Source organism: Sorex araneus, chromosome 5 (genome assembly GCF_027595985.1).
Source record: "Sorex araneus isolate mSorAra2 chromosome 5, mSorAra2.pri, whole genome shotgun sequence".
Classification (NCBI taxonomy): Eukaryota; Metazoa; Chordata; class Mammalia; order Eulipotyphla; family Soricidae; genus Sorex; species Sorex araneus.
In genome coordinates, this window is record NC_073306.1 from 46,887,246 (window position 1) to 46,941,532 (window position 54,287).

The 54,287-nt window shown below is 46.9% G+C and overlaps 1 protein-coding gene across 1 annotated transcript; it reads right to left on the reverse strand.

The window, feature by feature from the left end:
• Positions 1-7,659: 7,659 nt before the first annotated feature.
• MED18 (mediator complex subunit 18) lies at positions 7,660-14,374 on the reverse strand. The gene is made up of 3 exons (XM_004603512.2): positions 14,237-14,374; positions 12,019-12,156; positions 7,660-8,558 (listed from the first exon to the last, which is right to left on the reverse strand). Exons 2-3 carry the CDS (start codon positions 12,089-12,091, stop codon positions 8,005-8,007), a joined length of 627 nt encoding a protein of 208 aa, XP_004603569.1. The 5' UTR covers positions 12,092-12,156; positions 14,237-14,374; the 3' UTR covers positions 7,660-8,004.
• Positions 14,375-54,287: the final 39,913 nt, after the last annotated feature.

Sequence of the window (54,287 nt, forward strand, 5' to 3'; positions counted from 1 at the left end):
GCCTGCTCTAATGAATCTTACATGATTCATGTAAGAAATAAAAAATTTCAGAGAAGAAATAAAAAATCTAAAGTCAAATAATACTAGATGCTCTGAGAGATGGAACTGATGTAATTCCTGAGTGCATGAGCCAGGAGTATACCCCTGTGCATCGCCCAGTATGACACAAAAAGAAAAAAAAATCCTATCTTTCAAAACTTAGTAGAAAAAAAAGAGAGAAAGAAAGAAAGAAGAAAGAAAGAAAGAAAGAAAGAAAGAAAGAAAGAAAGAAAGAAAGAAAGAAAGAAGAAAGAAAGAAAGAAAGAAAGAAAGAAAGAAAGAAAGAAAGAAAGAAAGAAAGAAAGGAAGAAAGAAAGGAAGGAAGGAAGGAAGGAAGGAAGGAAGGAAGGAAGGAAGGAAGGAAGGAAGAAAGGAGAAAGAAAGAAAAGAAAGAAAAGAAAGAAAGAAAGAAAGAAAGAAAAAGAAAGAAAGAAAGAAAGAAAGAAAGAAAGAAAGAAAGAAAGAAAGAAAGAAAGAAAGAAAGAAAGAAAGAAAGAAAGAGAGGAAGAGAGAGAAAGAGAGAAAGAGAGAAAGAAAGGGGGTAGGAGGGGCTGGAGCTATAGCACAGCGGGTAGGGCGTTTGCCTTACATTCGGCCGACCAGGGTTCAAATCCCAGCATCCCATATGGTCCCCTGAGCACCGCCAGTAGTAATTCCTGAGTGAAGAGCCAGGAGTAACCCCTGTGCATCGCTGGGTGTGACCCAAAAAGCAAAAAAAAAAAAGGGGGGCTGGAGTGATAGTATGGTAGATAGGGCATTTGCCATGCATGTGGTAGACCTGGGTTCAACCGCTGGCATCCCATGTGGTCCCCCAAGCACTGAGTCAGGAGTGATTCCTGAGCACAGAGCCAGTAGTAACCCTTAAGCATCATCAGGTGTGTCTCCCAAACAAACAACAACAACAACCGTAAAACCCCTAAAGGTCTCTAATCCCTAAGTGTGTTCCAGAGGGGAACTGAGTAGGGATACTGACCTACTGGTAGAACTGGCTCTGCCAACTGTAATGAAAACAGAATTGCTGGCAGTGAAACAAAGGAAAGAAGCAGTGGGATAAAAGGGACTGCTGAGATTTAAATAAACACACAAGAACTTAATATGTGATAGAAGTGACATGACAAAACCCCACAACGGTTGTTTTCAAATAGTGATAGAAAAACTAATTCACCATGTGAAAGGGAGAAAAAAAAAAGTTTCACTTGAAACTTGACTGAAGGATTGACAGTTTGAGGTGGACACCAGAGGGATTAAGGACTTAAATGTGGGCTAGAGTGATGGCTCAGGGGCTGGGTGCAAGCTGTGCCAGGGGAACACCCAATTTGGGTTTATCACCACATGTTTGTCCAAGCACCATCAGGAGCAACCCTGAACCTTGGGTAGCCCAGGCACCACTGAATGTAGTCCCCAGACCACCAACAGTAAAAAGATAGATAAATCAAAATAAGAATGAAATAAAGACATCAATGTACACATTAGAAGGTATCAGAATATATATAGCACCGCCCGCTGTGCTATCACTCCAGTCCAGCTAATATATTAGGGCTTCTGCCTTGCATGTGGACAACCCGGGTTTGGTTCCCAGCATCCCATATGGTCACCCGAGTACCACCAGCAGGAGTGATTCTAAGTGCAGAGCCAGGAGAAAGCCCTGAGCATAGCTGGGTGTGACCCAAAAAGAAAAAAAAATGGAACAGGCAAAGGATAAAGGATATTAATAGATATTAGAAGGTCTTTGTAATGTTTAAAACAAAAGATTACTATCTAGAATATACGAAGAATTTCCTACAAAGGAATAAAATAGGAAATCATACAGAAAAATTAAAATGATACTAATATCTTAGCTTCATATATTAAGAAGTCTATACAATTTCATATACAAAAAGCATGCAAAGATGGTTCAAATATTGTTATAATGAGAGTAATGCAAATCAATACCACCAAGAGTTGCCTTTGTTTATTTATTTATTTATTTATTTATTTATTTATCTATTTCGTGAGGGGGGGTTCACACATAGCAATGCTCCAGGGTTATTCCTAGTTCTACATTCAGGAATCACTTCTGGTAGTGCTTGGGGGACCTCTGGGCTGTCAAAGAGGGAACCTGGGTCTGCAGCATGCAAGGCATGTGCCCTATCTGCTATACTATCTCTCCAGAAGAGCTGCCGTTTCCAAAACAATTTTACTTTAGGCACCATGGTTTACAATATGGATACTGCCATAATATATGCATAAAACAGTCCCTTGCCACATCTTCTACCAGAGTCAGCTCCCCTTCTCTGCCCCAGTTTCTCCCCAAACTCTGTCCTATTCACCCCCAACCTCCTACAGTGATCTGCTTCCTACCAAAGACCAGTTCTCAGTTTCTGTTGCCTTGGAGAATTTGCTGTTTTCTTGCTTTGTTTCTTTATACCCCGTTTCTGAGCGAGATCATTCACTATCTGTCCCTCTCCTTTTGACTAACTTGACTCAGCATGATACTCTCCAGAATTACCTAGTGGCAAATTGCATGATTTCATCTTTTTTTAAAATAGTATTCCATTGTGTATATGCACTATTTTACTCATCACACTTGCAAAAAAAAAAATGAGAGGGGAAACATCAGAGATTAGTGAGGATATGGATATGAATTCTTGTGCCCTGGTGACAGGAATGTAAGCGGGTCATTCTGAAAAGCAATCTGGCAATATTTGACAAAACTGACCGTGCCTGTCCATAGGAGGCTCAAAGGACTGCCTCAATCTACAGAATTGCTTAATGCAGCATTTTTTAGGGTAATAGAAAGTTGAAGGCAATTTAGGTCCTTATCAAGAGACCTCATGAGTGAAATCTGGAAGCTGCAGAGTGTTATTGTTCTGAAGCTGGGTTGCTGGAGTTGAAATTCAGGCTCTACCACTTCCTTGTTCTGACTTTGTTCTTCTTGTTTTGCTTTGGGGGGGGGGTCACACCAGGCAGCTCTGAGATCCTAGCTCAGCCCTCAGGGGTCACTCCCCACACAGAGGACACTGTGGTGCTGGGGCCCACCAGGGTCCCCCACATGTGGAGCATGCACATTAGCCCTGTGACCTATCTTCCTGTCCCAGGTTCAACTTGGTATAATTCATTTGGGGGTGTGGGGCTTCCAAACAGGAAACCCAGAGGCCACTCCGGGCAATTCTCAAGTCAATTGTGCTTGGGAGCCTTCAGGGCTGCCCCTGAAGACTCAGAGGATCATGGGGTACCAGAGACAGACTAGGCTCACCTCATTCGAGGCACACTTTAACCCCTGTGATTAATATCTCACAGGCCCACTAATTTCTGACTTTGAACAATGGAAGTAGAAAATTTGAGTCTCCGGCTCACTCTCACCTGTAAAATGGGAATAGGGCTGAGGAGATGGCTGGAGGGCGAGAGCACAGGCTTGGCTTGTGCTTCGGTTTCCTGGATCACAGTCCAGTGAGCATCGCCAGGAGTGGCTCCTGAGCACAAAAGGCATGGCCTCCCCCAAGAAAAACTGAAAACAATAAGGCTGGAGTAATAGTACAGTATGTCAGATGCTTTCATTGCGTGAAGCCAACTCAGGTTCTATCCCTGGCACCCCATTTGGTCCCCGGAGCCCTGCCAGGAGCGATTGTGAGCTCAGAGCCAGGAGTAAGCCCTGAGCACCACTGGGGGGGGTGGCCCAAACAGATAGCAAAAGAAACAAAAGAATCAAATGTTAAATGGGAGAATTAATAAATTAATATTAAATCCTCACTGTCACTGTCATCCCGTTGCTCATCAATTTGTTTGAGCGGACACCAGTAACATCTCTCATTGAGAGACTTATTGTTACTGTTTTTGGCATATCCAATATGCACGGGTAGCTTGCCAGGCTCTGCCGCACGGGCTTAATACTCTCAGTAGCTTGCCGGGCTCTCCGAGAGGGCCAGAGGAATCGAACTCAGATCGGCCACGTGAAAGGTGAATGCCCAACCGCTGTGCTTTCGCTCCAGCCCATTAAATCCTCAGATTAATGAAAAAAAAAAGAGAGAGAGAGAGAGAGAGAGAGAGATTAGGAAGACAGTTCAAAGGACTGGAGCACAGGTTCGATCCTCAGTGCCACCTGATCCTCTGAGCACTGCTAGGAATATCCCCTGAGCCGCAAGCTGGGAGTGCCTCACCACAGTGCCTCTGGGAGTGACACAAAAACAAAACCGAAAGGTGAACGATCAATGGAAAATGGGAATTCATGCTCCAGGGACAGAGGGCAGGAGAGCATGCCTTACAGACTGAAGTCCCAGGGTCAGTTCTTGGCACCACATGCATGGTCCTCTGAGCACTGCCAGGAAGTGAATCCTAAGGACGGAACTGGGAATAGCCCCCAGGCACTGCCTGACAGGCCCCCTCAAAGGTCACTCACATAACAAAGTCTGATAAAATATAGAAAATTGGAACTCATTGACACATATTTTTATTTTATCTTCAGGTTTTGGTCTTGGGGGTGATAACTAGGGATGTTTAAGGGGATACTCCTGGCTCGGTGCTCGAGTTATATCCCTTACCCCTGAAACGTAGTTCATTTTGGGGGATGGAGTACACCCAGTGACGTTCAGGGATTTCTCTTGCCTCCATAATCAGGAATTGCTCCTGGCAGGATTTGGCACACCATATGGGACGCCGGGTATCAAACTTGGGTCAGCCGCAGGCAAGGCAAATGCCCTACCCTCTGTGCTATCGCTAGGCCCCTCAGGAGTAACTTCTGACAGTGCTCAGGGGACCATATGGGAAGTGTCCGAGGCAAGTGCCTTATCTACTGTACTCTCTCTCTGGCTCCTGAAAAAGCACATCACTTTTTGAGTTTGTTTTTGTTTTTTTTGGGGGGACATACGCAGTGGTGCTCAGTGATCAAACCCAGGTTGGCCATGTGCAAGGCAAGTCCCCTACCCACTGTACTACTTCCCCAGCCTCAAGAAAACACGTTTTGCACGTGTGAAGTCCTTGATTTAATCCCTGGCACTGCAAAAAACAAAAAACTAGTCACTATTAGTCATCTAATGGGAAAAACAAGTCTTTGTCTTCACACCCTGTTCTGGCAGAGGTGTTAGGAACCTCATTCACAGCTGGCAGGAGTGAAACTGGCATGTTCCTGGAAGGCATTTGGCAATGTGTGCAGAAGCCTTAAAATAGCTCTTATTGTGACTCAGACATTCCCAAATGACCCTTAAGAGGCCAGAGATAGTTCAGGGATAAAGGCATATGTGGCTGATGCTGGTTACCTCCGGCATAACATGGTCTGCCCAGTGCCATTGGGGACAATCCTGGAGGACCCCCCTACAAAAAAAAAAAAAAAAAAAAACACTACCGGGTACAGCTCTGGAGGAACCTGAGCACCACAGGGATGGACAGGGCAATCCTTGGCACCACAGGGCCCAAACAGCACCATATTCTTGGGCCCCACCCATTGGACCACTGGACTGGTTCCCAGAGAATTGCTGAAAGGTAACCCCAGAACTCCTGAGCACTGTGTGGAAGGCTACACCCCCCACCCCCATCACATCAATGAGTTGTGGATAGTTCAACGGGCTGAGTGCCTGCTTTGCCTGAGGGAGCCAAGGTTTGACCCCTGGTACCATCTGGTTCCCCAGGCACAGCTGAGAGTGATTCCTAAGCACAGAGCCTGGATCACCCCCCAAGCACCTCCAAGTGTCAGCCAACAAATTAAAAATAAACAATTATCACTAATGTCAACAAAATTAGAAGCACTAGTGTTACAGGGTTATTTTAAAATATTGGAATTAAACTAAAAACCCAAATATAGGAAAATCAGATAATAAATACAGGAAAATCTTTTGTTGGGGGGGATATTTTGGGCCACATCCAGTAGTGCTCCTGCTGTGCTCAGGGATCACTCCTAGTGGTGCTCAGGGGACCATACGCAGCGCTAGGGATTGAACGTACAAGTGCCTTACCCACAGTACTATATTATAGAATACAATAACTATAATTGTCAATATTTAAGTATTAGCCCTGATTTCTCTGAACATCAGTTTCCTTATTTATAAAATGAGTATTGTGAGGATGAAATACCCCTAAGGCACTTAGGATGGCACAGATACATGAGAATTCAATAAATAAGTGTTTGTTTTGCTTTGTACTAGACACTGTCCTGGAAAGATGTAAACAGAGGCTGGAAAAAAATGGTTCAGCACATAGGGTGCTTGCCTGCCACAGGACCAACCCAGCTTCAATCCCTGGCACCCCACAGGGTTTCCCGAGCACTACTAGGAGTGATCTCTGAGTGGAGTCAGGAGTTAAGCTCAGAGCACCATTGGGTGTGGCCAAAAAGAAATAAAATGTTAATAAGACAGAAAAAAGTTACAATCAGTACATACAGAACTTGTTTTGTTTTTGGGGCCAGGGCTTACTCCTGGTTCTGTGCTCAGGGAGCACTCCTGGTGGTGCTCAGGGGAACACGAGGTGCTGGGGATTGAACCCAGGTTGACTGCACACACGCAAGGAAAGTGTCATACCCACTCTGCACTACTGCCCCGACCTCCTGTACAGAGTATTTTTATAAAACTCATGTACACAAATTTACAGACTAGAAGGATACATATTAAAATAAAAATTTTTCTTTAATGAAATTACAGGATTTTTCCCCCTTTTCTATTTTGGCTTTGGCTACATCCAGTAATGCTCAGGGGACATATGGTGCCCTCGATCAAACCAGGATTTCGCTGCATGCAAGGCAGATAGCTTTCTGCTTTCTACAGGCACTTTTCTCTTTTTTTTAATTGAGATCCTGTGATTTACAATTTTTGTGGGTTTCTTTTTTTTGGGGGGGGTGCGCAACCTGGCAACGCTCAGGGGTTACTCTTGGCTCTGCACTCAGGAATTAGTCCTGCACTGCCTGAGGGACCATGTGGGTTACCAGGGCTTGAAGCCAGGTAAGCTGTGCAAGGGAAAAGCCCTTCCCTCTCTACTACAGCTCTGGTCCCGACTTATAAATGATGGTTTTCTGCATACAAATTCTAATATTACACCCATCACCAGTGCACCCTCTCTACCCAGCAAGGTCCTGCATGCTCCTCCCTTTAACTGCCTCCCCTACAAACTCAGTGTGTGGGTCAGTTCTATTGAGATTGCCTTTGGCCTTGTTCCCTTGCTGTATATCATGTATGTGTGTGTGTGTCTGCATGCTACCAAGCAGATCATTAGATATCATTCCTACAAGCATATTTCTTTTGTATTTTAAAAAAAAATTTAGCAAAGAACTTTTTTTTTGGGGGGGAGCCCCCGAGCAAGGAGATTGCTCCCAGTGCCAGTGGCTTACTGTGCTTAAGTTCACCCGAAGGCCCAAGGCTACATACACTGCAGCTTAGGTGCTATGGCACTGGGGACCAAAAACTACTCGGGCCGAGCTCAGGAACCTCCTGGGCTGTACCCAGTGATGCCTGGGTGGCCATGCAATGCTGACAGAACCAGAGTGGGGTACATGCAAGGCCTGCACCCTAACCCCTGGACTATCCAGTACCCTATGCTACTTTCAAGAAGGGTAAAAATTATTACGTACCAAAAAACTGAAAAAAAAACCTACCACTGTCAGGTGTTTTTACCCAAACTGGCAATGAATCCATTAAAAGTTAGTGTAGTACTAGAGTAAAAAAGAATGACAAACATTTTTTATTATAGCCTTTATTTCCACACGAAACACATTTAGGCTGTATCTTACAAACTTTATTAAAAAAATGGCAAAACAAGATTTTTCTTTTCAAAAATTAACTTACTTCCATTTCCCCTCTTTACAGAGGGATCAGAGAGATTCTGCGTCATCCTGAGTCTGCAATATGGAAAGACCGTCACAAAAGTGAACTTGCCACCCGAGGAAAACAAAGAATCGAGTCTGTGCTCCCCGATCTCCTGGCCGAGGGAAGCGGCCAGAGAGCTGAGATGAGACCATCGTAAGAGAACAGGTCAGATCAGCCGCCCCGGGTGGACAATCCCCTCTCATCACATAAGTCTTTTGGGGTCTATTTTCTCTAGGTGAACCAGCGGCTTCAGCTGTTCAGCAAAATTCCTCATATCATCGGAGACCACGTCCTGCCCCGCTGGAGCCACGACACTGAGTTCCACAAGATAGGACAGGGACAGGGCCTCGGTGCTGTCTGCATTCCCTGGCACCAAGATGCGGAAGATCTTGTACACCATGACCTTCATGATGCCCTTGCGGAACAGGTGCCCCTTGGCAACAAACTCATGGTCCATGCGGAAGCCCATTTCCATCAGGAAGTCAGTGAGGTTCTCAGAAGTGGAAATGTCCACGCAGTTTCGCACCAGGGCGTGGCGGTTCTTGTCCCCCATTTCAGGCTGTCCCAGGTAGCGCAGGTGCCAGGGCGCCCCTGCCCTATCCATAGAGCGCCGGGCCCTTAGGACAAACGGACTGGCCTGCTGGCCCTTCAGGAGGAAGACCATCTCGTGGTCAAGGAAAGTCTCTGGCTCCATGTTGTCGCACAAACCACGGAGGCGGTGGATGAGGCTTTCCAAGCTATGGTCTAGAACACTTCCTGGAGAAGGGAAAAGCAGCCCTGAGTTCCAACTTGTACTTTGGTTCATAGAATTAGCAACAGATTAAAAATAAAAAGTGTGGACTAGAGAGACAGTACAGTGGGGAGGATACTTGCACTGCGCATGGTCTGCCCAGGTTCAATCCCCCACCCCGCACATATGGTCCCCCAAACCGTGCCAGGAGTGATCCCCAAAGGCAGAGCTAAGAGTCAGTACTGGGCACTGCTGGGTATAGACCCCAAACTGAAAACAAAACAAATAAAAATAAATAAGGGCCAGAGAGATAGCTCAGCAGGCTGGAGCACATGTAAAGCCTGCAAGTTTGCTCCCTGCACCACACGTGTCCCAAACTGCTGGGCCAGAAGTCCTGGAGCACTGCCCTGTCTGGCCACCCACTTCCCACCAAAATAAGTGAAAAACAAAAATAATAATGCAATGTCTTATAAAGCAAAGGCTCAATATGTTACTTCCGGAGGGGGGGGTTATACAGCCAAAGTACTGCATAACATTATAAAAGACTAATCCTTCAAGTTTTTGCATTATCTTACTTGGTACAAGAAAAGTCTTTAGGAAGCAAGAGATCATCCTTTGCATGCAAGAGGCCCAAGTTGGATCCCCGAGCCCCAGCATTACGTGGTCTCCCAAGCACTCCTGGGAATGGTCCCCAAAAAGAACTAGGAGTAGCCCCCTAGTACTGCCATGTGTGACCCAAAAAACCAAAACACACCCACCCCCAGAAGATTTTTGGTTTTGTTTTTGGCCAATAACTGGCTGTGCTCAGGGCTTACGCATGGCTCTACCCTCAGGGATCATTCCTGGAGGTGCTGGGAGAACTTGTGGTACCAGAAATCAAATCCTGCATGCAAGAGAAGTGCGCTACCCACTGTACTAATTATCTGGCCTTTGTCTGCTTTTTGTTTTGGGGCCACACCCAGCGATGTTTAGGGGTTACTCCTGTCTCTGCACTCAGGAGTCACCCCTGGCTTGAAGGGCCATATGGGATGCAGGGATTGAACCCAGATTGGCCTCATGTAAGGCAAGTGTCTACCCACTATCTCTCAGGCCCCTGGTTTCGGTTGTTTTAAAATTTGGAGTCCACAACCAGCATTTCTTGGGAGTTTCTCCCAGCTCAGTGCTTGAACTGGGCCCCTCAGCTGCTCTGAAGACCATGTAAGTGCCACAGATTGAATTTCAGACTCCTACTAAAGTATATTTTCACAACTAAAACTTAACCAGTATTGCCTCAATAAAAATTTACTTTAAAAATTTTCTCTGGGGGCCAGAGAAATTTACTTTAAAAAATACATACCATTGGAGTGATAGTACAGCGGGTAGAAATTTGCCTTGCATGACTTGGGTTGAAATCACACACACACACACACACACGCGCGCGTACGCGCGCACAAATGCACACACACAAAGTAAAAAAAGATTTAGAGATGGATGGAGGGCACAGGAGACAGTTCAAGCAGTATAGGAGACACCCAGCACACGAGGCCAGGGTCATCCCTGGCACCATATGCCCTCAGGCATTGCTGAGGGTGACCCTGTTTAAAAAAAAAAAATAGAGATGAAATGGAAGAGAGGTAAAGGTAAAAAAAAAAAGGAGACTAACTTCAATGCAACTGGCAAATAAATGACAGGGGCACTTGGTGAGGTGGGAAAAACTAAATGAAGAACAGCCTGAGGAGGGAAAAATGAATAAACCCAGTTTGTTCATACCAAGTTACTAAATGATCTGAATGGTAGTCTAAACTCCTCCACTACAGATTATGGTTTTGTAAACATTACTTTCTCTGGGTCCTAATTCCTCATCAAAATACACTCATGGTCAAAAAAAGAAATGAAACTTTCAGACGGTCGCGACAAAGCAAGCTCAAAGGGCCAAGCACGTGCTCACGCAGGAGGCCGGAGTTTGATCACTGGCATAGCATAGTACTCTGAGCACTGAGGGAGCAACCCCTGAGAGCAGAGCTAGGATTAGCCACCAAGTAAAGTCAGGTGTGACTCAAAATACAAATGAAAAAGTTTAAGAAGGCAAATTTAATTTTAAATTATAGTCTCCAGCTATAATTTAAAAGTTGATGACCAAAAAGACACACAAAGGAATCTCGGACCCAAGCAACTTGCGGCTGAAATGGCTTGGGACTTTGCAAAAGGCCTTCTCCGCTGGGCTGCTCCAGAGGGGGACAGGTGTGTCCCTCCACCTGCCCTCTAAGAGCTCCAGCGGTCACCATTTTCTAGAAGCCAGCAAGAAGCACCAGGTAAGAGTCTTGGTGACGGTAAATCCCAAGTCTCGAGTGACAGGGAAGGAGTGGGTCCTCCATCTCCCTGCCCCGATGGGACACCGAGAAGCCACCACATCCGCTCACCATCTACTTAAGCTCCCAGATGGCCACGATTCAGAGACACACAAATGAGTCTCGGACCTGAGCAACTTGCAGCAGCGATGTCTTCAGACCCTAATTATTAAAATCTTAGAATACCTAGAGTGCATGGCTGCACGACATTATATTATATCCATAACAAGCAATACAAAACGCACTGTCCAGCAATTTCATTTTGGCAGGTATGAGGGTGGTATGACTGGTCTCGAAATATCGAAGGTAACTAGAGAAAGAATATTCTGTAAATTGTTTGCCACACTGGCAGGGGGAGGTATGGAATGGGGAGGGGGTACTGGGGATTCTGGTGGTGGAAAATGTGCACTGGTAAAGGGATGGGTGTTTTTGTTTTTTGTTTTTTTTGCTTTTGGGGTCACACCCGGCGACGCAGAGGGGCTACTCCTGGCTTTGCATTCAGGAATTACTCCTGACAGTGCTCAGGGGACCATATGGGATGTTGGGAATCGAACCCGGGTCAGCCGCGTGCAAGGCAAACGCCCTACCTGCTGTGCTACTGCTCCAGCCCCAGGGATGGGTGTTTGATGACTGCATGATCAAAGTTGAAACATAAAATTGTTGTTACTGTACCTTATAGTGAATTAATAAAAAATAAATTTAAAAAAATTGATAACCAGAGCCAGGGAGATAGTACAGAAGTTAAGGTGCTTGCTTTGCATGCTGTCAACCCTGGTTTGATCCCTGAGACTCAGGGCACTGCCAGGAGTAGCCCCTGAGCACTGAAGAGTAGCCCCCGAGCACTGAAGCACTGAGCACTGCAGTCTGCCTTTGTGTATCTGACACTTCTGTGCAATGTGAACAACAGAGAGACACAGAGGCCTCAGAGATAACACAAAGGGCTAAGCATATGCAAAGCATGTGCTTTGCTTGTGGATACGCAGTTCTATCCATCCCTTGTACCACATGGTCCTCTAAGTACAGCCAGGAGCAAATCTTGAACACAGAACCAAGAGTAGGCCCTGAGCAACATCTGGGTGTGGCTCCAAAACCAAAAAAATTTTTTTGAAAAAAACAGGGAAGAGGAACACAAGCAATCCAGGTTCCCTGGTCCACTTGCCTTGAAGCAGATACTCCATCATGTTGATGGTGCCCCCAGTGACAGGCATCATGGTCACCGGAGGTGCCTCCATGGTCTCTGATTAAGTTCTGCAGGCTGGGATCTGAAGCTTCCAATCAATAAGAGAACAGGATGCACCTGGACAAGAATGACATTTGTTAATACAAGGGAGGTGGAGATCTTGTTGTCACCAGCATCTACGTTGAAAGATTAATCAAGGGCTGGAGAGATCAACAGGAAAAACTCATGCTTTGCATGCAGGAGGCCCCAGTTTGAGCCCCAGTAATGCATGGTCTTCTGAACACTACTGGGAGTGACCACTTAGCAGGATAGGAATAGAGCCCAAATCCAAATATATATTTAAATAAAGGTTGGCCTGGGGCTAGAGAGATAGCACAGCAGGTAGGGCGTTTGCCTTGCACTCGGCAGACCTGGGTTCGATTCCCAGTATCCCATATGGTCCCCTGAGCACCACCGGGGGTAGTTCCTGAGTGCAGAGCCAGGAGTAACCCCTGTGTATTGCTGGATGTGACCCAAAAAGCAAAAATAAACAAATAAGAGTTGGTCATCAGCACCTATAGAGAAATGAAAATTGGTATGTGATACCAAGTCCTCCAGGTCCCCACAAATTGGCAATACTTTTATTATTTAAAAAGTCAATCAGGGGGGGCTGGAGTGATAGCACAGTGGGTAGGGCGTTTGCCTTGCACGCAGCCGACCTGGGTTCGAATCCCAGCATCCCATATAGTCCCCTGAGCACCGCCAGGAGTAATTCCTGAGTGCAGAGCCAGGAGTAACTCCTGTGCATCGCCAGGTGTGACCCAAAAAGCAAAAAAAAAAAAAAAAAAAAAAATCAATCAGGGTAGGGCCTGAGAGATAGTACAGGGTGTAGGATGCTTGTCTTGCACAAAGCCAGATGGCGTTCGAGCTCCAGCACCCCATGTGGTCCCCTGAGCCCCACCAGAAGAGATCCCTAAGGACAGAGCTAGGAGTAAGCCCTAAACACCACTGGGTGTGGCCTTCTCCCCCATCCCCCCAACACACACATACACACACACAAGACAACTAGGGGCTGGAGACAGTACCACAGGTCGGGTCCTTGTTGCATGATGCTGATCAGAGTTCAATTCCTGGCACCCCATATGGTCTCCCAAACCCTGCCATGAATGATCCCTGAGAGTATATCCTGAGCACCACTGTTTGTGCCTCTGTACCACCCCCAAAAATCTGTAAATTGGCATCAATGGGCTAAATCTGTCGCTTAGAGCACAGGCCTTGAAAGCACAGGGTCATTAGTTCAAAGCCTTGTCCCAAAAAAATGAGCGCACAGACCTGTGACCTCTGCAGTGTTATCCCAGACACCACATGCAATTACTGGCCACACGGCAACCTGGTGTGTTTAAGTACCACAAAAGGGGGCTAATCCAGAACAAATATCATGCTCAAAAGATGTGTGAGCACCAGGACTAGATGAGGGAATCCCTATCCAGCACCACAGCAATGCCAGATAAGCGCCACAGCCATAACTGAGAGAGAGCTCGGCCAAAAGGCTGCAAACTTCGGAGAGCTCTGAGTTCACGGATAAAAAAAATAATAATAATAAAAAGCAAGTACCAGAGGCAGGTATGTGTGCCAACCCAAGAGCGAAGCACTCAGCAGGTCAGGGCACCCCACTGCCCCCAATCATGTGAAGCCCTCACAAGGATGTGTGTAAGGTCAAAGGTATTTAACTCCCAGGACTTTGGGACGTAAGTGGCATAATGGAAATACAGTTAGCATTCAGAAGTGAAAAGCGACTTAAGGACCCGGTTTACCTTTCAATTTACAAGTGAGGTTATAGGGAGTTGGTGAGAAGCCCCCCACAGCAGGTCGGTGGCTGAGCCTGGACCAGACTGGCATCTTAGCTTTATGACCCTGAAAACATCTTTTACTTATTTTTTAAATAGGGGGGGAGGGGAGGAGGGAGCACACCGGTACACCGGCGATGCTCGGGGGTCGCTCCCATGAAATACTTGGATCAAATCCTGGGCTGGCCCATGCAAGCAAACACTTTAACTGCAGTACTATCTCTTCGATCCTGAAAATATCTTTTAAATGGAGCCACGCAGCAGCGCGTTAAGATCATTTTAGCTCTCTTAAGATGCGAGCCCACTCGCACCGGAAAGATACCCATAAGGGCACTCCCCGCCTTTCTTGCAAAGCGGGGAATTATACCTACCAGAGGACCACGCAGCTTCCGAGCCGCCACGAGCTGCGGGTTCTAAAGTCCCAGACCCTTGGACAGGGCAACGACGGCCCCTCCTCCGCCGCCTTTCTCCTGCAGGAACGTGCGTCGCAGGAATCTCGACACCGCCGCCCCGCGACGTACGGGTGTCGAAAAGGCTCAAACTTGCTCCCCGGGCGGCGCAGAAGCACAAGCGCATGCGTGATGCGACGCTGCTGGGTGGAAGATGGCGGCGTCCTTGGGCCAGTTCCCGGCGTCGGGGCCGGTGACGTCATAGGCTGGGCTATGGATGTCGGGGGGGAAACGCTGTTTTCAAATTCGGCGACCTGGAAATATTTTTGTGTAAGAAATCGATTCTAGGGCCCTGAGCGATAGTACAGCGGAGAGGGCGTTTTCCTTGCCCACGGCCGACCCGGGTTCGGTCCCCGGCATCCCTCCTGGTCCCCTGAGCATCGCTGAGCGCACACCCCGGAGTAACCCCTGAGCACGCCGAGTGTGCCACCCCCCTAAAAGAGCATAAAACAAAAATTAATTGACAGTGGCGAACGAGCTTGGTTAAAGGGAACGGCAGGCAAACGAGGGAATCTTATAATAAAACACCCTCTTGACTCTTTGAAGGTGAAAAGGAAGCGTATTTATTGCTGCTTACTTAGCACAAGGGTCGGAAAAATTCGGAGATCAGAATACAATTATAGTTAAATCTTTTGATTCAGGGAGATAAGTAAATTCAGTACGTATTAAACGCTCTGTATGTGTCAAGCATAGTAAATGGGAGCTGAGCAAACTGGGACACTGAAGTACGTGGTAGCAAAAAGAAATGATATTTTACAAAATCAGTACAAAAAAAAAATCAAGAGTGTTTATTTTGACCCTCATAGTAGCCCTGCTTGTAGCTCATATATTATTTTTTATTTTCCTTTTTGGGTCACACCCAGCAATGCTCAGGGGTTGCTCCTGGCTCTGCACTCAGGAATTACTCCCGGCAGTGCTCTGGGGACCATATGTGATGCTGGGGATGGAACCCAGGTGGGCCTTGGGCAAGGCAAACGCCCTCCCCACTGTACTCTCGCTCCAGCCCGGCCATATATTACTTTACAGATAGGGATGTAGAGAAAAGCTCAACAATGGCAAAGGAGTGGCAGAAGCCAATGCTCAAAAGACTTCCACAACAACCGTGGTATCCCATCCTCCTAGATGGAAAGCATGTGTCCAGCGATTTGCACTAACTCTCAGTCCCCGGAACCCACCCTTTTACACATGGGTTTTTTTGGCCACTGGCTGTGATCAGGCTTACTCCTGGCTCTCTGCTCAGGGACCACTTCTGGTGGGGCTTGGGGGACCATCCAGACTTCCACTGAAGGCAAAAACCTTACTGTTTTTACTATTTCTTCTGCCCAAGAACACCCGTTTAATGAATACTGCCACTATCTCTTTTCCTCATGTAGCCTGCACTACTACCTCCTATTCATTTTTTTTAAGGTAGTTTATTGTTTTGTTTTGTTTTTTTGCTTTTTGAGTCACACCTAGCAATGCACAGGGGTTACTCCTGGCTTTACACTCAGGAATTACTCCTGGTAACCATATGGGATGCTGGGGATCGAACCCGGGATGGCGGTATGCAAGGCAAACGCCCTACCCGCTGTGCTCTCGCTCCAGTCTCCTATTCATCTTGTTTTAAATTTAACTTTTGGGGGAGCATGTGAGAAAGACCACACCGGTTGGTGATCAAAGAAGTAATACCGTGGGTAGGGTTCTCTCTCTCTCTCTCTCTCTCTCTCTCTCTCTCTCTCTTTCTTTCTTTCTTTCTTTCTTTCTTTCTTTCTTTCTTTCTTTCTTTCTTTCTTTCTTTCTTTCTTTCTTTTCTTTCCTTTTTTGGTCACACCCAGCAATGCACAGGAGTTACTCCTGGCTTTACATTCAGGAATTACCCCTGGCTGTGCTTAGGGGACCATATGGGATGCTGGGAATTGAACCCAGGTTGACCGCATGCAAGGCAAACGCCCTACCTCCAGCCCCAGTAATGCTGTTTTCTGGTCAAGGAGACAGAAAGCAAGGTTGGTGGGCAGGGAAGATGGCTCTTGCATAGACACATGGAGCATAAGATACCTGTGAAATGCTCAAGTGACTGGACCCAGGCAGACCTGAATTCTGGGAGAGAGAGCTGGGCTGGAAGCTGAGGTCAAAGTCAGGGCTTTGTAGCTGAAGGTCTGAGGATAAATGAGTAACCCTGGGGAGATGTAAAGGAAAGATGGCTAAAACTAGACCTCACATAAAACGCTGACACTTAGCAGAGCTGCAAATAGCCGATGTCTCTTTGTCGTTGGTGTTTCACAATATTGAGAAGAGTGACAAGCTCTCAGTGCCAGAGGAAGTTGTAAAATTGCTGGAACTCTTTCCACTGTGGGAAATCCGGCCCTTAACAATCACCCCAGGCGTATATGCTGCCCCAGCCCATGTGTTGCTGCCGAGCACTTGTGGTGCCTAAGCACATGTCGCCTGCATCTCCCCTCTTGAGATGTGTACTTTCACGCTTTTGTAGTTTAATGTTGGGTGTGTGCCGGGGCTCTCTGCTTTTGGTGAAGCCCCCATTATCTCTTGAGCAACTCTCTTTCTTTCTCTCTCTCTCTTCCCCCATCTCTCTCTCCCCCATCTCTCTCTCCCTCTCTCTCTCTCTCCCTCCCCCACCTCTCTCGCTCTCCCTCTCTCTCCCTCCCTTCCTCCTCCCTTCCTCAAAACTTTCAAATAAAACCTGGGAGTTATTTGAAAAAACAAAAACCAAAACCAGTGACCCCCAAGGTTGGGATAATCCCTTGAGTAAGACGGTTTAGGTCTAAACTATTATATTCTTCTAAAAGAATATAATGCAGCCAGGAAAGAGTAGAGTAGATTACAGGGCAAGTAAAACTGAGCCCAGTAAAGAATGAAATGAAACAGATGAGATCCTTTGGTGTATAAGGCAACAGTGAAAAAATAGAATAGCAAATCGTCATGACTTTATACTTTAAAAGTGTCTAATGTTTAGCATGTGAAACACCATGCCTTTGCTTTTCCTATACCTATTGAATGTTGATGTGTTTACTGATTTAATATCTGTCAACTCAAACGGTGGTTCAGTTATTGGGAGCAAGGGTGGGAAAACAATATTATATTGAATAAATGGCCAGCCCATGAGCTCACTATGGCTGCCCGGGAAACACTAAAGCTTGGGCACTCCTTATGTGTTTGTCTCCTTATATGTCGCTTTGTCTTGGTCTCTGCCACCACACACTTCCCCCCATACACATAAATACATACATAGAGGTCCCCCCACACAGAGGTCAAACCAACTGGCTTTAGATATCCCAGTATACACACGTCATTAGACTTGAGTGAATTAGGAACCCTTTGAAGTACCATAGTATTTAACTAAATTTCAGCTATCATTGCAAAATTGGGCTCTGTTAAAAATTAAATGGACAGGAACTGGGAGAAGACTATGGTAAAGCATGGACAAGGCCTATGAATTAGAGGAATATGTTTCTTTAATAAGAATATGCGGACCAGAGAGATCATACAGGAGGCAAGGCACTGCCTTGCGTGCTGCTGACCCTGGTTTGATCCCCAGCACTTCGTGTGGTCTCCCAAGCCTCACCTGACTCCTGAGCATAGAACCAAGAATAAGTCCAGTTCTGAGCACCAGCACGTGTGACCCTTACTAACCCCCACCCCCCAAAAAATAATAAGGATGTGGGACACGGAGCTTACAAAGGGATTCATTTTTGTCATCTCCCACTACCTAACTGTGCAACCTTGGGCAATTTGCTTCCTCTCTTTGAGCATCAACATACTCACTATATATATATATATATATATATATATATATATATATATATATACATATATATATATATGAGGTGATTTGGTCCAGGAAGATAATGTATAGGGGTTAAGGCATTTGCCTTGCATGTGGACAACCCTGGTTCAAATCCTTGACACCACATAAAGACTTCCAAGCACTGCCAGGACTGAATCCTGAGCACAGATCCAGAAGTAAGTCCTGAGTACTGCTGGTGTGACCCAAAAAGAAAACAGATAATTTTTTTCACTGATGTCATCTATTGAAAGCAGACATCTCAATATAGAAATTAAGCCCGAACTGACACATAGGAGGGACAATGACTTGTAGCCATTCCATAGAGAACTGTGTGCACTTAATCACTATCAAGATGTCTTAACTTTCTTAAACTGCTGCCCATCTTGCTGCAGACACCTCTTCTCCCTCTCATGATGAATGAACTCACCTTCATGGTGCTGCTTTGAGGCTGCTAGTAGTTCTTCAGATCGTGCTGTCTCGGAATTCCCTTCCTCTTCACCCTGCTCTCTTTCTCTCTCCCTTTTTTTTTTTTTTTTTTTTTTTGCTTTTTCGGTCACACCCGGCATTGCGCAGGGGTACTCCTGGCTCTGCACTCAGGAATTACTCCTGGCAGTGCTGGGGGACCATATGGGATGCTGGGAATTGAACCCGGGTCAGCCTCGTGCAAGGCAAATGCCCTATCCGCTGTGCTATCACTCCAGCCCCAGCCTGCTCTCTTTCCCAAGGTTCCTCTAGCTTCCTAAAGCGAGTCTCTGTGAGAGTTTTATTTATCAAACTGATGGGAACTGAATCCTTGGATTTGCAAGGTCTTCACACTGTACACACCCAGCCTTATCTGCACCACCCTCATGCCTGCCTTTGTTCCAGTGCAGCAGCTCACCAGTTCCTATCACCTTAGTAAGAGGGTGACTGCAGAAATAGAATGAGATGCTTAGAAAACAGCCTAGTGCCAAGCACACTGTAAACAATAAATTAAAACTATTGTACATTTTCTATCTAGTCTGAACAAATACATTCTGTGTTATTAAATATATTTTATGTACATCTCATCCCTAGATAGCTTCTTGAAAGAAGGAATCGTGTATTTTTTTTCCCATAAGCATCTTTATGGGAAGAAAAATACATTCTCTCTCTTTTATTTTTTAATATTTTGGCTTTTGGCCATACCTGGTGATGCTCAGGGCTTTCTCCTGGCTCTGCACTCAGGGATCCCTTCTAGAGGGGCTCTGGGGACCAAATGGAATGCCAGGGATTGAACCCCAGGTCAGCCACGTGCAAGACAAACATCCTACCCTCTGTACTATCGCTCCAGCCCACTAAAAATGCATTTTCTCTGTAAATGTGTCTTAGTCAATTCAGTCTGCTATAACAAATATGTACTGGGTTGCTTTTAGAAAGCTAACATTTAACTCTCCCCATTGGGAATGCTGTAATGATAAGATAAAACTGCCAGCGTGCATGGGTTCTGGTGAGAGCCCCCTTCAGCTGACACTTGCTGACTTTCCTTTATATCCTCACTTGGAGAGGAAGAGAAAAAAGCAAGCAACACCCAGGATCCTACCATTTCTGGTACCATTCAGGAGGCCACTCCCCCCTGACTCATCTGATTCTATTATTCTCTCAAAGTCACCTGTCAAATACTGTTAGGGTAGGGAGTGGGGCTTCAACAGGTGAATTTTGAGGAGATTCTGTCCCTAACAGTGTGTTTCACATGTTATAGTTGTTCAAAAGTATGTTGACTACAGGTGCTCAAAGTAGCACAATATCTTTCAGTTATTGATCAGTTGCTTCGTGCCTACAACTCTGTCTGCATGCAAATGTGCCAGATACTGCTAAAAGGTACGTGTTAGGGGCCGGAGCGACAGCACAGCGGGTAGGGCGTTTGCCTTGCACTCGGCTGACCCGGGTTCGATCCCCGGAATCCCATATGGTCCCGCAAGCACTGCCAGGAGCAATTCCTGAGTGCAAAGCCAGGAGTAACCCCTGAGCATCGCTGGGTGTGACCCAAAAAGCAAAAATAAATAAATAAATAAATAAATAAAAGGTACGTGTCACTATCTCTCCTTTACAGAGAAGAACAAAGGTTCAGAAAAATAAAATAACTTGTCCAAAACCAAATAGCCAGTAAATGACAAAATTTAGATTCAAATTATCTTTTTTTTTCTTTTTTGGGTCACACCTGGAGATGCACAGGGGTTACTCCTGACTTTTTACTCAGGAATTACTCCTGGCAGTGCTCAGGGGACCATATGGGAACCTGGGTCAGCTGTGTACAAGGGAAACACTCTACCCACTGTGCTATTGCTCCAGCCCCTAGATTCAAATTATCTTGAATTTTGTATTTCTTCCTTCCTGACACCAAACCTGTCTCTTTACCTTGTTTCCTGTCAGTTCACGGACTCTTCCTCCATGATGAACTACTCAGATGGAAGAAAATCTGTCACTGTCACTGTCATCCCATTGCTCATCAATTTGCTCGAATGGGCACCAGTAACATCTACATCGTGACATCGTGAAACTTGTTACTGTTTTTGGCATATCGAATACTCCACGAGTAGTTTGCCAGGCTCTGCCGAGCGGGTGGGATACTCTCAGTAGCTTGCCGGGCTCTCTGAGAGGGCGGAGGAATCGAACCCGGGTCAGCTGCATGCATGGCAAATGCCCTACCCGTTGTGCTATTACTCACGACCCTAGATTTAAATTATGTTGAATTTTGTTTTTCCTCCTTCCTGATACCACGCCTGTCTCTTTGCCTTGCTTCCTTTCGGTCCATGGACTCCCCCTCCACGATGAACTACTCAGATGGAAGAAAATTTCATGCATTAAAATTTCCCAGCTAAGGGCTGGAGCGATAGCACAACGGTAGGGTGTTTGCCTTGCACTCGACCAACCCGGGTTCAATTCCCAGCATCCCATATGGTCCCCCGAGCACCGCCAGGAGTAATTCCTGAGTGCAGAGCCAGGAGTAACCCCTGCGCATCGCCAGGTGTGACCCCAAAAGCAAAAAAAAAAAAAAATTTCCCAGCTAGATGGGGCGATACCAGCATGCCCTTGGCCCAGATAAGATCTGGAGCTGCTGCTAATGAAACAGACCCTCTGCTCATACAGACTATGTATGATCCAAGAGGTCTTCTAACCCATTTTGGCACCCAGAGCGGCTTCTTACAGACATGCATCTAGACTGTGAACTGAACTAAAATATCAGAAATCCAAAACCAAGAGCTCATAGAATCTTCATTCTCAGCAATGAAAAGAAATTATTAAATGATGCCTTTTCAGTAGGCCTGATTTTTTTGGGAAAATTCCAAACAATAATAGTGAGTTCTCTATTGAAATATTGAATGTATTCAAAGTATAAAGAATAAAATGAAGATCATTAGCTACTTAGGTGGGGGCTGGGTGGGAGGGGGGTATACTGGGGTTCTTGGTGGTGGAACATGTGCACTGGTGAAGGGATGAGGGTTCAATCATTTTATGACTGAGACTTAAACCTGAAAGCTTTGTATTTTTTTCTTTTTCTCACGGTTATTCAATATAATAATAAAAAATAATTTCCCAGCTAGGGCTAGAGCAGTAGTACAGCAGAGAGAGCATTTGCCATGCATGTGGCCAACCTGGGTTCGATCCCCGACATCCCATAAAGTTCCCCAAGTTCTGCCAGGAGTAATTCCTGGGTGCAGAGCCAGGAGTAACTCCTGAGCATTGCTGGGTGTGACCCAAAACCCAAAAAAAATTTAAATTAAAAATATGAAATTCCCAGCTATCATTAGACTAGGCTCAAAGGGGTAGGATTTGTTCTTTGTCTGTCCTCGTATGGAAAAACCAACCATCAACTGGTTTACAAGGCACACATATCCACACCCAATTCCTTCATCAGCCATCTAGAATGGCCTAAAGGAATCAAGATAGATCTAGCGCCCTGTTATTTGCAATGTTCGGATCTCAGACTTAGTGTTGTAAAAAGAAATATTTCCCTAGGATGAGCTGATATTTATTGGCTTTTTCCAATTGGCTGTATGGCCATATGGAATGAGTTTAACCATTGCCTTTCAACCCAATGATCTCCAGCAGCTTCCTCAGTTCATGTCATTCTGCCACTCAGAGTAAGATCCAAAGTTCTTTTATCTTTCTAAGCCACACCCAGCAGTGCCCAGGCCGTTCTCCTGGCTCTGTGCTCAAAGATCACTTTCGATGGGGTTTTGGGGAACCATATATTTTGCCAGGGATTGAACCCAAGTCAGCTGCATGCAGAGTAAGCCCCCTACTAGCTACTTTGCTCTGACCCAAGATAAAAAAATTTTTTTTTGATTGAATCACCGTGAGATACACAGTTACAAAGCTGTTCATGGTTGATTTCAATCACGCAATGTTCCAACACCCATCTCTCCACCAATGTACATTTCCCACCACCAATGATCCCAGTTTCCCTCCTGCTTTCTCCCCCCCTGCCTGCCTCTATGACAGGCTATTTTCTTCTTTCTCTCTCTCTCTCTTTTGGGCATTATGGTTTGCAATACAGGTAGAGAGAGAGGTGATCATGTTTGCTCCTTTACCTACTTTCAGCACGAAGTTCTTACCCAGAATGAAGATGCAAATTGTGTCGACGTGATCTGTCCCTATCACTTATCTGCTCTTTGATCTTACTCCCTTCTCAATGCTTTTGTGATTGCATGTTCTACCTGAGCCTTCCTTTTACGTTGAACTACAAGATTACTTCCAGATTTCCTTATAATCTTTGCTCTTATCTGTATCAGATATCTTAGAACATCTATTTAAAATTGCAATCCCCACCCTCCAAAAAAAAAAAAAGTTGTGGAAGGGGCACAGTGGAGGACTGTCGAGCATTCTGACTTGTAAAGGTGCAATAACTTTGAATATCAAAACCATAAATGTTTGCACTATTGTAATATTGTAACCATGTTATCAAATGCCATTTTGTTTGCTTGTTTTGGGGCCACACCTGGCAATACTCAGCAGTTGCTCCTGACTCTGAGCTCAGATGCTCACTTCTGGCAGTGCTCTGGGGACCAATATGGGATGCCGAGGATGGAACTTGGGTTGGCTACCTGGAGGCAAGTGCCCTTCCCGCTGTACTGTCTTTCAGCCCTTCCAAAAAACTAATTTAAAAATTGAAAGAGGGCTGGAGAGTGCATGCTTTGCACACAGGAGTCTCGGGTTCAATCCTGGGTAACTTTGGTGCCCTGAGTGCTGCTGGGAATGATCCCCCAACAACAATAACAAAAAGCTTTGTACTTATAAAGTCCTCAAATGCTTCCTGCTTCTCCTCCTCCTCTTCTTCTGTTTCCTCCTTCTTCTCTTCCTGCTTTTCCTCTTCCAGCTCTACCTCCTCCTTTTTTTTTGGTGGGGATGAGGGGCAGGTTTGGCCCACACCTGATGGTTCTTGGGGGCTTTTCCTGGCTCTGTGCTCAGGAGTTACTGCTGAAGTGCTTGGAGGACCAAGCTTAGAGCAAGGTAGGAGGGTGTCATCTGCATACAAGGAAAGCAATGTAGTCCCTGTACTATATTTCCAACCCTCTAAACTGTATATTTTTATTTTTTTTTGGGGGGGAGTCACACCCAGTGGTGCTCAGGGCTTACTCCTGGCTCTGTGCTCAGGGGTCACTCTTGGAGGGTCTTGGAGGCCATGTGCAATACTGGTAACCTGGGTCATTCCCAAGCAAGATAAGTGTCTTAACCCCTGTACTATTTCTGGCCCAAAAAATTTTAAAAATCTTTAAAAAAGTAAGAAAGGGGTGAAACATTGTCTCAGGATGAGTGTGCATATGGCCCTCCTGCCACCACATGATTCCCTGAGTACCTAGGAGTGATCCTGGAGCACAGAGCAAGGAGTAGCCCCTGAGCACCACTGGGTATGACCCAAAGGAAAAAGAAAGAAAAGAGGGGCAGGGGCCAGAGTGATAGTATAGTGGGTAGTGCACTTGTCAACCCATTATTGATCCCTAGCATCTCCTAAGGCCTGCCAGGAGTGAACCCTCATCATGCCAGGTGTGGTCCCAAAAACAAAACAAAACAAAAAAAAGTAAAGAAAGAGACAGAGACATACACAGAGAGACAGAGAAGCAGATATATAGAGAGAAATACTGAGAAGTGAAATTACAATACACTTGCATATGGGGGTGTGTGAATGTATCTCAGGGGTGCACGTGCCTCCCATGTATGTGTGAGGCCCTAGGTTAGATTCTGGCAACACAAAAATAAATAAGTAGCAATCCACTGTTTGCTATGCCCACTACTGCTGTACTCTGCCACATTTTTTCTTCATAGCATATTTAACCAGGTGACACACCACTTACTTCTGATTGTTTATCTCCCCTCCCCCACACACACCTGCCTTTAAAAGCATCAACCCTCTGAAAGCAGGGATTTGTTTTGTTCACTGCAGTACCTCCAACTCCCTCGATGATTCCAGGCACACTGGGGGCTTAATATAAATACTGTTTTTGTTTTGATGATGATTGGTCGAGAACACAAATTAGCAGAGGCATTATTAATGTTTTCTTGGTCTTCTGGGAGGCATTAGCACTGGATTTGGGGGTGCTGGAAACCAAAGTTCTAAAATTACAGGCCAGGGGACCATACCATTGCTCCAGGTATGTGCCACTGTGCTATGTGAAGCCACAAGCTTCAGTTAAAGTCAGAGATGCTACAAAGATAAGATCTAAACTAGATTTTGAAGACTTAATATTGAAAAAAAGTCTCAACATTTTTTTCCTGTTATTTAGATCGGACCCCAAGATGCCCTAGGGCTACTCCTGGTTCAGTGCTCAGGGGTTAAGAAACCACCGGCTCCTGCATGCTCAATGCTCTTTCCACTCCCTCGCCCCCTTCCTCCTGTTTATGGTGGGTCGTCCTCCCGGGGCATGGCACTCGCCTACTTTCTGGCTGTAGTGCTTGCTGGGGGTCTCCACAGAGATCACAGGGTCACTGCTCAGAGGGTACCACACTCCTGGTCACAGTGCCCGCTCATCTTTAGCTGTGCACTCACACCTGACTGTGTGCAAGTGGCCACACTCTGTTCTGGCCCCAGGGCTCAAACACAGCCGAGCTGCCACGACCCAGCTCAGCCTATGTGCACAGCACTGTGGACTCAATTCATGGTATCGTCCATGGAGCAGGCGTTTGACCACCGGCCATGCCCCTGGGTGTTTTCGATGACATATGTGACTCACGTTCTATCTCCATCCGACAGCACTGCTGGAGATCTAGATTTGAAGGTGTGGCTTTAGAGCCAGACGCAGCTAGTCTAGAATCCTGGCAACTGCTTATATGGCTGTAGGCAAGTTGTTTAATTTTTTTTTTTGTCTGTTTTTGGGTCACACCCAGTGATGCTGAGATGTTACCCCTGACTCCATACTTGGGAATTACTCCTGGCAGTGCTCAGGGGACCATATGGGATGCTGGGGATCAAGCCGAATTCGGCTACTCTCCAGGAAAGCGTCCTGCCTGCTGTACTATCTGTCTGGCCCCCATAACATTTTTTTTTCTCAAGCTTTAGTCTTGTGCTCAGAGAACATGCCTGATAGTACTTGAAAAACCATATGTGATGTTCGGGACCGAACCCAAGCTGTCCGCATGTAAGGCAAGCACCTTACCCGCTATACTGTTTCTCCAACCCAAGTTATCTAACATCTTTAGGTCTTTGGAGAGGCCTGGGTCATTCATGTATGCTGTGAATCAGAGTTCTCCAGAGAATCTTCAGGCACTGGGGAGTGTTTAACTTGGGAAAAAAGAGGGAATATAAGATCTGTACAGTTACATAAAGAAAACTCCACAGACAAAGCCCACAAGGAGAGAGTGACAAAGAGTGGGGAGTATCCCATCTGTCTGTGCATCAGAGGCCAGGTGCCTCACATTTATCCCCTCTGAATCTCAATACAACGGGTACTTGAACCCACTGGATAGATGAGGAAACAAGATCTGAGAAGTTAAGTAACTTGCTAATAACTGGCAGAGTCTGGAATTAAAACCAGATCCGTCTGCTCCCAGAGACTGCTTATTATTCTAATTTACTCTGCCTCCTGGAAGAATTGGGCTGATTTTGTGTAGTTCCAGAAGACAGAATTAGAAATGCTGGGGGGAGTTACAGGAGACAGATTTCTGCTTCACCTAAGAAACCACGGGTGCAATGAACTGTTGCCTTGCTAAGAAGCGAAGTCCCAGGGGACCAAGAAGATGGTGCAATGACTTAAAGCACCTGCTTGGCAAGCACAGGGTCATGAGTTCAAACCCAAGTGTCACTGTGTGTGCTGAGATGCTATTTGTGAATTCCAGCAAGACAGGCCCAGAACATGGCTTATTAACTTAAAACACTTACCCAGTATATGCAAGGCACATCTGGGGCTCCTGGCAAGGGGAAAATATAAAAATAATAAATATGGACCAGAGGAGCTGAGGAGATAGTATACTGGGTAGAGTTCTTGCCTTATAGGTAGCCAACTGGTTCCATCCCTGGCATCCCATCTGGCCCCCAAATCCCCTCCAGGAGTAAATTCTGCATGCAGAGCCAGGAGTAAGCTCTGAGTGCTGCCAGGTGTAAGCCAAAAACCAAAATAAATAAATATGAACCTGAAACATGGCTTGAAGGGTGTTTGATCCCTGTATTCGAATACTATTCTATCCCCACACCTCAGGGTCCTTCAAGCACTGCTGGGAGTAGCCCCTGAGCACCACTGGTGTGACCCCCCCAAAAAAAAACAGAATCAACCCCCTTCCAGATAATAGAACAGAGGTTATGGTAGGAAGAATTTTTATTTGGAATGGGAGACTGAACTATCATATTGCTTCAGTTCTTTGACACTCTCCTCTTTGTCGACTTTGAATCACAGCATTTACTTAATAAGAGGGTTTCAGACAATTGAGAAACTTCTCCACATATGTATCTTGCATGTTTATCAGTCTCCTGATATACAAAGGAGACAAGGTGCTTCTTAACACTGAAAAAATATATGTAGTAGGGGCCAGAGAGATAGCACAGGGATTAAGCACTTGTCTTGCATATACCAGTTCAAGCCTCAGCACCCCATATGGTTCCTCAAACACCTCCAAGAGTGACCCCTAAGTGCAGAGCCAGGGGAAGCCCTTGAGCTCATGGGGTGTGGTCTCAGCCCCTCCTCCTAACATATATATATATATATATATATATGTATATATATATAATAGTTGAAACTTAGGATTTCATAATCCATCAAGACACCTGGTCTTAGTAATTCTTCACCTTTGCATTTTTCCCTATTATGAAAACTATATTAATAGCAACCACCCAATGACAAATAATAAATAATACAATTCTTGCTCTTCAGGAGTTTTGTTTGCTGAGAGACAGGTAAGGCCTCTCTGGTGATTTTGTGCCTTGTCTTCTTGAGCTGCTGACTCAAGGGTTTCCCGCCCCACCGCACCCCTTGTCTGACAGGCCACATCAGCCATTTCAGCTCAAGGAGGGCACCTAGGAAAGTCTGCAGCCGGGGAGTAATTGGCCTATTTACTTGCTCCTTTCCACTTAGCCTCGCCAGCCCAACCCCAGCCTCCGGGCGAGCAGGTGTTGAGGTGCCTTGCGGGACAGGCTATCGTGGTTAATGTATTACACACATCCATAAAAGATTAAAGATTAGCCCTGATTTGGCTGAACTGTAACTGTCTGTTTGGGTTTCTCCCCTCCCGGTCTGTCTGGGGAAGTCAGTGTTGTTTTCTGTCTGAGTATAATTAACCCACTGGGTGGCGAATTTCCTAGATGGGGGCCCTTGGACAGCTCCCACTTTCCTGTGTGTTTTCTGGGCATCACACCAGGCTCTGGGGTAGCCCTTCCTGCAAATCTGGATCGTTCACTTCTTCCCCCCCATCTGCTTTCTGAAGCAGGGGCTACCTTCCACCCCCATTCTCAGAGCTGTCCGCCCTGGCCGTCTACCATGCAGTGTCTTTGGAAGGAAGAGGTGGTCTTCTCTGGTCTCCTAAGATCCATCACCAGTAACTCCTTCCCTGGGTCACAGGCTTCAATGTCATCATCTATCCCATCACTTAAACATTTTCCCGGGGGGAGTGCACAGCCCCAAGCAGCCCAGGGGGAAGCTGACACACTCGCACTGGCTGAAGATGGACCCTGACGTCAGGCTGCTCAAGCTAAAATTCTATCCTGCATCACCCACAAAAGCCACGGAAGTTACCTCGCCTCTGTGAGCCTCATGTCTTCATCTCTGTAGTGGGGAGAAAACCAACGCTTCCCTCCAAGGTTGTTACTAGGATGGTTGGATACACTCGCCCTATTATGGATAAAAATGTCAACTATTTCAAATATGATTGTGGATTTGAATTCTAGCAAATATGATTAAAAATAAAAACCAGGGGGCTTCCGCCCAGAGATGAACCAAGAGCCGCGGCACGAGAAGCAGAGCCTCCGCGCCTACTGACTGTGATCCTGAGGTCTCCTAACCCATTTTGGCACCAGAGCAGATTCTTGCAGCCATGCATTTTGACTGTGAACTGAACTACAACCTCGTGCAGCCCGGGGAGGGATTTTTTTCCCCTCTCCACCCCATTTTTCTGAGCGAAAATGGCGGCAGCGGCAGCAGCCACGCGGTGAGAGCCACCCTCTAAGACCCCTCCACCAGGAGGTAGGACTCTCTTTAGTGACGTAGCCTGTAGGTGATCCTGGGAGGGGAGGTGTTCCCGGCGCGCCTTCCGCCCAGAGATGAACCAAGAGCCGCGGCACGAGAAGCAGAGCCTCCGCGCCTACTGACTGTGATCCTGAGGTCTCCTAACCCATTTTGGCACCAGAGCAGATTCTTGCAGCCATCCATTTTCACTGTGAACTGAGCTAAAATATTAGAAACCCAAAACCGCGCGGCCGCTATTGCGGCCGCGCGGACTCAAAGTCTTCACTTTTACCAAGGAAGAGAAACTATTAGATGATGCTTATTCAGCAGGCCTGATTGTTGGGGAAAATTTCCAATCAACAATAGTGAGTTCTGTATGGAAATATGAAATGTACTCAATATATAGAGAGAATAATGGGAATATCATTAGGTACTTAGATGGGGGTGGTGTGGGAGGGGGGTGTATTGGGGTTCTTGGTGGTGGAACGGGTGCACTGGTGAAGGGATGGTGGTTTAATCAGTATTTGACTGTGACTTAAACCTGAAAGCTTTGTATTTTTTTTCTTGTTTTCACGGTGGTTCAATAAAATATTTCTTTAAAAAAAAAAAAAAAAAAAAAAAAAAAAACCAGGGGGTGGGTGCTTCCTTTACATGCAGCTGGTCAGGGTTTGATCCCGGCACCCCATGTGGTCCACTGAGCCCCACCAGCAGTGCTCCCTGAGTACAGGGCCAGGAGGAAGGCCTGAGCATTGCCAGGTGGTGTCCCCCTTAAAACAAAACAAAACAAAACAAAACAAAACAACCGCAGGCCATATCTGACTCACCTATATTCTCATGGATGCTTGAATAGTCAGTTGCTTAATTTCTTTCTTTTCTTCCTTCCTTCCTTCCCACCCACCTTCCTTCCTTCCTCCCTTTCTTCCTTCCTTCTTTCCTTTCTGATGTCATGTATGGAGCCAGGGCCTCTCTCACGTATCTGAGTCTATTCCTTAATCTCTAAAGGAGCTTTATATCTAAACTAGGGAGACTACCCACTTGGCAGGATTTCTGTGAAGAGTATAGGTTATATACCCAATGTTCTTGGCATGAGGTAGATGTTTTCAGACACTGACTTCAAGGAGTATGGTTAAGGGCCAGGGAGATAGTACAGCAAGGAAGGCACTTGCCTGCAGCCAACCTGGCTTTGATCCAAGGCACCATATATGGTCCCCTGAGTATATATCCACCCAAATACAGCCAGAAGTGATCCTTGGGCAAAGAGCCAGGAATGAGCCTTGAATACAGTCAGTGTGGCCCAAAGAGAAAAACAACAACAACAAAAACAAAAGTAGTATGGTTGAGGAGACCAGCCATAAAAATTTAAAAGAGAAGAAGGAGGTATGGCACAGTAGAAGAGATCAGGCCTTGCATGTGTGAGCCCCTGGATTTGTCCTCTATACCATATTCACACACTAATGAAAAGAAATTTTTTTTCTCAATTCTCTGAAATGTACAGTGGGTAGGGCACTTGCCTTGCACATGGCTGACCTGGGTTAGATCCTCAGCACCCCATATGGTCCCCTGAGCATAGCTGGGAGTAATTCCTGAGTGCAGAGCCAGAAGTAACCTCTGAGCATTGCCCCCCAAACCAAACAAACAAATGAAATATTGGTAGTGCCTTATTGTTGTTGTTGGAGACCACATCTGACAGTGAGTGCTCCGAGGGCCTTGTGGTGCCAGGGATCAAACCCAGGGCCTACACATGCAAGGCATATACTCTATACTGAAATAGCATGAGAGGAAAATCAGGGGTTATTATGTTTGCTATGCACATAGCTGAACCCTGCTCAATCCCCAGGCAACATATATAGTCCCTAAGCACCACCAGGAATGATACCTAAGACAGTAGGGCATGGTCTAAACCCCACTCAATTCCCTGGGAAAAAAAGGAAAAAGATAAAAAAAAAGCTTAAACCAAATGTCTATCAACAGGTAAATGCATAAATGAACATGCAACATATACTGGTATGCTGGTGTATCACTCAACATGACAAAGTGCAAGCTACTGATTTAAGCAGCAAGACTGAGGACTCTAAACACACTCTAAATGAAGGAAGCTGAGCTGGAGAGATAATACAGTGGGTAGGTGCTTGCCTTGCACATGACCAAATTCAGGGTCGATCCCTGGCATCCCATATGGTCCCCCGAGCACAGCTAGGAGTAATCTCTGAGTATCACCAGGTTTGGCCCAAAAACAAAAAAAGAAATAAAGAAGCCAGACAAGAGAGTATATAATTGGTGATCCCATTTATATGCTGCTGTAGGACAGACAAAGCTGATCCGGAGCCAGGCCAGCACGACAGTACAGCAGGTTGAATGCTCATTTTGCACGCGGCCAACCTGGGTGTGACCCTGGCACCCCATCTAGTCCACCGAGCCCACCAGGAGTGATCTCTGAGTGCAGAGACAGGAGTAGGTTAAGTGCTCAGGCTGAACACTGCTGGGTGTGACCCCAAAACAACAGCAAAAAGTCAAGTAAGAGGACAATTATCCCTGTAAGGCAGCAGAGAGTAGAGAGCCTAGAGCACCCAGGAAACTATGCAGGAGTCTGGGAGAAGCCCTGATAGGAACGATGAGACAGGTGTATGAACTCTTAGAGATACCAACGGACAGGAGAAAAGAGCCAAGGTCAAATGATGGCGCAGATAAGGAATCGTGCCCAGGAGGTTCTCAATCATGCTTGGTCCTGGACTTCTCTCCTTCCCTTTCCCTGGGGAAAGAACAAGACTATGGCAACAGCCAAGAAAATGTGAGACTAAAGGAGAAGGTGGGCACTAGGTCCTAGACAATTGCCAAACCAATCAGGAAACTAACTCTCAAAGCTGTTGACTCTCGGAGCAGCTTGGCTCAAATACAGTTGATTGGTCCCACCTGTTTGGCCCTGAGACGAAGCTCTGCATCAAGAATGTGGAGAACATCCCATTTTGGCATCATTTGCGGGTCTCAGAAACAGCTGATGATTGAGGGACTAGTTCCCACTCCAAGGGAGATGAGAACCATTATGAGCCTGCACAGCAATCTCAATCTCCAAGCACTTTTCATTCTGCTTGAGCCACTGTCCTACCGTCAGATGTAAGAGATAAAGAGGCGTGAGGCAGAGAGGGCGCTCAATGGGCTGTGTGCTCTGTATTGAGGGAAGCTCAGGTTCCATCCCTGGCATGCATGATTCCCCAAGCACTGGCCGAGCATTGAGTTGGGCATAGCACCCAAACATGGCTGGGTGTGCCCCAGCCCTGCAAAAAAAGGGGACCAGTCGTGTGGCAAAGGATCAGGAAGCAGACACACCTCTTGAGGCTCAGATGCCAACCTCGTCTCTTAGAAGATGGAAGACCTCAAGGAGTGACAGTCTCTCCTGTGGCCATTAGGAAGATAAAAGGAAAGGCGTGTGTGACACCTAGCACACAGCTGTATGCAGGTACTACAGTTCACGGGAGCAGATGTGGCTCCAGGAGGTCATGAAAGAATTGTCGATAAGCACTAAGACTTTCGGAGAACCCTCCCAGTTGGAAGAACTCCTCATTCCTGCTGCCTGCTCTTCCCCCGGGGGGAAACTCAAAAGTGTGGCTCTGGGAGCCAGAGAGGGAGTAGTAATAGCAGACAGTGCACTCGCCTTGCATGCAGCTGATACCCCAGACCACACGTGGTTTACCGAGTACCACCAGGGGTGATGCCTGAGGACAGAGCCAGGAACAAGTCTTGGGCATCACCAGGTGTAGCCCAAGAAATAAACAAAAGGAATGTGACTTAGAAAGGGAATAGGGATCATGCCCAAGGAGGGATTTAGAGACCTGCCAACATGAAATCACAAGGACCATAGCCACAAAGTGAGCCTGATTCCTCTTCCCCACTCTACAAATGAACAGGGGAACCCAGACACAGAACAGAAGGGACTTAGTGACTCAACAGATACTGGTGAGCGCTGAGCAGATTTCTATTTCCTTCTGAAACCAAGTTCTTTAGTCATATAGACTTGGGTAGATTCTTTTTCTTTGCGTCACACCCAGCAATACTCAGGGTTACTCCTGGGTCTTCACTCAGGAATTACTCTTGGCAGTGCTTGGAGGACCATATGGGATGCTGGGGATTGAACCCAGGTTGGCCGCATGCAAGGCAATCACCCTTCCCTCTTGTTCTATCGCTCCGGCCCCCTTGGCTAGATTCTTGACCTTGTACAAACCAGTTCTGTGAGATGACATCTCTGCTGCCCAGTATCTGCATTTGTAAAATGAAATAATTAAAAACATAGCATCAATCCCCTTGGTTGGCCATTAATCCTAAATTCTATAGTGCCTGCAGAGCACATAATAAGGACACGCATCTATTGCCCTTTCCATGTAATCAAGGCTGGCAACCACTTCCCCTGACTCCGGGTGGTGGATCCTAAGGTCAAAGAGCGAGCTAGAAGAAATCAGTGGGACTCTGGGCCAGCACTGGGGGCCCTGGGACTAAGTCTCGCTCTTGCCGTGTGTGTCTCTGGGAGTGGCCTTTCTGTCCAGGAGCTGAAGACAACTCGAGCCTCACACGATGGCCTTTCCCGCCTCTGCCGCCTCAGCGCACAAACAGCTTGTGAAACCACCTGGGCAGTGACTCAGCCCAGCCCGTCGGGCTGGGGTTGTTTGGCTGAGCCTTGAAAGGACATCGTGTCTAACAAACACGTTGCTTGTCAAAGGCCCGACCCGGGTGCCAAGCACAGACAGTGAACTCTGGTTTCTAAGGCGTCACAGATGACTGACTCGGGGTGCCCACACTGTCAACCACGTCTCCTATTCCCATCTGTTCTTTTTGTTTGGGGGCCACACCCAGCTCTGCTCAGGGCTGACTCCTGCCTCTGCACTCAGGGGATCAATCCCGGTGGGCTTGAGGGAACATACGGGTTGCTGAGGATTGAACCCAGGTGGGCCATGTGCAAGACAAGTGTCCTCCCTTCTGTACTCTCGTTCCGGCCCCAGGGTTCTTTTCTGTTCTAACAAGGCCCAAGGCCAAGGGCAGGAAACAGGGGATCCCTGTGAGGCTGGGACACCCCATTCTTCAAGAAGCAGCTTGATCCTGGGTAGCCAGGATCTTGGTGTTTAGTGCTGACAAAATGCCCACCTTATAGAATGGTCTTAAAATGGCTAAAAGTGGCTATCTCCTGGCACGCAGAAAACTCCCCATAACTTGTAATTGGGATTGCCAAAATCAGCCTCTTCTCTGCTTCTGACCCCATCAGCTCTTCCTGAGCTAGGGATTTAGTGTGTAGCATCACTGCCTTCCTCAGCCACAAGTGTAAAAGCAGCCAACGTGGCAGAGACTGGTGTGGGCCCAGGCCGACTGACCACTGCATACACCCAGTGCCAAAAGGAGTGGTTTTTTTTGTTTATTTTATTCTATTTCTCGCCCTTTCACTGCTGCTGTGTTGCGATGGCCAGAATTCACCCACAGGCCTGGCAGTGGTGTTCAGTGAAAAGCACACATCAGGGTGTGGTGCTCACATACTCGACTGCAGTGCTCTCCAAGAGCGGTTTTCCTTCAGTTGCTCACTGGGGCTCGCTGGAGTTCAAACTCTTAGCTGAGAACCACAAATTATGGCTGCGGTGCTCTCTCAAGGGTCACTCACACATCTGGTCTCCAGAGGCCTCACTGCACGAATCTGTGGTACTTGCACCCCTATTTGGTTTTGCTTTGCTTTTATTCTGGGACCACACCCGGTGGTGCACAGGGCTTACTCCTGGTTCTGCACTCATGGATCACTCCTGGCAGTGTTCAGGGGAACATATGGGGTGCGGGTATCAAACCTGGGTCAGTTGCATGCAAGGTAAACGCTCTACCCTGTACGATTGCTCTGGACCCTCCTTTTTATTTTTGTTTGATTGTTTTGTTTTTTCCTGGGAGGAATTTGGGATACACACAGTAGAAGTACTCAGGACATTCTCCTGGCTCTTTGATCAGGAATCATCACTCCTGTAAGTGCTCATGGGACCATATGTGGTGCTGGGAATTGTACATGCTATGTGCAAAGCAAGTGCCCTCCCCACTGTCCGATCTCTTTGGCCCCACACACACCTTTTCAGTTGCTCACTAGGAGTCGCACCCCCTTTTTGTGGTACCTACACATATCTGGTTGTGGTGTGGCTGAAAATCACTTGGGGTACGGGGGAATCACAGACAGCAGAACTTCAGAATTGCGCTCAATGCAGGGGACACTGGGGACTTAAACTCGTGATCACATATTTGCAAGGCAGCACTTGAAGCCGCTGAGCTATCCCTCTGGGCCTGAGAAAGAGCTATTTTAAATCAAGGGATGTGGTTTACTGAATAAAGGTCCCCAAAGATATCAGAATCATACCCCCTGGAACCTGAAAATGTTGCCTGTAAATGGCAAAAGGGACTTTGAATATGTGATCAAGTCAAGGATACTGAAAAGGAAGGGTTATCTGTGTGGACTCTAAGTATAATCTCATTCTAAGAGGCAGATAAAGGAAACTTGACTATGCAAAAGGAGTGGCCCGTGTAAAGAAACAAAGATTCTGCAGCTAATTAAGCATATTATGCTCTCTGGGCGGGGTGGGGGGTGGGGGAAAAGCCCACCCCTCCCCAAAGGGTCCACCCTGCACTGGTCTCCGGAATCTGCAGCCTGCTGCAAGTAGAGCTGTACCAAGGGACCTCAGGGACAGCCCTCTGTGGGGACAGTCCTCTTTGCTCTCATGCTGGCCCCAGGCCCAGGCTCCAAACAGGCATGGAAAGGCCAGGACATGGTGGCCAGGGTCCAAAAGTAACCATGTCCATCCACACCAAGCTGCAGAACCAAAAGCACGTGGCTGAGACTCTGCAGTGGGCCAGGCTCAAGTTCCTGGGCCAGAAGAACCGCAGCTCTGGGAAATGGGCTTCAGCCAGTGTCATATGCAGGAGTTTTTATTTGTTTTGCAGCCACACCAGGTGGTGTTCAGGGTTACTCCTGTCTCTGTGATGTGGGAACCATGTGTTGCTTGGGATTGCAAAGAACCACATGCTCAGCTCATTTCCAAATAGGAAAGAGGGCCGGAGAGATAATACAGTGGGTGGGGCACTTGTCTTGCACACAGCTGACTTGGGTCCTAGCCCCAGCACGATGTATGGTTCCCCACACATAATCAGGAGTGGTCCCTGAGCATAGATCCAGGAATAAGTCCTGGGCATCATCAAGTATGGATGGGGACACCACACACACACACACACACACACACACACACACACACACACACACACACCAAATTGGAAAGAGTTTGTGGAAAGAGTTTGAAGACAAGGTAGCTAAAAAGGTGGCACATCCCTGATGGCTATGGGGTCACACACATCCCTAATAGTGGATCCCTGGACAGATGGTGTCACTGCACTCCTAACAGCCTCATAGTGGTCCCCCTGAATCCCTGATCCTCACCTTCCCCACTCCAATAAAATATATATATATGTATATATACATATATTTTAAAGTTAAAGGGTCAGAGAGATAGCACAGGGGTTACATGCCTTACATGCAGCCAAACCTAGTTCAACCTCTGGTACCCATATGGTTCTCTGAGCATCTCCAGAAGTTGCTCCTGAGCACAGAGCCAGGAGTAGCCTGAGTAACTCTGGCTGTGACTCATCCTCCCCACCCAAAAATGTTAACCCTGAAATCACCTAAGGACTCTGAAATTCCATTCCCCCACATAATTGAAAACATCATGTATATACATAGAAGCATTGGGGCCTGAGCGATAGCACAGTGGGTAGGGCGTTTGCCTTGCACGCGGTCGACCCAGGTTCGATCCCCGGCATTCCATATGGTCCCCCAAGCACTGCCAGGAGTAATTCCTGAGTGCAAAGCCAGGAGTAACCCCTGAGCATTGCTGGGTGTGACCCAAAAAGCAAAAAAAAATAATAAAAAAAATAAAAAATATATACACAGTAGCACTATTCGCAACACCCCAAAAGTGGAAGCAGTACTAATGTCGACGGGATGAATATAGAAAAGCTAACTGTAGAGTATACAGACAGTAGAATAGTGTTCAATCATAAAGAAACGAAGCATTGACACATGTTATAACCTGTCAAAAAATATTGTGTTGGGGCTGGAGAAAGACAATATCAGGGTTAAGGTACTTGCCTTGTACATGGACATCCCCCGTTTGTTCTATCCCTGGCACCATGTATGGGCCCCTGAATATCACCAGGAGTGACAACTGAGCACAGAGCTAGAGTAAGCCCTGAGTACATTCAGGTGTGGCCCCCCAAACAAAACAAAAATATCATGCTGGGTACAGACAGAGCTCAGGGGCTGAGCACATGCCTTGCATGCAGGAGCTCCCGTTCAATTGCCCACACCACGTGTTCCACCAAGCACTATTTGGGGATGGCCTCCAAGCAGCGCCAGGTGTAGCATAACATCCTTCCCCAAAAAATGTTTCATGAAGTGAAATCAGACTCAAAAGTTCACAAACTGTATGATGGAATTGTATGAGACCCTCAGAATAGATACATCCACTGAGAGAGAACCCTGCTTGGCAGTTCTCAGTACTAGAGGAAAAGAGAGGAGAGAAAGTGGTGAGTGGGTGAGAGGCTTTGCTCTGGGGTGATGCAAATATTCTGGGATGAGAGGTAGTGGCTGCACAGCATTGTGAAATACTAATACTACTAATGGTATTCAAGTGACAAATCTATATTACACAACAAAACTTTTTTTTTTTTTTTTTGCTTTTTGGATCACACCGGCGATGCACAGGGGTTACTCCTGGTTCATGCACTCAGGAATTACTCCTGGCGGTGCTCAGGGGACCATATGGGATGCTGGGAATCGAACCCGGGTCTGCCGAGTGCAAGGCAAATGCCCTACCCGCTGTGCTATTGCCCCAATACAATAAAACTTTTTAAAATGAGAAACTTAGAATTGTTTAAGGAAAATTTTGTATTTCAAATTATGAAGTACTGAATTAGAGAAACTTTAGGATTGGGCATTCTGTACCTTAAAGATTTCAAGGACTCAGAGTTGAGGATGCAGCTCAGCAGTGAAGCATTTGCCTCGCATACGTGAGGCCCTGGGTTCAATCCCCCCGCACCACAAAAACAGCACAGCAGTGCTTAGGGCGACTCCTGGCTTTGTGCTCAGAGCTCACTCCTAGTGGTGCTCAGGGGACCAGGTGGGGTGCCAAGGATCAAACTGAGAACAGTTGCACACAAAAGCCTTAATCGTGTACTATTTCTCCAGACCCTGAATATATACACGTAAATAACCCTGAGCATACACATGTGTATATGTATGTACTGTTTATTTATATATATACATATACTATTTATTTGTATATATACATTTGTATATATAGTACATACATATATACAGATGCAAAATATATATAGTATTAATATACATACAAACATATAATATATATGTATGTATGCACTATATACATGTATATACATGCTATGTATATACTATATATGTATTATATGTGCGTATATATAATATATACACACACAAACTATATATATATATAAGTTTGTTTGGGGGCCACATCCAGCTCTGCTCAGGGTTTACTCTCCTGGCTCTGCACTCAGGAATCACTCCTGGCAGGGTCAGGGGATCATATTGGGTGCTGGGATTGACTTGGGTCAGTAATATACAAGACAAAGTAAGTGTTCTATCTCTTTGGCCCCCTTAGACCATAAATATATTTTAAATTTGGTGGGAGAGGAGAGAGAGAGAGAGGATATTACATATACTGCTGCATAACTTGATTCATCACTTAACAATATACTGAATATTTAAAAAGACTGAGATTTTCTTCCATGATTATATATTTACAACACTATTCCAATGGCAGAATGACATTTATGAGTCATTTGAATTCTACTGCAACAAACAGAAACCTTTCTAAGTTTGTCTTGATGCTCCTTTTGCGGGGAGGGGTGCGGTTAGGCCACAGCACACTCCTGATGCCGCTCAGGGAGCCACATACAGTGCTGGGGACTGAGCCTGGGTTCCTGCGTGTGAAGCATACACCCAGCCCAGCCACTGGGTTATCGCTCGGGCCTTGAGACCATCCTTAGTTGTATTAGCTAGCACTTTCTTTTTTATTATTATTATTAATTTTATTGAATCACCATGAGATAGTTACAAGTTTATGTTTGGGTTACAATCTCACAATGATCAAACACCCATCCCTCCACCAGTGCACATTCCCCACCACCAATATCCCGGGTATATCCCCCCTTTCCCACCCTCCCCCTGCCTCTATGGCAGACAATATTCCCCATACTCTCTCTCTACTTTTGGGCTTTATGGCTTGCAACACAGACACTGAGAGGTCATCATGTTTGGTCCATTATCTACTTTCGGCATGCATCTCCCATCCCAAGTGATTCCTCCAGCCATCATTTTCTTAGTGATCCCTTCTCTATTCCATCTGTCTTCTCCCCTCCGCTCATGAAGCAGGCTTCCAGCTATGGGGCAATCCCCCTGGCCCTTGTATCTACTGTTGTTGGGTGTCAGCCTCATGTGATGTTATTCTTAGGTAGCAGTTTCTAAGAAGCAAGTCAGTCTCAAGATAACTGCAGAGTATCTTGAGGAAAATTTTAAGCATATCTGCATGGATTTAGGCAGTCAAAGACAGTCATGAGAACCTCTCTCTCTCTCTCTCTCTCTCACACACACACACACACAGACACACAGACACACACAGACACACATAGACACACAGACACACAAACACACACACTTTCCTTTTCTCTTAACTTTCCCAATGAAACAGATCTTCTGTTTTTCCAAGAGTGCCTGCAAATACGCTGGGTAGGATGCCCACATTCTCCCACTTTGTATTGAGCTTTGCTGTGTTCCAATTGTCCACACGTGGTGTTGGAGAGGTGGGAGAATGGAGAACGAGAGCAGTGGATGAGGGTCCCGACTTGGTGGTAGAGTGAAGTTGGGTTTTGTTTTATTGGCTGGGGGAGGGGGGAGGGACGCAACCAGCAATGCTCGGGGAGACTCTATGGGATGCTGGAGATCTAACCTGGGTTGGCTGCAGGTAAGGCAAGCGCCCTATCGGCCATACTCTCTCTCCAGCCTCTCTAGAATGAGAGCAAAACAAGTCACTCAGCAAACTAGGCCTGTCGTGTTTCTAAAAGGAATACAGCCACTGAGGCCGCGCTAGCATCTGTCAGGACAGTTGGCAGAGAACTTGGTCTACTCTGCCCAGGGAGCCCCCAGGCAGCTGAGCCTCAAAATCATTCTGACAATCCATTCCTGTGTTCTTCAGGTGGTTAAATATTTCAAACATGACCCATTTTCCCCCCATCACATGACCCATTTCCCACCCAAAAAAAAATCATCTGGCCCCCAACTTGTCAAATTTTCATCTGGATCTCCTGTTCCTGACCCCACATAGCCCCTCTCTGTCCCTCCCTCAGGTCAGTCTGGCTGTGCCTTTTTAAGCCTGCTCTCTGTTCAGCCATCATTTCCTCAGGGAAGCCTTCCTGAATATCCCACCACCTTGACCTTCAACCCCACCTGAATGTTCTTTATTAGCATCTCTCATTATCTCTTTGCTTGCTATTTGACTTTTTTTTTTCTTTTTGGGTCACACCCAGCAATGCACAGGGGTTACTCCTGGCTCGGCACTCAGGAATTACTCCTGGCAGTGCTCAGGGGACCATATGGGATGTGGGATTCAAACCTGGGTTGGCTGCGTGCAAGGTGGATGCCCTACCCACTGTGCTATCGCTCCATCCCTGCAATTTGACTTTTCTCTCATCTTCCTCGATCTTTCTACCTTTCTCTCCCTCCCTCCCTCCCTCCCTCCCTCCCTCCCTCCCTCTCTCTCTCTCTCTCTCTCTCTCTCTCTCTCTCTCTCTCTCTCTCTCTCTCTCTCTTCTCTCTCTTGTTTTTTGGGGCCATCCCTGGCAGTTCTGGGTGGCGGCAGGGTGTGGACTTCTCCTGGCTCTTTGCTGGATCATTCCTAGCAAGCTCAGGGGACCGTGTGGTGGTTGGGGTAGAATCCAGGCTTCCCACATACAAAGCCTGTGCTCAGTTCCTAGGGCGAGGTCCCCAGTTCTTGCCTTTCTCAGAGGGAGATGACATAGAAGAGGGACAGAGCTGGGCACCAGTGACTGTCACAGAATGCTTGACTGTGTTGAATCGAATCAAATTTCTCTCGGGCTCCACTTTCCTATGGCTGCTCCCCATCCCACATGGACTCACCTGGCCCAGAGCCAGAGGTAGCCCTGGAGGACCACCAGGTGTGGCCAAAAACAAAACAATAAAATTAATAAGTGATAATAATATTGTGAAAATATATTTATTAATTTACAAAGGTGTTCACATATACAGAGCAGCAGAAGCCAGACTGTAAAATAGATTGTTCAATACGTAGTTGTTTTGTTGGTACATAGCATAGAAGGAAGATCTAGAAGATAAATCTGACCAAAAAAATGGTGGTGCTCTTGGATGAGTTGTGGGCAAGTTCTGTTTGATTATTTCTGCGTACAGGCACGTTTTATTTTATTTCTTTGTTTTGTTTTGGGACCACACCTGGCAATGCTCAGGGCTTACTCCTGACTCGGCACTCAGGAATTACTCCAGGTGGTGCTCAGGGGACCATATGGGATGCCAGAGTTTGAACCTGGGTCGGGCAAGCTCAAGGCAAGTGCTCTACCCACTGTACTATCTCTCCAGCCCCAAAATTAAAAGTCTTAATATTATGGCTCAGGGAAAGAGCTCAAAGGGCTGAATGCATGTATGGTGTGTGGAAGACCTAGATTTGATCTCCAGCACTGCATAGTCCCCTGAGAACCATGGGGAGTGATCCCTGGGTACAAAGTCCCTGAGCACCTGGAGTGTGACCCCCCAAACAAAAGTATTAATAATAAATAAATTTTTAAAATTTCACTATCAGGGGCTGGAGTGATAGCACAGCGGGTAGGGCGTTTGCCTTGCACGCGGCCAACCCGGGTTCGAATCCCAGCATCCCATATGGTCCCCTGAGCACCGCCAGAGGTAATTCCTGAGTGCAGAGCCAGGAGTAACCCCTGTGCATCGCCAGGTGTGACCCAAAAAGCAAAAAAAAAATAATAATAAATAAAATAAAATAAAATAAAATAAAATAAAATTTCACTATCAGAGGTAGGACAAAGAGAGAGAACACACTGAGGGAGGAAGGCCTGGATTGACTCCCCCAGCCTCAGCGTCCCTGAGTACTGCAGGAACGACCCCAAGACAGAGCTAGGAATAGCTCCTGAGCACTGCTGGGTGTGACCCCCAAACCAAGAGCAGGACAATACCTCCAATATATTCATTTTATCCAAGAAATTATAGTTCTATAAGTTTGGTTTGAAGGGAAAAAAATATGGGGTAGGAAAACGCAAAAGGGGAGAAAATCAGCCCGGTAGAGTTGGGGAGACCCCGGGGCTGAGGATCTGCTTCTGTTCGGGAGCGACTTTGGCTCTGGATTGTGTTTCCTCCAAATCCTTAGTTATGTTTTGTTCTATTTGGAGAACATCTGACAGCCCCAGTGCCAGAGATCAAACCCTGAGGATCCGACGCATTTCTGCAGTTTCTATTGTGATGTCGCCTTTTGGTTTATTAGGTTCCTCTCTCTGTTTCTTTGTGAGTCTCACTAGTGGTTTATCAGTCTTGTTTATTTTCTCAGAGAACCAGTTCTTGGTTTCGCTGAACTTTTGGGATGTTTTTGGGGATTTGGGCTCCTGCATCTCCCAGTCCGTTGAGCTCTCTGGCCCTCCCTAAGTTTCACCCATACTTAAGGCAGACCTACAGCAATTTATCTTTTTTTATTTTTTTGTCGGGGGGGTCTACACCAGGCAATGCTCAGGAGTTACTCCTGGCTCTGCACTCAGGAATTACTCCCGGTGGTGTTCAGGGGACCATATGGGATGCCAGGGATTGACCCAGATCGGCAGCATGCAAGACTTTACCCACTGTGTTATCACTCTGGCCTCCCATTATCTTTGAAGTCAATGTTTATTCTGCACATTAATATTTAAAAAATCCACCTTAAACAAACACACTGCTTTGCAATTTATTAAGTGCTTTCTACCCATTACCTGAATGGATTCTCGCTTTAACCACCAAGTCTGGACAAGGATTTTTCATTCTTTTCAGAGACAGGGAAAAACTAAGGTTGGGGAAGAAAGTCATTTATCTTAATTTTACAGATTTACATTAGAATAGAACCTGGACTAGTTCCTGGACCTCTGGACTGAAGCAATAGCACAGTGGGTAGGGCGTTTGTCTTGCATGTGGCTGACCTGGGTTCGATTCCTCCATCCCTCTCAGAAAGACCGGCAAGCTAAAGAGTAACCTGCCCGCATGGCAGAGCCTGGTAAGCTACCCGTGGTGTATTCGATATACCAAAAACAGTAACAACAGTAAAAACAGTAAAAACAGTAACAAGTCTCACAATGGAGACATTACTGGTGCCCACTCCAGCAAATCGATGAACAACGGATGACAGTTCTACAGTGCTACATTAGAATAGAACCTGGACTAGTTCCTGGATCTCCAGAGCTTCTTCCCCAGGAAGGAAACCGCAGTGGGAGGGGCACTGGAATGAGAACCAGTCTAGAACTGCCTACTGACTGGGGAAATTCCTGTGCAATGCTAATATATTGCCAGACCTCAGTTTTTCCAGCAGGTGAGTCCTCACCTGCCTAGGTTCTAAGGACTGTTGTCATGATCACTTAGAAAAGGATCTGACTGGCAAGTAAGTGATCAATAGACATTTATTACAAATAGAAACACAGGGTGACCATAGACTGCACTGTCGCATATGCTGGAGATAAGACCAAGGAAAGGCCATGAAAGGCGCCACAGAGAAGGGAAACTGGGAGGAGGAGAGAAGGGCTTCAGGTCAGAATTCTGATAAAATGAGATTAAAGGTGAGAACTGAAGGCTTATAAGGAACTAGACCTGCTTTTCAGGTTATCATTTAGGGAAGAAGGGAAGATAGAGTTTTTTACATAAGCAATATCAAAGCAATTCACCATCACCAAACCTTAGCTTTCAAGAAACATTAAAGCATTTCTTATAAAAGGAAACACAGTTTTGCCTAGAAATGGCAAGAAACTGAAGTTAGACAATGCAGAGTAGAGCAGGAAGGAGGATCAGATTGTGACCCACTAAAATGGAAGTAGGCTCAGTCTGTCCGATAGGCCACAATATAAAACTTTATATATAGGACTCAGGAACCCACAAAACCAACTTACAGGAAAAAAAAACATATAAACAAACAAACAAAAAAAAACCATAAGTACTAGAAGGACAGGATGGGGTAAAGCCTTGCAGGCTGCTGACCCTGGTTCCATCCCCAGCACATTATCGGGTCCCCTGAGCTCCACTAGGTATCACTCCTGAGCACAGAGCCAGGAATAGTCTCTCAGTCCCAGTCCCTCCAGATGTGCCCCAGACTAATTATAAGGCATGGAGGGGCCAGAGCGATAGTATAGCTTGCAAGGCAAGCACCCTACCCGGGTTCAATCCCTGTCACCCCATATCCCTGTCCACCAAGCCTGCCAGGAGTGATGTCTGAGCGCAGAGCCAGAAATAGGCCCTGAACACTGCTGCGTGTGGCCTCCAAAACAGAAAAAACAAAAAGGCTTGGAGAGGAGAACGCACCAAAGACCAAAATCCAACTTTTGTTATCTATAGGAAACACATCTTAGCATTCACGAAAAACACAGACTTTTTTGTTTGCTTTGCTGTGGGGACCACACAACAGTGTTCAGAGGCTACTCCTGACTCTGTGCATCTTCCCAGCAGTGCTCAGGGCACCAAGTGCCAGGGCTTAAACCCAGGCCTCCCTCCTGCAAACCATGCACTCAGCCTGTACATGGCCTTAAACATAAACTTTTTCTGTTGTTGTTTTATTTGGGGGCCACCCCAGCAGTGCCCAGGCTTACTCCTGGCTCTGTATTCAGAGATCACTCTTGGTGACATGGGGGACCGTTTGTGATGCCTGGAACTTGAACAGAGGTCAGTGGAATACATGGCAAGTGCCTCATCCTCAGAGTGTCTCTCTAGTCTCTAAACAAATATTTAAAATTAAAGTTTGGAAAATAATCCTATAAACAATGGATACCTTAAAAATCAGATAGATCTAGCTATATCAGATACAGATTTACAGCTATAAAAAGTAATAATAAAAGATGAGGATGTTATATATAAAGACTAAGGGCATAATATAGTCAGATTTTATAATTATTAATATTTATGAATCAAATGAAAGATCACCATATATATTAGGCAACTATTAACAGGAGGAAAGTATATTGACAGAGACCATAAAAGTAGGTTACTTTTTCTTAATTTTCAAAAAATTTTGGGTCACGGGGGCTGGAGCGATAGCACAGCGGGTAGTGCGTTTGCCTTGCACGCGGCCAACCCGGGTTCGAATCCCAGCATCCCATATGGTCCCCTGAGCACCGCCAGGAGTAATTCCTGAGTGTAGAACCAGGAGTAACCCCTATGCATCGCCGGGTGTGACCCAAAAAGAAAAAAAAAATTTGGGGGCCATGCCCAGCTTTGCTTAGTGCTTACTCCAGGGATCACTCCTGGTGGGCTGGGGGAATATGGGATGCTGAGCATTGAACCTGGGTCGGCCACATGCAAGGCAAGCGCCCTGCCCACTGTACTCTCTCTGGTTGCTGACAGCACACTTCTGTCATTTAAGATGCAAGGGTGGCTGGGAGAGACCCGCAAGCACAGAGCTGTGAGTATCCCTTAGCACTGTCAGGTGAGGCCCTGAAATGGAAGAAAGGAAGGCATGGCATGTAGGTAGACAGATGGGGAAAACTGATACTGTCAAAATGGGAGTGGCGGGGGTGGGGGGAGCCAAAGAGATAGTACAGTGGGTAGGGTGTTTGTCTTACATACAACCAACCCAAGTTCAATCCCTGACATTGTTTATGGTCACTGGACAGAGTACTACTGTGTGTGGCCCAAAAGCTAATGCAAAACCAGAGATATGTGGTACACGAATGCAATGGAATTTCATTTAGCTGATTTTTGTTTGATGTTTTGGACCATGCCCATCGGTATTCAGGGATTACTCCTGGCTCTGTGCTCAAGGATTACTCCTGGCAGTGCTTGGGGAACCATGTGGGGTGCCAGGGATTGAACCCAGGTCAGCTGTATGCAAGGCAAGTGCCTTAACTGTTATTATCTCTTGCACCCCACTATTTAGCTATTGAAAACCGATGCAACTTGGCCATTGGCAACAAAATGCAAAGATCTTCAGGGAATTATGCAGAATGAACCAAGAAGAAAAAGATAAGCGTTGGATAAGTACACTTGGTTTTTGTTTTTATTTATTTATATTTTGCCACACCCAGTGGCACCCAGAGCTTATTCCTGGCTCTGAGCTGACTCTGGGATCATTCCTGGTGGTTCAGGGGACTACAAGGGAAACCAGGGATTGAACCCTGGATCAGCCACATTCAAGCAAGCACCCTACCCACCGCACTATCACTCCAGCCCCAAAGCAGGAGGACACGCGAGTGCACAACAGAAGGCTAGAAAATCGATGAGTGGCAAAAAATAAATATAAAAAGTCAACCCAGTGGACACAGATTAAAGAAGAGAATCTGAGGAGAAAGAAGTGGGAGGGAGAACAAGTGGGGGAAGAGGTTTTATGCCAACTAATTATTTAAACAGATTCAAAACCAAAGCTGTGTGGTAGAATAACTAAAAGAAGAAGGAGACAGACCGGCCCATGTTGAGGAAAAAAGCATTCAGACAGTGGGAGTTCACCGTTATCTTGCATTTCACAAGTCTTACTTCACACATGAGGAAACTGAGGCCATGAGCCTAAGAAAATGACATTGAGGGGGTAAGATGTTTGCTTTGCATGTGGCAGAGCACTGCCAGGGCTTACTTCGAGAGCATTTATCCTGAGCACTCTGGAGATGGCCCCAAAAACCAGCTCCACAGCCAAGCCCTCAAAAGAGATCTAAAGTTCCGGGGAGACAGATCCCGGACTGGGGAATATGCTGCCATACACAGGGACCCTAGTGGCATCCTTGACATCGCATGATTGCCCAGCACCACCAGATCACCAGATGTAGATCTGATGGCCCCAGCATTGCTGAGGGGCCCCCAAACAAATCAAAAACAAAAACAAAAATGACATTGATGGGGCTGGAGCAATAATACAGCAGGTAGGGAGTTTGTCTTGCACCCAGCCAACCTGGATTTGATTCCTTGCACCCCCCAGATGATTCCGCAAGCTTGCCAGGAGTGATCCCTGAGCACAGAATCAGGGGTAGGTCCTAAGCCTTTCCAGGTGGGACCCAAAAAACAAAAGCAGGAAAAATGATGCTTACCGAAAATGTCTTCTACCAAAGGGAAGAATCAAATGCAAAGACTATCTCCTAGGGCCAGAGACAGCACAGTGGGTATGACACTTTGCTTATGGCCAACCCTGGTTTGATTCCTGGGACCACATACGGTCCCTCTACGCCTCACTGGGAGAGATGCCTGAGCACAGAGCCAGGAGCAAGTCCTGAGCTCTGCAGAATATGGCCTCAAAATCCAAACCCCAAAATAAAAGTCCTCTTATAAACATTTTATTGGGGGGGGCAGAGTGATAGTCCAGTAGGGAGGATATTTTCCTTGTACATGGCTGACCCGGATTTGACCTCTGGCATCCCATATGGTCCCCTGAGCACCACCAGGAGCAATTCCTAAGTGCAGAGTCTAATCCCTGAGCATTGCTAGGTGTGACCTAAAAAGCCAAAATGAAAAACAAAACAAAAAAATTGTATTTGATCCCAACAGCAAAAAATTCTTGGGCATAGAAGATAATATTCTCATTTTATAGACGAAGATATGAAAGGACATTATTACCAGAGGTTGTAAAGCACTGGGTTCTATTTATTTATACTCTGCCTCATTCCAGATGGACCTGCGTTCAGAAGGGAGCCTCATCTGTCTGGTTCCAAAGTCCACTTTCCCCGACATGCAACTAACACCGAGTTTCTGAGAGCCGGTGACAAAACTGACAGCTAGCCAGGAGAGCAAGAGCCGCCTCGGAGGCAGCGCCCAGCGGGCATCCTGGCGCAAGCCGGCACCTTCCACATCAGCCCCCCATTACATGCTATACCCCCCAGTTCTCAGCTCTGGAAAGGAAGCAGCGAACATGCCTGACAAAAGCTGCTGTCTTTCAAGGCTTGTTCTCAAATGGGCAAAGTGGTTACAACACTGGGGTGCAGGGGAGGGCGGGGCGGGGGGTAAATCCTGGTAAAATGCAAGCACTTGATCAGAGAAGGACCATGTACGCTTGGAGTAGGTATGGGAAGCCAGAGAAATTGTTCTGTTTGGGGGAAGGGGTGTGCACACCTGGTTGTGCTGGGGTCTACACCTAGCTCCGTGCTCAGGGCAAACAGCTGGCAGAGCTCAGAGAGAAGCTGGGATTCAGACCACTGTCGAGGTGGCAGCTACAGGCAAGTGTCCTCATCTCTGTACTATCTGGCTCCAGGGAAACTTTTAGATAAAGGGACACTTGCGCCTCGGCTTTCCCAATGCCATCTGTAAACCAGAGAGGTGGTGGTCAGCGGCCTCTGAGGCTGTTGTGAGGGTCAGGGCTCTGAAGCCCTAGTGGTGGTCTAATACATGGAAGCCCTGAATTCAGCTTACCTCCTCCTGTGCTTCTCATACTTGACATCTAGTCTCGGTCAGTTTGGGCTCTAACTAACATTGATTGTGGGGCCAGGATGATAGTACAGGGCGCACAAGTTTGATCCCCATCGCCACATATGCTTCCCTGATATCCACCCCCCACCACCTCCCCATCCCAGTGATCCCTGAGCACAGACCCAGGAGTAAGAACTGAGTACCGGGTGAGAAAAAAAATGCAATTTGCTGCAGTTTCTGGATGGAACTGAACAATATCATGTTGAGTGAAGTAAGACAGAAGAAGAACAAATCCAGGATGATCTCACTTATTTGTGGTATATAGAATAACTGGATGAGAGGGAGCCGGAGTGAAAGTACAGCGGGTGGGGTGCTTGCCTTGTGCACAGTCAACATGGGTTCAAATCTGGCATCCCATATGGTCCTCCAAGCCCCGCCCCAAGTGACTCCTGAGTGCAGAACTAGGAGTAGCCCCTGAGCAACACTGAGTGTGACTCAACACCCTCGTCCCCCAAATAGCATAGATTCAGGGACTTATACAAGAGGAACTTCTTTCTCACAGGCTGGGAAGTCCAAGATCAAGGTGCCAGCCAATTGGGTTCTCCATCAGAGCCCTCGTTCTAGCTATGTCCTCATGGCTGAATGGGGAAACAAACTCTCACCTTTACTATTCTTTCTTTCCCTGGTTTTTGAGTCATACCTGGCAGTGCTCAGGGGCTATTCCCAGCCCAGTGCTCAGGGGTCACTGTTGGTGGTGTTCTGGAGACTCATGCAGTGTCAGGGATAACTTGGGTTGACCACATGCAAGGCAAGTGTTTTAACTCCTGTGCTCTCCTTTTTCTATTTTTTTTTTTTTTTTTGCTTTTTGGGTCACACCCAGCGATGCACAGGGGTTACTCCTGGCTCTGCACTCAGGAATTACCCCTGGCAGTGCTCAGGGGACCATATGGGATGCTGGGAATCAAACCTGGGTCGGCCGCGCTGCGTGCAAGGCAAACGCCCTACCTGCTGTGCTATCACTCCAGCCCCTCCTTTTTCTATTTTTTAAGTGCACCAATCACACTGATAGACTTTACCCAAATGACCTCACCATTTCCCAAACATCTCATCCACAAATGCCATCTCGGGACAGTACATCCTGAGAGAGACATACACATTTTTTTTTTGGGGGGGCGGAATTTTGGGTCACACCCAGTGATGCTCAGGGGTTACTCCTGGCTCTGGACTCAGGAATTACTCCTGGTGGTGCTCGGGGGACCATATGGAATGCTGGGGATCGCACTCTGGTTGGCCGCATCCAAGGCAAATGCCCTATCTATTGTACTATGGCTCCGGCCCTGGGACATACACCTTTGACTCATACCATCTGTTTTGTAATAAGTAACAAAATCTCCTTCGAAGATTTATCACTGCTCATAGAATGAAGTCCAGAATTATTACATTTACAAATGCTGAGGATCAAACCAAAGACCTGTTCCCAAATGTCCCAAATTATTATTATTTTTTTATTTTTTGGCCTTTGGTTCATCTGTGGCCATGCTCAGGGGCTATTCTGGCTCTGAATTCAGCGGTTGGGAGACCATCAAGTACTGGTAATCCAACCTGGGCCCCTGCATGCAAAGCACTTTGCACTGAGCTTATTGAGCCATATCTGTGGTCCTGAAAGTCCAAAATTCATTTTTTGTTTGTTTGTTTTTTTGTTTTTTTGCTTTTTAGGTCACATCCAGTGATGCACAGGGGTCACTCCTGGCTCTGCACTCAGGAATTACCCCTGGCAGTGCTCAGGGGACCATATGGGATGCTGGGAATCGAACCTGGGTTGGCCTCGTGCAAGGCAAACGCCCTACCCGCTGTGCTATCACTCCAGCCCCAAAAGTCCAAAATTCTTAAATTTCTTGTGCCAACCCTGTCCCGGGCTTCCTTCTCAGTTCTACCTTTCCTTGTACTCTCCTGCTCCTTCTGCCCCTACCAGGCTGTCTTGTCCTTCCTGCTTTAAATTTTGCCCCATGCAGGTGCTGGAGCAATAGTACAGCAGGTAGGGCATTTGCCTTTCATACCAGAGTCCAGTCTCTGGCAGCCCATATGATGCCTTGAGGACCGCCAGGAGTAAGCCCGGAGTACAGTCAGCTGTACAAGAAGAGAAAAAAAGAAAAGAAAGAAAGAAAGCTATCCCATGCTGTTTCTTCTGCCAGAAATCTTTTTTCCACACTCTTTTCTCTCCACCCACCCCACGCAGCCTTCCTTACGCGGCAGGCCCAGGCTATCCCCCTGGGAGTGTCTGCACAGTGCAGAGCTGCACACAGTGGGGCTGCACACAGTGGGGCTCGCTCACTGGGTCCTGTTACTGCCACTTCCCCAGGGTCTGAGCCCAGCCTGTGTGATGCTCTTCTTCATCACTGACTTCTGGGCCAGCATCACGATGCTCCTTCACCGCTGCCCTATCACTGCTGGGCCAAAGGGAACACTTAGAAATGTTGATACAGGGGCTGGAGCGATAGCACAGTGGGTAGGGCATTTGCCTTGCACACAGCTGACCCGGGTTCAATTCCCAACATCCCATATGGTCTCCTGAGCATCTCTAGGAGTAATTCCTGTGTGTATGAGCCAAGAGTAACCCCTGTGCATCGCCGGGTGTGACCCCAAAAGAAAAAAAAAGAAAAAGAAATGTTAATACAAATAAAAATGGTTTCTGGGCGCCAGAGCATCACTCAAAACTTTGAGCTTTTCCAAGTATCAAACTCATTTCTTGCTAGAGCAATGGTACAGTGGGTAGAGCATTTGCCTTGCACAAGACCGACCCAGGTTCAATCACCGGCATCTCATATGACTTCCCCAAGCATCACCAGGTGTAACCCCTGAGCATCACTAGATATGACAAAATAAAAGCAAAATCAAAACAATAGAACAGAACAAAAATCCCACAAAACAAGAAAACAGTTTCTGCCCTGAAATGTGAGTCTTGTGCCAGATAGTATAGAGATTAAGATACTTGCCGTGCATGGGGTGGATCCAGATTTGATCTCTGGCACTGCATATGGTCCCCTGAGATGGCCAGGAGTGATCCCTAAGTACAGAGCCAAGAGTAGCCCTTGAGAATGTCTGGGTATGGCCCCAACCCCTTCTCCTCATCCAAAATAGAAAGTTTATTTTTGTTTTTTTTTTTGTTTTTTTTTTTTTTGCTTTTTTGGGTCACACCCGGGCACGCACAGGGGTTACTCCTGGCTCTGCACTCAGGAATTACCCCTGGTGATTCTCAGGGGACCATATGGAATGCTGGGAATCGAACCCGGGTCAGCAGTGTGCAAGGCAAACACCCTACCCACTGTGCTATTGCTCCAGCAAGAAACGAGTTTTGATACTTGGAAAAGCTCAAAGTTTCTTCCTCACAGTGAGGTCTGAAGTGATTTTGACACTAAGGGAAAGAATTTCTGGCTGTATAACCAGCTGGAACTTGGTTTTTCTTACAATCTGGTTATCCTGACTGGCAGACTTGAGAGAAAATAGAGCTCTCTGGAGTGTGCCTTAACCTCCCCACGAGGGGAAGTGACTTGCCCAAGGTCTCCGGACACGGGGGATAGGAACTTATTATTTCAGTCCTTTCAGCATTGCAGCTGTGGCCTCCGGCCTCAGAAAAGAAAGCTGACAGGAAGTTGTAGAACCAGGAAGAACTGAGAGGTCCAGGTTTTGAGACCCCGCGCTAGTCATTTCCGCTCTCTGACTTCTATTTCAACCATGCATTTGATAGGAGAGTGTCTATGTCAGCTATGCTGGTCAGCAGACTCTGAGCTGAAAGTACTGAGACTCAGTATCTGGGGCGGAGGCAGGGCCGGGCTGCAGGGCAGGCGGGAATGGGGCACCCGTGCTGCCTTGAGCCATCACAGCTGTTCCAAATGGGCGCAAGGGGCCAGCCTCTGTACTCTCCCACTGACCTGTCATGGACAGAGGCAGGTGGAGGGGGGCAGTACAGGGGGCCAGGGAGCTCCCTTCCACCCAGGGCTGTTCCCTGCGAAAGCCTCAGTTGGGAGCCTTCAAGGGCCCAACACCCGCCCTGGAGCCCAGGGTGGGGAGAAGCGAGGGCTGGTGCGGGCTGCACGCAACACCCCTTATGGAACAATGGAGGCGAGTTTCTGGACTCGGTTCCTCATTTCCTGAAGGTGCTTTTAAGAAAGCGGTGGGAAGCGGCTCTTCATGGATGCGTTTTTAGCTTCTATAAAAGTGAGCGCATCAGGGGGCTGGAGCGATAGCACAGCGGGTAGGGCGTTTGCCTTGCACGCGGCCGACCCGGGTTCTAATCCCAGCATCCCATATGGTCCCCTGAGCAACGCCAGGGGTAATTCCTGAGTGAAGAGCCAGGAGTAACCCCTGTGCATCGCCGGGTGTGACCCAAAAACCAAAAAAAAAAAAGTGAGCGCATCTGGGGGGCGGGGATAACAGTACAGCGGGTAGGGCACTTGCCTTTGCACAAGACCAACCCAGGTTCAATTCCCAGCATCTCGTATGGTCTACCGAACCCCACCAGGAGTAAGCCCTGAGCATGCTGGGAGTGGCCCCCCCTAACGAAACAAGAAAGCGTGTGGGGGCTGGAGCGATAGCACAGAGGGTTTGGTGTTTGCCTTGCACGCGGTTGACCCAAATTCGATTCCCGGCATCCCATATGGTCCCCTGAGCACCGCCAGGAGTAATTCCTAAGTGCATGAGCCAGGAGTAACCCCTGTGCATCGCCAGGTGTGACCCAAAAAGCCAAAAACAAAACAAACAAACAAAAAAAGTGTGCGTATTTCTCTGGCTCCACTGCTAGGCAGTAAATGGCCCCGGCAGCACATCCTTCTCCTTGAGGTCCCCATCACAGCGGTCATTTAAATCACTGGGCAATGATCTGTCCCCTCCTCCACTAGACAACAGATCTCAGTGGGCAGAACTGGTGAGTGTCTAGCTCCTGAGCGGGGCTGGTTTTCATTTAACCCACATAACCCTCCTGTGACCCCAGGTACGAATTCCATGGCGTGGAGGAGGAAACGAGGCAGAAGTGAAGTAATTTGTTTATGGTCTAGCAGACATGAAAGGTCAGGGCCAGTCTGCCCAGCTAGAAAGGTGTTCCTTACTCTTTCACTTGGGGTTCCTCTCCCACATCTGTAAAATGGGAACACCACCCCTTTCTCACAGATTGTGGAGAACTCAGCAATCAAATTTGAAAGGATCTGGCCCATCACTCCCAAGGCTACTTGGAAAAGACTGAAAGCATTTGGCCCGTTTTTATGGCAGAGTAAACACGGCACAGTGTAATGAACCAAACCCCTCGGGATAATCAATGACTAAGGCAGAATCCAAGGGTTTTTTTTTTTTTCCTCCAGGCCGCACGTACTCTTGCTCACCTGAGTTTAGACAGAAGGATAAAAGCTTGGGAATACTGAGAAAGTGAAGGAGATTCAGGGAAAAAGACAGAGAGAGGCAATCAGGGGGGATTCCTGGAGGAGCCCTCGTTTTCTTTTTATGGAAGCAAGTTTAAAGGAAGTGACAAACGAGCAGGTCTTAGCTCTTAGTCATGATGTGGTTTTCCAATCAGCTTACTGGAGTTTCTGTTGCCCAGGGAAGCTACAAAGCTTTGCTGACGAGCACTGGCATAATTTGGGGGTCACAAACATAAACCTCTCCAGGCTGGTCCTATTTCTAGGTTAGGGAAGGGTAAGGAGGAGGCAAGCAAGTGGCACCGGAGAACCCCCTCTCAGACCTTCTCCAACAGCGTGGAACAACACAGCAGGGCCTAACAACCAAGAATTCCAGCCTCAGGGGAAGTAGAGCTCAGACAAAATCCAGACACCTCCGTGCCCTCTCCAGCAACACTGGTACCTGATGTGACACTGGATTCTAGGTTCCAGCCAATAATGACACTGGCCTCAGCAACTCAATTCTCTGGAA

Bases quoted from the DNA above. Each gene is read 5' to 3' on its own strand.
- MED18 (XM_004603512.2), bottom strand. From the start codon at position 12,091: ATGGAGGCACCTCCGGTGACCATGATGCCTGTCACTGGGGGCACCATC. The intron at 8,559-12,018 runs GCAAGTGGACCA...TCCCTTCTCCAG, and splicing joins GATGGAGTATCTGCTTCAAG to GAAGTGTTCTAGACCATAGC.